Here is a 69901-nt window from a genome sequence, read left to right as displayed (position 1 = left end):
GGGCCCGCCCTGGCGCCCGTAGACCGCGCAGCGGCCCCGCCGAGCCCCCGGCGGAAGAGGGTGAGGGAGGACTCCGGGCCGGTGCCATCGGGCCCGGAGTTCAGGATCCCGGCGGCCAAGTGGCAGTACCGAGGGACCAGGACCACGTAAGTTTTGCCTTTTATTCCTTCTTGGGCGTGCTTCGCTCGAACTAAACTTTGATTTTGATTTTTCATTCTTCTCATGCAGGCCGCCTTCGGGCGCCACCGAGGTTCGAGAAGCGCCGGCGCCAGCGCCGGCGCCAGCACCCGAGCCAAGCCGGTCGGCGGAGCCGGGGCAGGCAGACGCGGCGATGGAGGCGGGGATGGCGGAAGCGGCGGCCGTGTCAGGGCCAGCAGATGCGGCGGCAGAGGCGGAAGCGGCGGCCGTGTCACGGCCGGCGGACGTGGCGGCCGTGACGGGGTCGGCGGACGCGGTGGTCGAGGCGTGGACGCAGCCGTCGCCCGAGCCCCCGACGCCGGTCGAACCTACCCCGAGCGTGCCGAGCCCGGGGCGGATGATGGCGTTGCAAGTTTCGGGGTCCCTGAATCCCCCAGAGGAGGCTCGCGGGGAACCCAGCGCCCAACCGGCGCCCGGCCAGCCTGCCGACCCCTTCCCGGTCGTGATCGAGAGCGTCCGGGTGGCGATCGAGCGGTTGGGCGCGGCGGTGGAGGTGGAGGTGGCGCAGCTCGAGGCGGAGAGCGCCAGGCTGGACACGGAGAGGGTGCGGCTTACGACGGCCTGGCGCTCCTTCGAAGCTCGGCTCGTCGCGGCGCGCGCCGCAAACGAGGAAGAGCAAAGCGCCATGGATGAGGCCCGCGCGGGAGCGAGAAGACGACGCCCGCCTGACTGAGGCGTCGCGGCAGCAGGAGCGGGAGGAGGCGGTCGCGAACCGCGAGTGGGCGGCGGAGGCCCTCGAAGCTGACCTGACCCTTCGGGAGAGCGAGGTCGACCGGGCTCACGCCGATTTCCAGCGTTGGGCAGCGGAGCTCCAGAATACCGAAGGGGATCTCCGACGCTGGGAGGAGGATGTCGCCATCGGGGAGTTCGACACCGAGATCACAGCGGCGGACCTGGGCGCCCGAGAGGACTTGTTGTCCCGCCGGGAGGGTGAGGCTGCCGAGGCGGCGGCGTCCGCCGCTGCCAGGGAGAAGCAGATCGCCAAGCACGAGGCGGAGTTGACCGCCCGACCGAACTGGTGGCGCAGGCGAAACAAGCCACCGGCCCTGCACCCGACGCCGGCGGTTCTGGCGCGGCCGGGGGCCAGGGTCTCGAGGAGCAGCTGCGGACCGCGAAGGAGAAACTCGAGGCCGCCTTTGCCGCGCGGGCTAACCTGCAGCAGATGTGGCGGTCCGTGGCGAGGGCCGGCCTTGGGCGACTCGTCGTGGACAAGAAGGGCGACGCCCCCGGACGATTCGTCCTGGGACTCCAGCAAGTCTGCGAGCGCCTCGAGGCGCTGCCCTGGGCCGTCCAGGAGCTTCCCCCCGGGAAGGACGCGGCTTGGCCCAAGCGGTGGCCGAGCACGTCCTGGCCTGCTATCGGAGCAGAGACTCAAACTTCCCGCTGGAGCCAGCTCGGGAAGGAGTAGTCGAAGCCGAGGGAGAGGCCGCCCAGGAAGCGGTTCGGAGCACTGCCGCCGAGGTGGCGGCCGGCTTCACGCGGGAAGCGCCGCCGCCGCCAGCCCCCGGGGGTGGCCGTGACGATCCGACGTCGACTCCGATTAGGCTTTTTGTAGCTTCTTCTTTCATTTGTCTTTGAGTTGATGTAAATACGGGAGTGATCCCTTAGAAAGGCTTGTATTCCCCTTGTAAATATAATGGAAGCTTTTCTTTGGGCTCGCAACTCCGATATTCTCGAGTACTTATTGCTTCTTCTGATGTTTTGCCTTGATGCCCCGGGGAGTACTTAGTCGGTCCGACCCCGACCTTTCTGTCCCCGAGAACAAAGTCATCCCGACCGTCCTTCTCGGCGCGTTCAGCCCCCGAGCCCTCGCGAGTCCGCATCGACTAAGTCAAGAGACAAAAACACGAACTTCCTTGCTCGGGAGATAGATCGATCCAGCACGGAACACGCCATGACTGGTGAACACTTTTTCATCTTGCGACCACTCAGTCAGCAGACCAGAGACACGTGCAGGCGGGAATGTGACCAAGAATCCTCATGGTTCGGTGGTGCCCGGGCCTAAGACGGACCGGACCGAGCACCGACAGCCCGCCCCTGAAAGACTTCGATCGGACATTACCGCACGTACGGTACACCTTTCTACGGACCGTTCTGTCGTTCTAGGAAAAAGTGGGCACACGGTAGGCACACGGTAGGGTTTTGTGCGCGAGGAGACAATCTCACCGGGCAGATTAGAATGCGAGGGCCCCCGAGGATGACTCGGGAACAAAATATTATTGAACGTAAATTCGTCTGAATTTAACCACTCACCGGACAGCCGTCGGCCTTTCGGCCAACCGATCCAGGAGGGGCGTGCGCTCCGAGCTCGGGGTGCCCGGGGAATTGGTTCCCTCAGCCGGGGCGCCCGAGCATCAAGGGGCGCGCGAGGAGCCCGGGGTCGGGTGATCTCGACCACTCATACTTAAGCGGTAGGACCACCCGAGGACCCTTGGGGCCGAGCAGCGACCTAGGTATCGAGGCCCTCGCGGTCGAGCTGCCTTTGTTTGGTGCACTCTGTTAGTGCGGTACTTGTTATAGACTGCTCTCGTTTTCGACCCGAGACCTATCGAATGCCCAGACCGGCGGACAAGAGCAGGCAGAGGCATAACCCAGAGGTCCTATGGTTCGGTGGCGCCCGAGTATGACAGACCAGACCGAGCACCGACAGCCCGCCCCTGGGGCCTGCGCTCCGGACTACTCGAGCGGCTCGAGAGATAGGATTACTCAGAGCACCCAGGGGCTCGTCGACTGGCCGAGGAGCCGGAGCCCCGAGGCCCCCGAGCTCCCTGGGTTGGATGAGGCGGCCAGCGAGGGAGCCGCGAGCAGTCCGGTGCAGGCCGGTGTCCCGGGCGCCGCGAGCGGCGAGCCGAAGGCCAGCGGTGGAGCCGCTGCGGGCAGCCGCCGTCGCACCGGAGGAGGCACCGCCGGCAGCGAAGCGGCGGCGGCACCGGAGGACCGGGGGAAGCGCCCCCGGCTCTTCATTCCTGTGCCGGAGTCCCCGCCGTCGCCATCGGCAGCGGCGGAGTTCCCGGTTCTGGAGCCGCGCCTCGTTCGGATGGGGCCCGACCCGGCGCCCGGAGATCGCGCGGCGGCCCCGCCGAGCCCCCGGCGGAAGAGGATGAGGGAGGACTCCGGGCCGGCGCTACCGGGCCCGGAGTTCAATATCCCGGCGGCCATATGGCAATACCGAGGGACCAAGACCGCGTAAGTTTTGTTCTTCATTCCTTCTTGGGCGTGCTTCGCCCGAACTAAGCTTCGGTTTTGATCTTCGTCTTTCTCCTGCAGGCCGCCTACGGGTGTCGCTGAGGGCCAGGGGCGGCCAGAGGCGCCGAGGCCAGCGCCAGCCCCCGAGCCGAGCGCGCCGGCGGAGCCAGGGCTGGCGAGCGCGGCGGCCGGGCCGAGGCTAGCGGACACGGCGGCGGAGACGAGGCAGACGGACGCGGCGGCGGTGCCGGAATCGGCGGACGCGGTGTCCTTGCTGGGACCAGCGGATGCGGCGGCCGAGGGGGTGCTGGCAGACGCGGCGGCTGAGACGGAGACGCAGCCGCTGTCGGAGCGTTCCGCGCCGTCCGAGCCTACCTTGAGCGTGCCGAGCCCAGGGTTGGATGATCGTGCGGCAGTCTTCGGGGACCCCGAGCCCCCCGAGGGAGGCTCGCAGGGGACCCAGCGCCCAGCTGCCGCCCAGCCAGCCCGCCGAACCCCTCCCGGCCGCGCTGGGGAGCGTCCGGGAGGCGATGGAGCAGCTGGAGGCGGCCGAGGCGGAGGAGGCGGAGCTCACCGCGCTGGCCACGGAGAGAGCGCAGCTCACGACTGCCTGGCCCTCCTTCGAAGCCCGGCTCGTTGCGGTGCGCGCCGCCAACGAGGAGGAACAAAGCGTCATGGAGGAGGCCCGCGTGGAGGGCGCGCGGGAGTGGAAGTTTTTGGAGGATACCCGCGTGATAGAGCGGGAAGTTTTGGAGACCGCCCGCGCAGAAGTTGCGCGGGAGAGAGAAGACGTCGCCCGCCTGGCTGAGGCGTTGCGGCAACAGGCTGCCGAGGCCCTTGCCAAGGAGAGGCAGGTGCTGGAGCGGGAGGAGGCGGCCGCGAGCCGCGAGAGGGCGGCGGAGGACCTCCAGGCTGAGCTAACCCATCGAGAAGGCGAGGCCGACCGGACGCGCGCCAACCTCCAACGTTGGGTAGGGGCCTCGGCAGCCTGCTGCCGCGACGCCTCAGCACGGGAATGAAGAGCCGGGGGCGCTTCCCCCGGTCCTCCGGCGCCGCCGCCGCTTCGCTGCCGGCGGTGCCTCCTCCTCCGGTGCGACGGCTACTGCCCGCAACGGCCCCACCGCTGGCCTGCGACTCGCCGCTCGCGGCGCCCGGGCCACCGGCCCGCACCGGACTGCTCGCGGCCCCCTCGCTGGCCGCCTCATCCAACCCAGGGAGCTCGGGGGCCTCGGGGCTCCGGCTCCTCGGCTGGTCGACGAGCCCCTGGGCGTCGAATTCCGGCAGCTGCGCCTGGATCGCCACACGCTCGGGGTTGGCGCAGAGCGCCATTTCCCTCCACGGGAGCTCCGCCCGGCTCATGTCCTCCACGCCGGTCACCACCCGAAGCATGCCCCTCAGCTCCACCGGGCCCAGGTCCCAGCTTGCGCCGATCTGGGTCCGGGTGATGTCTTCAGGCCCGGTGTAGAGCCAGCAGGGCCGGGCCCGCTCCTGCAGGGGCGCCAGGCGGCGGCGCAGGAATGCCGCCACCACCATCACCGAGGTCAGCCCGGCGTCACGCAGGAACCTGATGCGCTCGAAGACCAGCTCCAACCTCGCATCCGGCGGCGGCGGTGCCTCCCATGTCGATTTCTGGGGCTCCGCCGCCACCTCCGGCAGGGCGAGACGGTCGTGGGGTTCGACGTCGACGTAGAACCAGTCCCGCCGCCACTCCTCCCATTTGCTTCGCAGCATCTGGGGGATGTACCGCTCCCCCATGGCGTCCCGCAGCCGAAGGTTGCAGCAGCCCGCGACGTCCACCGTGGAGTACCCTCTCTTGTTCTCAGTCGATCGTAGGGCGAAGAAGTGCCGAAGAAGCGTCACCGACGGTGCCACTCCCACGAACATCTCGCAGAAGTGTTCGCGCGAACACCGCCAAGGCGACAACTGAGTTTGGGCTCAGGTGCACCAACTGGACGCCGTAGGTGTCGAGGACTTGGAGAAAGATTGTTGAAAACGGCGGCACCAGCCCCGCCGCCACGAAGGATGTAAACAGGACGATACGCCCGGGGTTGGTCGTCGTCGGCGAGAAGCTCGCCGGTGTCACCTACAGGGCCCCCTGCTGGCCCTCGGGGACCAGCAGCTTCCTGACCCTCTCCGCCGCCTCCTCGTTCCTCACTCGAGACTCCGGCAGTACGCTGTCCGGAGTCCTATCGCGGCGGCTTCCCCCGGCTCTCGGCATCTCATCAGAGGGGAGGTTGTCTGGGTGGTGGAGAGAGAGAGAAGTGCTCCGATCGCTTAAGGGATTCTAAAGGCTCAGGAGCGCGAAGGAAGCAAGAGCAGGATCGCAAGATGGCGTAAAGAGGGGGGCGGATCGCTCCCCCTCCCCTTTTATACCTCCGAGAATTCAAACGTCTCCTGCCACGGCGCGCTCGGCGGGACAGTTTTCTCGATCGACGCAACTGCCAGGTGAATCTCCCACTGGTCGTGCGGTGTCAGCGGCTGCCAGGAGTATTTTCCTCGATCTGCGCGGCAGCCGTGCATGCCGCATGTCCCGTTGTCATGCCCTTCGGGAGTTGTGTGGACGCACGTCCATTCGTCTTCCCGTTGGGCCGTACCAAAGGCCTGAGTCGAAGGGGCCACCTTTTGAAAGCTTGCCACGTGGCCTCCGCGCCGGCTTCGGCCTTGTTCGCGACGAAGGGCCCATCCGCAGTCTCCATGCCGTCGCCTGCCTATGAGCCCGGGGGCTACTGTCGGTGTATCTGTAACCGGGGGTTCCTGAGTCCCGAGGCCCGGCCAGCCATCTGCCATCTGGCGCCATTCCACGAGGTCCCTCCTAAAGGATGAGAAAAGCTCAAGTACCGGGAGAAGGTGCTCGGGGCCACAGTCGGTGGTCCCTGAGCACCCCAGTTCCCCGATGATCCACAGAGTCTAAGTACCAGGAAGAAAGTGCTCGGGGAGGTGCCCGGTCACCCCCGAGCACCCTAGTCCCCCGACGATCAGAAGAGCTAAGTTCCGGGATAGAGTGCTCGGGACTGCGTGTGGCAGCTCCCGAGCGCTCGGTTCCCTGAGGATCCGCGTAAGAGTGCTCGGGAGAGAGTGCTCGGGGCTGCACGTGGCAGCCCCCGAGCACTCGGTTCCCCGAAGGATCGTGCGAGAGTGCTCGGGGAGGTGAACAGTACCCCCGAGAACCCGGTCCCCCGAGGACAAGGGTAGGTATTCTCGGGATAGAGTGCTCGGGGAGGTGAACAGTATCCCAAGCACTCGGTGCCCCGAGGGGCCCGCCGATGAGGTGTCCACCAGTCAGAGGTCCGAGGCCGCATTTAATGAGCGTGTCAGTTCCTGCCATGTTTTGGTAGAGAGGCGTGGGGCTATTAATTGCACGGGTCCCGTCCCGTATCATCCGGCTTGTCTCGGGATAACATCGTGAGGATCAAGGCGTTCCGTCTGCCACCCTGCTGTGGCAGAGGAACAAGACAGGGCGGGCACGTCGGGTTGCTCTACAGCTGCCCGGTGGGCCCTCTCCATGGCGCCCGTTGCCAGGGTGTTTATGGTGACAGGTGACCAGGCGTGCGGCGTTTTTTTCACCCCCTGGTCACTTCACCCAGAAGAAATGATGACGCCTTTCCCAGTCATGGCGTCTTGGAAGTTGTGCCCTCCTCCTTCCCGTTCAGGACATGTCGCAGCCGGCGAGTACTTAAAAGAGCCGACAACACAGGAAAGACGTACGATCCAACAATAACCAATCCAACAAGAGACCGCAAGCACCCAAGCATCAAGCACCGAACCATAGACAAACACAAAGCACAAGGGACAGTCCCTGCCGAAGAACAAGGAGCCTCAAGCTCTTAGTTAGGCCAATATTCTTGTAACCAGCAACATCCTTGAGGGACTTCCGCAGAACATTTATTACATCCATACAGGAGTAGGGTATTACGCCCCTGTGCGGCCCGAACCTGTCTAAATTCCGGTGCATTTACTTCTTTCTGCACTAGGTCATCCTCCCCACCACCGGCCGTTGCATTTACTCTCATTCATTTCTCCGACGAACTTATTCAGGATCATCCCCCCGGCCGAATCTCTAAAAAGGGGTCTCTCGGGATCACTGCGACAGGAGTTAATCCTCCGACAGCTGGTGCACCTGTCCTGCATGCCTGCGGTCCCCTTGTGCGCTCCTTAAAACATGGATCACTTAAGATAATAATGGTACGTACAATAACACACTTACTCGTGCGTCCGTCTAGCGTCTTGTGGGGGACGTATTGGAACCAACTGTCGGTACCCAAACTACCTATGTACACATTCAGGAGAATAAACTTTCATGTTGTTCATATACCACCGGCTTCATCATCCATACATTCCCGCTACCACCAGCATTATCATCCATGCATCATGTATCTACCTCAGAATGGTCTACTCCATCTTCCTTTGTACCGGAACTGCCCTCCCCGATATACCCTCCCTCCTCTTCATGCATCACATGCCGGTCTGAACCTTTCATGCTAGTCACTGCATCACCTTGCATTAGTTGTGACACTATGTTTACATACACCCCTATTTTAAAGTTCTCAAATGCCTTGCGTGAGTACAAAGCGCATGTGTTGTTCATTCTCATCTTAAACAACGTATGGACAACGAACGAGCTGTTTGAAACAAGCTTTGGTCATACACCCTCTAGGTCAATATTATAGGATTGTTGGTTCACACGTAAAATGCTCATAACATGTGATTTTAGACCATCTGGATCAATAGGTATCTCAACCATACTTTCTATATGCCGGCAGTTCTGAATGGATACGAGCCTCCGTGCAAAACAGCGGAACGTTCATCATAATAAATATAGATAGTCATAGCGTATCTGCTAAATAAACGTACATGTAATAAAATAACTAATTAGATGTATGTACGATACACAATTAATTACGTCTCTCGATAAATAATAAATATATTAACCTAAATGATTAAGCTAATTAATCAAATTAGTTTTGTTAAACTAATTACTTCGATTAATCATATAACTCTAATAACTCTAATTAAATTACATAAATACTCTAATTAAATTGGTTAATGACATACATACAATGATACTAAAGGAATAATCTAATTACACTGGTTAAACTAAGTCAATAATACAATTACACTGACTAATTAAATTCATATAATCAAACTATTCAAATACTCTAATTTATCAACTTAATATAATTAAATAGATTAATTGATCTACTTACTCTAATTATTATTACTAATCTAAATATTAATTACATATATAATCTAAATACTCTAATTTATCAACTTAATATAATTTATTAAATCTAATTGATCAGCTTAAACAATTTATTTACTCTTATTATTATTACTAAGCTATATTAATTACCTATATAATCTAAGAATTTACTATAATTAATCTCGCGTTGCTGCTCCTCCTCTCCTTGCGATGCTGCTCTTCACCTCGCGTTGCGCTGCTCACCTCTACTGTTCCTCCTCACTCCTCATTTTGTAGCGGGCTGCAGGCAACGTGACGCATCGAAAACAGCAAAACGACGCACACACACAAAAAGTAAAGCAATATACATGCATGCCTAAACATCGAAGCGACGGCGACGCAACAACCGGGGCCCATATTCAGCGCCTCATGGTCGGACCTGTGTTTTTTCGACGTACAATGTACCGAAAGTCAATTTTCGGTAAATGAGGTGTCGAATATGGATGCTAAAACTATAAATACGACGATATGTCTTCTATTTTGGACAAATAAGATCATGTATGTTGTCTAATTTTGGATTTTTACCCCCAACTTGATGTGGTAGCTTCTTTCTGTCACTATTTTATTGTGTTTGTGTTTATTTGTGTATAGGTTCTCGCATTATTCCTGGCTCCTTTTGAAACTATGGTAGCAGTAGTCTTCAGAACAACCTGGATTGTTGTTAGATCATTATACGTGTGGATTGGATTGTTCTAAGTGGATTCCAAAATAATTCATGAGTCTCTTGATTATGCTGTGCTGGTCTGATCCCTCTCTGGTGGTTCCCCCCTCACCTTAATATTGAGCTGGCCTGCAGCTGCAAGAATCTCCTGCAGCTGCATCCAGTGAACAAACACCAGATTTGGAATATGAAAAGAGACCAGATTTGGAATAAGGCCACTGAAAGAACAGTACATTAAAGGAACTGATGCAATGATATCACAAAGATAACCGAGCAAACATCTATGCGGGCTGGCAGTTTACATCTACTCTTATCATCTGCGTTTGTCTTTCAGTTTCAAGCCCTTGTGTGCTTTCCTTTTCCAAGAGTAAGGAATTAAAGGAGGACTCATACATCATGCTGAAGCCGTCTTTTCTTTTATCTGTTTTGCAGCGCTGCTGTGACGAGCACAACACCGACTGGCGGCAACGGCGTGTACAGCCCTCCTACGTTAGGCCCTTCAGCCTTGAACGACAACAACGGCGCTGGCATCGGCCGGGCGATCGGAATCGTCAAGCGGGTGGTGATCTTGGCTTGCTGCGCGCTCATGGTTCTCTTCCTCAGGGCGTGATCACCATCTCCTACTATTTAGTCGTCTGGTTTCATGCACCTTTTCTTCCAGTGGCGGGCAGAAAGAACCTTTTGACGACATTCCATATCATTCAGGTGCAGAATTAGGGTGTTATGAAAACCCTTTAGGCTTTGCATGCATTGTCGTAGCTGTTGCGATTTCCTTTTACTTTATCAGCTGTAAATCTAGGAGGGATGTTGACATGTTGTGACTTGTGGACATGGTGTTTCAATTGTAATGGGGTGTAAGGGGTGATGTTGTTCCTACGCCTGCTTTGCCTGAATCCTTGATGGACAGTGGTAATTTCCCGGTGATTGTTGAGAGAACAGGTATAATTTGCGTTACCAAAAACCGATAGAAATATACCTTTCAACGGCACGTATGGACATTGTCAGGTGAGAAGAGATGAGCCTTCTTGATCCCAAATCATCCGAGGAAAAATCGGAGCCATTCATTCTCGCACCAATGTCTGCTTCTGAAAATGTTGTCGTAGAAAGCATCGACACAGTTTCTGAACTCCTAACCACGAGTTTTGCAAACTTGATGGTAGGAATATTTTTCCCTTTCTCGGCAAGGAAAAATTGCAGCCATAGCACAGAGAATAGAAGAGAGAATTTGGGGGGTATCTCCTTACCTTCTGACCTGCAAATTGCTGCTTCTCCGTGACCTTTTTCAACATTAGTATAAGCTGCAGTTACACAACAAACTGCAAGCGAAGCGGGTCCAGTGCTGGCTTTGTATTCCGTTAGCAGTAATCATGGCTCCTGAGGTTACGCATTCTGTGTGCTACTCTGATCAAGACTCACACTGACCTCACCGAATTTCCACTGGAAAGACGAGATAAATGTCATGGAAGAACAGCCGTCGGGAGACTCTGCATCTAGATCTCTATTTAACTGTTAAATATTTCGATGATTAATAACAATTATATTATTGTGACTAACAAATTTATTTTAAATAGTAATTAAAAGATTAATTCATAATATTATTGTGAGATCTTAGTCCCTTAATTGATTGGATAAGCAACCAAAGGATATGAATATTAAGATTAAAAATTTTCTAGTTCTAAGTGTCATAATAAGATGAATGACGCTTAGAGTAGTAGCTTGATCATACTATAAATAGATACTAAGAGTATTAGTTTTATCTAGTTGAATCTAGATTTGGTTGGATACACACTCATGAAATTCTAACACTAGGTAGTTCATAGAAGTCCGTGGATGAGTTGAAAAGAAGATAGAATTTAAAAATGTTTGAATTAGATAAGTTATAAAAAAACTTATATACGCAGGATGGTCTAGTGCTAATGAGCTTGTACACGTTGGAGTATTTGTTTAGAAGTGGACCTCAATGCTTGTACATGCCGAATGATTCGACAATCTTAAGTTAGCTGCACTGAAGTATCTTTTCAAAAGAGAGATTTCAAGTTGTACACGCCAAATAATCCGACAAGGTTAAGTTGGCTGCACCAGAGTATTGTTTTAGAAGAGAGATTTTAAGTTGTACACGTCGGATGGTCCGGCGTATACATTGGAGGCATCGCTGGAGTACACTCCAAAGGAATTTCCTTCGTTTCAATGGAAGTTAGACTCATACACGTCGGATGGTCTGATGTATGTATCAGAAGCTTTACTGAAGGATTTAATGCTTGCAACAGCTAGTTTTGGGTGGACGGTTCACACCGGATGGTTTAGTATTTGGAGACTGTGTACGCCAAATCATCCGGTGTTCACGAAAAATATGGATGGTTGGGCAACAGCAAGTTTTGGACCTCTAGCCTCATTTCGTCCCAGTGGCATCTCTTGCAAGCCAGAACAACTGAAACAGTTAGTGTCTGATCAAGAGGCAAGGGAGTGCACTAGAGCGATTTGTAAAGTTCTTAATTGAAGGAGCACATGAGAGTTGGTGACTCAAAAGGAAGTGATATCCTTAGTAGATGCTCCAACGAGAATTAGAGGGAGTGTTAACTTCTCGATACATCGGGAAAAAAATTCGATGTCTTCTGGTACATCTCTTTACTTTTTCGTATTCACTTTGAGCATTTACTTACTTACAAGTTTATGTTCCACAATTCATTTTTTGTTGTAGCTTATATGTTTCTTGCTTAGCATTCTATTAAAATTTGATTATTGTAGTTATTTTACTATTCATCTATAATAAGGTTGTTTATTTATTTTAGTGTTTAGTTGAAATAATTTTAATTAAGACTCAAATCACCTCTTTCTTGAACCATTTGATCCTTTCACTCTAGATGCTTCCTTTGCATCTTGAAATTAGGGCTGAAATCGGCTGATATCAGATCTACCACAGGATTTTATCTTAAACAGGAAATCATGTTAGATGATGGACTGGATGGGGATATATAATGCTGGAAACACACTTATGTGAGGACAAATTGATAGCAATCCTAAGAATATTGGGGATTTCTGTAAGATATGATAAAGATCGCTGAACAACTTTTGAGACATGATAGTTAAATTTTAGGAAATAATTCACATAATCCCATAAACTATCGACTGATGTATATTTAAAACCCCCAACTATAAAATCAAGTATCGTGAATCTTAAACTTTGCAAAATTATTTACTTAACCCCTAACCTGATTTCTGAGGTTGTTTTCGCCTTGTTGGCACTGCTGCAGTGGGGAGGGAGTTCACCTGTTAGCCATTGTTCTTCTTCCCATTTGACTTGGACAGAGCAATCTTGCCACGTGGCCATCGATGCTTAGGTGCTGCAGACGCCGACTAATCGTGCTCGGCGAGCCAAGCCACCTTATCCCCCGGTCTCCCCTCTCTGCCCCCTTGCTTCCTCTCCCCTCTCATACTAGAGCAGAGAGCAAGCCGAGCTCCCTCCCCACACAGCAGGAAAATTAAAAAAAACTAAAAAATTAGGAAAAATCAAGAAAAATAGAAAAAACTAGAAAAATAAAGGAAAATCAGGAAAATTACAGAAAAACTAAAAAAATAGGAAAAATAGAAAAAAAAAATATAGAAGAATCGGAAAAAAAATCAAGAAAAATTTAGATTTTTTAAAAAATAAATTAAAAAATAATAGAAAAATTGGAAAAAAATAGAAAAAAATCAGGATACATGAATATGTTACAAGACCACATGTAACACGTCTTATTCTATAACATATTTTACTTTTAGAAGGAATTAGAATAGGAAGGACCAACATGTAAGTCTATTGCTAACGTGTGCTATAATGTAATATGTCATAGACTGTATGCAACACGTCTTACATACTAACAGACAATCTATTGCTAGAATAGAGAGCAGGAGCGATGTGGTCGAGGGTGAGAGGGCGGTAGGAGCGAGAGCGAAAGCAAGAGAGCCGGCGCATGATTGTGTCGGGCTATTTTCGACAGACAGACAAATTACTGACGTAGCCCTGAATGGCATGGTAGGTAATTTTAACAAAAATATCATAATTATCAAAATATACAATTACGTGGATCGACGAATTAAATTTATACTACCTCTCGCCTCTACGTAGTATGAACCACCGTAAAAGAGCTCTATTTTTTTCATTTATCTTTCCTTTATGTGTAACCAGTGGCTACAGTTAACAGATTAGTTTCTCATTTTTGTTCTATTTAGAGTAAAATAGACTTATTCGTTGCATGTAGTCTAGTGAAATATTACACTATACTGCTTGTTAGCAATAGACTCACTCGTTGGTCTTTTCTATTCTAATTCCTTTCTAAAATTAAAATGTATTATAGAATAGGATGCGTTGCATGTGGTATAGTAACATATTGGTGCGTCCTAAATTTTTCTAATTATTTTTAGTTTTTTCTATTATTTTTTTATTTTTTAAAAAAATGATTTTTTTCTTGATTTTCCTAATTTTTTCTGATTTTTTTTTTCTGATTTTTTCTAAATTTTCTATTTAAGTTTTTCTTTTTTCTGATATTTTTTTTCTAATTTTTTGGTACTGCCTAGCATCACGTAGCATATCACGTCAGCGTCAAAACTCACTCGGAGCCAGTATAGACTTAATTGACACGGTTTAACAATATTAATGATCTAAAAATGTATTTTCAGAGTTTATGATCTAAATGACACACAAGTTTAAGAAGTATTTACCTCTTATTTTTCCCAAGTACCAATGCACTTGGCTGCGCTATAGCTTCACCCCTGAGTATATTAGGTATACAGTTCAGTAGGTTCAGCGATCAAGAAAAGCATAGTCATTGCAGATTACTCTGGTTCAACTATCCTGCAGAGCTTAGTGACCCATTGGCAATTTGGCCCGACGAGTTTCTTCTTTTCTGCAAATGAAATGATGTCCTGTTTCTTGTTCATGCTTCTGCGGAACACAGTACTTCATCATCATCAGCGTAGTATAAATCTTGAGCTCTCCAAGCGTGCGTTTTTCCAAGGGCCGACCAGTACCCTTGTGGCCATTATCTGCAAATTCCAGGGCATGTAATTCAAGCTGCTTTCTTACCCAGGGAGGGTCATCTGGACGAAGCCATAATTTCTCACGAGTGTCCTCGTCCTTGAAATCAGGGCAGCTGGCGTACGGTTTCGATCCCGGTTGTCCCACCATACGGTTGGCAAAGAAGACTTGCCACAAGTGAAGCCGGTCCAAGTACTTGTTTGTTTTAGCATTTGAGCTGACGAAAGTAATCGGAGAAAACAATCGTGGTACCACAGCAAACCCCGCCGTTTTGAGTGCTACGAGAGTAATTCCCCCAACTAAAAAAAGAAACTCAAAATAGATGTCATTGCAAGCCTCTAGAATTTCCTTTGGCTTTTCTGATTTAGATATCACTATATGAGGGAGCATGTGTTGCTTTCCGGTTTCCACGGATCCGTTTAAGCGATGTTTGGTTGCTCGTATTAAATACATCTTAATTCTTAATGTACCTATATTTTTACGAAAAAGATCATTAAGTTACTCGTATATACTATTTTTTATGTATCTATAGATGCAATTATGCGGTTGGAGTCTAATCCAATGAATCAAGGTAGATGCATTACATATGCGGTAATGGTGCAACAAATCCACTTGTTAGTCTCATGTGTAGAATTACTGTATCCGCCCGTACAGATAATCAAACACATTCACATGCTTATTGTATCTGCAAATGTAGGTCATTGTATTCGCCTTTGTAGACAACCAAATATTTCTTTTTAGAATCATTATATCCGCCCAATCTACTTCTACTCATCCAGAATATATACCGAAATTTTATAAAAACTCATACGAACAACCAAACACATCCTTATAATTAGTACCGAGTCTACGGACCATTGACATGAGAAATCCAACTCCACGTGTACTTATTAACATGTGACCTATCTTGATCTCGAATCTCGATCGAGTATTTATGTTAAGATTCATGCTAAAAATTGAATAAAAATATAGAATATATAAAAGAATCAATGAATTAATAAAAATAATAACCGATTAAGATAGAAGATACGTATGTACCAGACTATGCAGTTGCACTTCCATCTTCGGCCATTAGAAATTTCCCTTTCATTGTGGCGCTCGCGACCGCCTCCACAACGAACGCATGGCTCCATCCAGACCGCGCAACCGATTCTCTCTATCTCTCTCTTCTCTCCTCCTCGTCCTCCCCTCCTGCAGCGCCGCCCGCGGAGTGGAGTTCCGTTCGCGCATGGATTGATCCTCTCTTCCTTCCCTTGGTAAGGATCAAGCCCTAGCTCGATTGGAATGGTTGTTCGTTTCGTTTCTCTCCGCATGCAGATCGAATCCCCATCCAAATATTTCTTGGATCCACCCATGCATCCGGTTGATTTGTGGCCCACGTTGGCGATACAATGGTTAGGGTTCGATCATTCTCACCTTTTTACTCTGTGTCTGTCTATGTGACATATCTGGAAGGAGTCGGAGGAGGCAGCGGCCTCGGGATGTCGTTGTCGAGCTCGCCGTGTGCGGCGTGCAAGCTGCTGCGGCGCAAGTGCACGCAGGGGTGCGTGTTCGCGCCCTACTTCCGGCCGGACAGCCCCGCCAAGTTCGCCAGCGTGCACCGGGTGTTCGGCGCCAGCAACGTCTCCAAGATCCTGACCGAGCTCCCGCAGGCGCAGCGGGAAGACGCCGTCAACTCGCTCGCCTACGAGGCCGACGCGCGCCTCCGCGACCCCGTCTACGGGTGCGTCCCCTACATCACCGTCCTCCAGCTCAGGATCAGGCAGGCCCGCGACGACCTCGCCGCCGCGCGCAAGGAGCTCGCGGGGTACATCGGCCCGGCCGCCTTCGCGCCCTTCGTCGCCGCGCCGCAGTACCATCACCCCGGCGCGCAGTACGCCGCCGCCGGGATGGGGCTCGGCGTTGGCGTCGCGCAAGGGCACGCGCATCCGCATCAGCAGATGGCGCAGCACCAGCACATGCAGCAGATGTCGGAGGCGCAGCAGTTGGCCGCCGTGGTGGAGGTCGCCAGGGAGCAGGACATGATGATGAGGCAGGCCGCGGCCTACGCGCACGCCGTGCCCGGAAGCAGCTCCTGCGCGACGGTGGCGGTCGTGGCGCCCGATGCAGCGGCGTACGACGGTGGTTTCCTCTTCCAGCAGCAACCGGCGCCGTCACAGTCGCAGACGGCGATGGCCCTAACGTACCAGATGGAGCCATCTCCGCCGCCGCCGTCCTCGGGCCAGTCGCATACCGAAGTGTCGCACCAGCAGCATACGGATGGCAGCGACGAGGGCAGCGACGGTGTCGTGCCGCCGGCCTGACCTGACCGACGGTCGCACGCCCACCCTGCACCACCACCGTGTCTTCATCTGCGCCTACTAATTTAGCCCTTTTTTTGTTTCATTTGGTGCTCCCTTGTTCGTCGTGATTTTTTCGTCTTCTTGATCATATGGAATCGATGTCCGATCCATGCATACCTCCACAACGGAGACGACCGAGGTGGTGATCCTTCTTAAAGGTATTTTTCTCATCATCCACCTTTTATAATTCTTGATTTTGGCCTTCTGTTTTTATTGTCTTGCAATTAAGTTTCTTTTTCTCTGAAACGATAAATTAGTTAGTGCATACAAATACTTATTTGAACCAAGAATGCATAAATAAAGTAAAAATACTCAGAGTAATGTATTTCCACGGCATATTCTAGTTTAGCAATTTGCCCTCAAAAGAATTATTATTGCTAAACTAGCGGCCGATGTGTTCTTTGTATCAATAGCAATTCTTACATACTTAATCTGTGTGTAATGCACAATGGTCTTCATAGTTTAGCAATTTGTACATGCCCATGTCCATGTGTGTGCTGATGCCTCTCTTTCTGTCTCTCTTGATCCGTCTCCGGCTAGAAACATACGATCCCTTGATGCACATCTCACAGTTACAATTTTTCTTCTTTTTTTGGCATTGGCGTGTGTGCATAGTGTACAGTTGTACACTTAGCATCATGCATATGATATATGCAACCATCGAACGCAACCGATTTCACTCACTGACAAATCATTGTCCTGGAAATGTGCTCTGTCAGGATCTTGATGAAGTTGCCTAATGTGCTCTTTCAGGATCTTGATGAAATTGCTTCACATAATTAAGAGCGAACCGAAGAAACGCAAAAATAAACAAAAACAGAATGGTGAAAAGGAAAGGCAGGGCATGCATTTCTTTTTTTTTTCTTTTTTTAAGCATCCTTCTTAAGTACTTTATTAGCCACATATCTTCGTTTGCTTGTGCGTTTGTGATTGAACATGTGTCGTCTTTTTCGCCGTTATTATTCTTCCTTTAATTTTTTTCTATTTTATTTTCAATGGTTAAATTGTCCTGCCAGCAGCCTTTACTGGAAACAGATGAATGGAGTCATCCATTTTACTTTCATGCAAATACGCACTTAGCATTTTTTCTAATAATTATACTACTATTTGGTAGCCTTACGTGTACAGAGGAGAGGAGGCGGGTCCACTAGCCAGCAGGCTTAGACCGGGCGCAGACCGTGTTCAGCCACTGACGCGTGGGCCTCGTAATGGTCGGTTAGTGGGTACTTGGGAGCTCGTGTTGCACGCAGCTAGCACCCTTGCGCTACCTGCTCCTCCGTGCAACTGCCTCGCGGCACCGTCGTCCTTGGTCAATCAGCGGCGGATCCAGATTCACATAATGGGTATTCAATTTTTTTTTTAAAAAAATATGTTTAACAAAAAATATCACAAATTTACATAAACTATTTAGTAACAATATCTTAGCTAATTTAAAGAAATTATAAAATAATTAAGAAAAGTACAATTAAACTCGGTGTTTCTTTATGGCTTGAAAATGCTAGATGATATCTTTTTCTTTAACTTGCAAAAAAAGTCACACTCTAGAAATATGTTACATAGAAACTTCAGCACTGACAACTAGTGACCTTAGCGAAACTTGACTGATCTTTATAGTAAGCTATCTGATTTCAGCACGTTATATTAAAATTTTAGCACAAAATAAGCTATCTAATTGAATAACCTTATATATTCAAATGAACATAAGAAAATTACAAACATTAGAGTGAAAAATTTAAGAGTGTTCTGACGCTAAATCAACTCAACTTTCATTTCGGCTCTGGAGTTTGTCCTAGCGCCTAGTCGGCTGCTAACTGCCTGCGGTGTGCGCTCTCACCGCACTACCCGTCTGCCCCGCATGGTGTGATGGAGCCCTAACGGTAGGATGAGTCATGACTGGTCGGTTAGATGCCTGGTCATGCAACTGGCCGCTCGCTGGTGCAGCCTAAAAGTCGCTCGCCCGCCCGCCTGCCCATTACTCGGCTGGTCCAGCCGTTACCCGCCAGCACCGCTCATGCATATTTTTGCGTGCTACACCAATGCAGACCTGTAACCCCGCCTGGATGCCTAGCCGCTTGTCACCGGTCAGCCGCCTCTAAACCCTAGTCGTAGGCATGAGCTCATAGTGACACGGCCTGGTGTGTGGATGCGAGTCACGAAACGATGAGAATACAACTTGAGGAGTTGATGTCACGATCTGTCAGTCTGGTAGAGCCTCTCATGACCTATGGGTTGGACGGTTGGATGAGATTGAGCTGTTAAGGTGGGCTCGAAACTTAATCTTACACATCTCAATTTACACACACATATATACACTATACTCAATTCTTTGCAAAAAAATATAATAGGTATTCAGCTGAATACCCATGAATCATGACACGTCCGCCTATGTATCTCATCATTTGATTCACAAGAGAGATGAAACGAAAATTCAGCAATAGTTACTCCTAATAATTCTCAAGTATTAAGCGCATTGTAATACTTTGTTTTACAAGAAATTGGGTAGGACCTGTATTAATCGCTCTAAAAGGTGTTAAGGACGAATATGTAGTTGTTGTATACACATATACGATCCCAATCTCACTTATTTTTCATATATCCTATTTCTTTTATCACTATACTAAATTATCATGTACACCGCTCTTCTATATTAACCCTTTTCCAATTAAACCCTAATCCCTCTTCCACAGCCGCCATCCCCCCCCCCCCCCCACACATCCGAATATGCCCTCACTTCTCTAGCATCACCCTACCACTTGGCAAACAACACACTATATCGTCGTCGGTCCACTGCCAACCTTATCGTCTCTGCCACCTCTCACCATCGAACCCATTGTCCTTGTGACATACGCCATACTTTTTTCTAGCTACGCTAGAGTGTTGTACTACACCACTGTTTGGCAGTTCCGCGGCCAACAGCACTAGCCATCTTCCTCTTCTTCTCTTTAAACCAAGTAAACCCGAATCCTAGGCTCATCCACGCGACACAAATCTGTATGGCAAGAACAGGTGACTGAAAATTTCCTTGTTTTTAGGCAATCGGAGACTAGCAATTTCATTTTCGTTCAAGGTTATTTTGATGCATCGGTTTGTATTTAAACTATCAAGGACGAGAATGGCAAGAAGTGACCAGATAAACTCAACTACGACCTAACAACCTAAATCAATAGTTTTTTTCTGTAATATCTATTTTTAAATTTTGTTATAGACACAACTGTTACACTTTTACCTAAGTATTTTCCTGTGAACTTGCGCAGAAAAATACTTTTGCCATGCGTCCAAACATAGATCAAGAATATCAGCATGTTAAAAGGATCAACAACCCAAATACAAAACACAGATAACGGAGAAAAGTTCTCGAAATGAATAGCGTTTTTTCAGAAACAAAGGCCACGGCGTTGTCCCATTTTCATTAAACGAGACTCGAAAAAAAATAATGTAGAGAGAAGACTGGAAAGTGGAAGGAAAGAGGGAGGAGGCAGGCACCATCAGTCCATCGCTGTGACTCGACAGCTCGGGGCTAGTGTCCCTTGTCGTGGGCCCCACAAACGATGGGCCCTGAATCTGATTGGTGCTCTGCTTCTGGGCTGGGCCACCACACGACCAACCCAGTCGCCCTCCCATCCGGTCAGTCTTCCCTGTCCGGGCCCACACGTCGGTAGATGGATGTACGGATAGGTATAGACCGGGGCTGCAAACCAAACAGAGCCTTAAAGCCGATGGTGTGGCAGAAAAAAGAAAATAAATCAGTGTTTAATTTTTTAGATTATGGAATGAAATTATCTTAGTCTCTGCATCAGAGCAGGTACATAGAGCATTCATTATTGTAAACTTGCAGCCAATAGATTTGACACCGAATTGGAATGAAAATAAATAGGAGCTCAGTTGAAATAAATAAATACGGAGTAAATTGGGGTTGGCACTTGCAGCTTGCAAGCTCCACGAGGAAACGACGGGTCATGGTAGAGAATTACCTAAGCATCCTTATGAAACTGTTTGTTTTGGAGGAGCGAGATATATGCGTTGCAAATGGTTATATAGTTAAGTGCGTATAGGAGAGTAAAAACAAATAGCGCTACGATAGAAATCTATGCTAACCAAGAGATTATTAACTAATATCGAAGGAGATATGAACATGAGAAGCGAAGAAGGGTCAAAAGCGTGGGCAGGCAGCTACCACCACCAACAAACAAAACCAATCTTTCCAAGGGCAAAATCGTCACTCCAAAAAGTTTTAAATAAGCAAACAAAAAAGAAAAGAATAATCACTGGACGAGTAGAGGACGGTGGAGAAGAGGAAGAAGAAGAAAGAGCAGGAAAGGAAGCAACAGAACGAAGACCAACACCAACCAAGAGAGAGCCACAGAAGGAAGAGGAGAGAAGAAGCCGGGGAGATAGAGAGAGGGAGAGAATTCTGCAGGCAAATTGCCTGTCTTCCCTCCGAAAGTTCCCTAATTACTTTCCAGTCCTTCTCCCCCATGTAAGTTTCCCCTCCTCGTCGTCGCCTGCACCTACCGCCGCCTCCTGCAGTTCAGCTTCATTCCCCGGTCGTCGCCGTCGGCTAACTAGCCGGAGATGGTGGCCGCTCTCCGGAGCACGACCTTCACCGCCGCGCTCCTACTGCTCCTGCTTGCGGTTGCGGTCTCCGTCTCGTCCTCCTCCAAGTTGCAACGCGGCCAAGAACAGGACAGATCGGCGTTGCTCCAGCTTAAGAACGCCTTCCCTTCGGTGGAGCTGCTCCGGCAGTGGTCCGCGGACTGCGGCGGCTCCGACCACTGCTCCTGGCCGGGGGTCACCTGCGACGCAAGGTCCCGCGTCGTCGTTCTGAAGGTACCCTCCGCTCCACGGCAGTCCGGAACCGCCCGGGAGCTCACCAGCGAGCTGCCCGCTGCTGTTGGGCTCCTCACCGAGCTGAAAGAGGTCTCTTTTCCGTTCCACGGCATCCGCGGCGAGATCCCAGGCGAGATCTGGAGTTTGGAGAAGCTCGAGGTGGTCAACCTAGCCGGAAACTCTCTCCGGGGCGCCCTTCCGGCCGCCTTCCCGCCGCGGCTGAGGGCGCTTACCCTCGCTTCCAACCTGTTCCACGGTGAGATCCCCAACTTCCTTTCCAGCTGCAAAGACTTGGAAAACTTGGATCTTTCAGGCAACCGGCTCACCGGGTCGGTGCCAGGAGCTCTTGCTGGCCTGCCCAAGCTTAAGCGGCTTGATTTATCCGGGAACCTTCTCGCCGGGAGGATCCCCTCTGGTTTGGGGAATTGCGCGCAGCTCCGCTCGCTGCAGTTGTTCTCCAATTTGTTGGATGGTTCTATTCCACCGGAGATTGGAAGGCTGAGGAAGCTGCAGGTTTTGGACATATCGAGTAACAGATTGAGCGGTCCGGTACCTGTGGAGCTAGGGAATTGCTCGGATTTGTCGGTTCTTGTGTTGTCAAGCCAGTTCAGTTCAGTGAATTCACCTGAGTCCAATCTGTTTGAAGGAGGAATTCCAGAGAGTGTGACATCTTTGCCGAAGCTCAGGGTGCTATGGGCGCCGAGGGCGGGGCTGGAAGGAAATGTTCCGAACAATTGGGGAAGATGTCATAGTTTGGAAATGGTTAATCTTGGGGAGAATTTACTTTCTGGAGTGATTCCAAGGGAGCTAGGGCATTGCAATAACCTCAAGTTTCTCAACCTCAGCTCCAATAGATTATCTGGTTTGCTGGATAAGAATCTTTGTCCACATTGTATGACTGTATTCGATGTCAGTGGAAATGAACTTTCTGGCTCAATTCCAGCATGTGTGAACAAAGTCTGTGCATCTCAGATAATGGTGGATGAAATGACATCTGGTCATTCTTCGCTGCTCATGTCCAAAGCTCTAACAGAACTACAATTGGGTTACTGTGACTCTGGAGAGTGTTCTGTCGTGTATCATAATTTTGCGAAGAACAATCTCGAAGGCCATCTTACATCCTTGCCGTTCAGTGCAGACAGATTTGGAAACAGTACCTTGTATGCATTTCTTGTTGATCACAATAAATTCAGTGGATCGTTGGATGCAATTCTGTTGAAACAGTGTAGCAGCTTGAAGGGGCTGATTGTAAGCTTCCGAGACAACAATATATCTGGTGGGCTCACAGCAGAAGTTAGCACAAAATGTCGTGCTATCAGAGCTTTGGATTTAGCTGACAATCAAATATCAGGAAAGATACCTACTAATGTTGGTTTGTTGGGTGCTCTTGTCAAATTGGACATCAGCAGAAATTTGCTGGAGGGTCAAATACCTGTCAGTTTCAAAGACTTCAAGAGCTTGAAATATCTCTCATTAGCTGGGAACAACCTCAGTGGCAGAATACCATCCTGTTTGGGTCAGTTGATATCACTGGAGGTTTTAGATCTCTCATCTAATTCTCTAGCTGGGAAGATCCCTAGTAACCTTGTGACACTAAGAGATCTCACTGTGCTTCTGCTCAACAATAATATGCTCTCTGGAGTCATTCCTGATCTTACCCCTTCACCATCACTATCCATTTTTAACATCTCATTCAATAACTTGTCTGGGCCGCTGCCTTTAAATATTCACTCATTGACATGTGACAGTATTCAAGGAAATCCATCCCTTCAGCCTTGTGGATTGTCTACGCTCTCCAATCCGTTAATGAATGTTCGAGCACTCACTGAGTCAGATGGTACAACACCAGACAACACATCCCCTGATGGCGGTGGCGGTGGCGGTGGCGGATTCAGCAAAATAGAGATTGCTTCGATAACTTCGGCATCAGCTATTGTTGCGGTTCTCCTGGCTCTGATCATCCTTTACATTTACACAAGGAAATGTGCATCAAGATCATCAAGACGTTCTCTCAGGAGAAAGGAAGTCACTGTTTTCGTGGATATTGGTGCTCCTTTGACATATGAGACTGTTTTTCGTGCTAGTGGCAGTTTCAATGCAAGTAATTGCATTGGAAGTGGTGGCTTTGGAGCAACATACAAAGCTGAAGTTGCACCAGGAATACTGGTTGCAATAAAGAGGCTTGCTATTGGAAGATTCCAAGGTATTCAGCAGTTCCAAGCAGAGATCAAGACTCTTGGGAGGTGTCGCCATCCCAATCTTGTAACACTCATCGGATACCATCTGAGCGATTCAGAGATGTTTCTAATATATAATTTTCTGCCGGGTGGTAATTTGGAAAGGTTCATACAAGAAAGGACCAAGAGACCAATTGATTGGAGAATGCTTCACAAAATTGCTCTAGATGTTGCACGTGCACTTGCATACCTTCATGATAACTGTGTCCCTCGCATTCTACACCGAGATGTCAAACCAAGCAACATCCTGCTCGACAATGAATACAATGCATACCTTTCTGATTTTGGATTGGCAAGACTGCTTGGGAATTCAGAAACACATGCAACCACAGGTGTGGCAGGTACTTTTGGATATGTTGCTCCAGAGTATGCAATGACGTGCCGTGTTTCTGACAAGGCAGATGTGTATAGCTATGGAGTTGTACTTCTTGAACTTATTTCGGACAAAAAAGCACTGGATCCTTCTTTCTCTCCATATGGTAATGGATTCAACATTGTTGCATGGGCTTGCATGCTGCTACAGAAGGGCCGAGCTCGTGAGTTCTTCATAGAAGGGCTGTGGGATGTGGCCCCACATGATGACCTTGTTGAGATTCTACACCTAGGTATTAAGTGTACAGTTGATTCCCTTTCTTCTAGGCCCACAATGAAGCAAGTTGTTCGACGACTAAAGGAACTCAGACCACCATCTTACTAGGAATAGCAAGCAGAATATGGCTTGCTTCTGCAAACTGAGAGTAAGCTAAATGAGCCAATTTCCCTGCCCTTTTGCTTTGTTTAACTTTCTCAGCCAAATAATTAAGGAACCCAATTGTGTTTAGTGTATTGATAATTTGATAGTGCAGTTCTTTGTCTAAAAAAATGTAGATCTTTATGTTGCATCTGCATCTATCTTAGGTACCATGGACCCTACCAAATACAAGCTGTACACAAATCTTTTCATATAATAACTGTGCTCATTTTATATTATTGCCACATTAGTTTCATTGGCTTGTCAATACAGTTCTCTTGTGAATTATGTTATGCTTCCTACCAAATGAAATTGCCATTGGGCCTGCACCATTTGAGTTCTTGTCATTCTACCTTTCACGTGTCTTCTGATCAATATTCGAAGACAATAAGCTTAACAAACATGGGATCAATTGTATCTTGAAATTTGGTATCTGTAAGTAGTCCTTACCAGTTAGTGAACAGTGAAAACTTCAAAAACTGTATTCAATTCCCTCACGTTCACTTGATATGTTTACTACTGCTGTGTGTTCCGATCAATATTAGCAGACAGCAGTACTAGCTTAACAAACATGGGATCAATCGTGTATTGAAATTTGAGCTTTGGGTAGCCCTTGCCAGTTTGTGGAAACCCCAACAAATGTATTTTATTCCTTCATATTAACTTCATATGTTCACAACTGCTTGCTTTATTCGGTGGCTACTACGTACTAGCTATATGGTGCTTCTTTCTTTGGATGCTTGATTGACAACATGTAATACAGGGGATGATCTTGTCTTCTTTGATCAGATGATTTTCTGTTGAAGCTAGTTTATGTTCCTCTTGTTGATGTCCATCGGCCATAAATTATTCACTTGTAGATGACATGGAAGTTCCATAGTTACATGTGCATTTTCTGTTATTTGATCAATAGAAATTGCTTTACCCGTTCTCTATGAATGCGCATTTATGATAGGCTTTTAGCATGTCATAATCTTGTGTCATCTTCATCACTCAAAAACCCATATGTTCTGTTTTTGTGTGTAGGCATTTGGATGCTCTGGTGACCAGAACTGCCAATGATGTTCCAAACAAATTCGTTGACACAGCCCATATGCCATCCCTCCGGGGGCCATGTGATCTTTGTCCGGTGAAGAGATTGGGAAATCCGCCAAGCAGGACATGCATGGAAGTTAAACTCATGCTGACTATGTGGGCTCGGATTGCTGTATCAAAGCGAGTAACAAGAACGTCCGAGGAAGTTAAATCTTGTCTGGCATATCCTGTAAGCAATCTTCTTTCCTGAGACATTACTCCCTGCCATGATGGTCCTTAGAAAATTTCATCTTAGATTTTCATATATCACTGACTAACCCGAGGACACGCCTTGTTATTTTTCTTCCACCTGCAGGATGTGTCATAACCTAACAAGACGGATTTGAGTACCTCACCAAACTATGAAACTGGCACATTGCGCTTTGAGGCACAGCTTTCCTGATTGGAGATCAACAGTCATGAGCCAGCTGGACGACATTTTTCTCTTGCGAAGGGAAAGGCTTGTCCGCTGACCTGCATGGAAGAGGATCTGGATCCCAGGAATTATTGAAAGCAAGTCCATGTGACGCTGCACATTGCAAACTGTGGTGGTCCAGAGAGGCCATGATAGTGGTGCAAATCGGTGAACCTAAGGGTTCAATCAATAACATTATTTTTCTCAAATTGAGCAATTTTTTTAGAAAACTAGTGCTAAGGTTTGAAGATAGTAAAAGATTTGGATGGCCGTTCTGTTTGCGTAGCAGCATAAGTAATAATGGCTTCTTCAGTGAAATCGATTGTACTCTACTGTGTTAATAAGCTGGAGACGACAGTAATGGAAACACGAGTTGGAAATAAGCAGAAAATGGAGTGGCAAGGAAAAAAAGAAAAGAAAAATGAAACGACTCCGCTGGGGATCGAACCCAGAATCTCTGGTTCCGTAGACCAGCGCCTTATCCATTGGGCCACGGAGTCCTTGCTGATATAGGCCTACTGAATGCAAGTAATAGTAAAAAAGAGATAGTTAACACTGAACAGCCAATGCTTCTTCAGCAATCACGAAGCTCTTACGGTCGTGACGCAGGCTCGAGAGATTAGCTAAACATGGGCTACCTCAGATTTGTCTGGTGAGTCGAGGTTGCACGCTCTTGTTGCAAAGAAAACCAGAAGGTCGAGATTGTACGGTTGTACACCATGACCTGTGAGAACCGTGGCAGTGTTTTTTTAAGGCCAAGGAGCTTTATATTATATCAAAGCAGGATTACAAAATGAGATTGCAAAAGACGTTGGTGCATCAGCTAGCCACTCGCACCTTTGCAAACCTGACGAAACAAACTTGGCACACGAATGTGTTGATGTGCAGACGTAAGGTGTGTTTGGTTGTCTGGCTAAACCCCTGGCCAGGCCAGCTTAATGTAAGATGTACATGTTTGGTTACCTGGTTAAGGGACTTAGCCAGGCCAGCTCAATACAAAAGTGGCTGCTAAGCCATGCTAGATCTGGACTCCTGAATCGGCTGTTTATGTCTGGCCAGGCCCGGATTGTGCAGGGCCCACCGCGAGTCGCTCTCCGCGTTGGCCCGAGATGTGCAGGCAATGACCTCCGAGCGCTAGGGTCCGCTTGGCCTCATTCAAACCGCCTCCCCGTTCGGAGCTCTCCTCTCCCCCAAAAACGCATCTCGTCTTCTCCTCGCCCCCGCCCGTCACGAAGAAGAAACTCTGATGAGGTAGTTGGTTTGGTTCTCACGCCCGTCCAATCCACTGGTTGTCCTTCCTTTTTTTTCTTGATCTACTCATAGTATGGTGTTGTTCCCTTCCGATGAAGGTTTGGGCTTTGCAAGTTTTACGGTCCATCGAGATTCCAAAAATGTGATTTTTACCTCCACCGCTTGGGTTTCTATTTAGGCACATTCTTTTATTCTTTCTCTCAGGCGCCAGTCGCACAACCCTGGTGATTGGTCTTGAGCACCGAATCTGTGCAGTATTCCTTCCCCCTCTTATTTCTCATCTGTTGGATTTGCATTGCTTGCTTGTTTCATGTTGCAACAGAGCAGTGGATTTGTTTGGGTTCAGGTTTAATCGTTGTAGATCTGCTTTGTTCTCATCAGACTTGTTAGAGTTGATGTGTAATCAGTGTCGATCTGCTCTGTTTCCATTTCATTTGTTAGGGTTCATGTATAATACTTTGTGGATCTGAGAATTAGTGCATGGTCAATGATGCTTATCACTGGGAGGCTCATCTCATGGGTGCCTTTAGACATGGATGCTGCCTTTAAATATGGATTCTTGTGTATATCTTGTCACTAATTCTTGTGTATATCTTTTAACTTTAGACATGGATGTTGCTACCAGGCACCGTGGTCTCATCCTTAGGGGTGCTCCTCTCGTAGTTGTAATGTCATCCTAGTTGTTTGTTAGGTTCAGGCGTCGTTCTCTAAGTAGACCATCTGTGACCTATGGCCCTTTGGCTGCGAGAGATCGTGAGAGGCAGGCTAACCTTTGGTTCATCTACCACTCTACTGACACTCAATGTGTGGATCTCCTTAGTATGAAAAGGGCTCCGTTCTTCCAACTTTGTGACATGTTCCGTAGTAGGGGGTTGTTGCGGGATAGTATCCATACCTGTATTGAGGAGCAGGTGGCAATGTTCCTACAAGTTGTAGGTCACAACCAAAGGTTCAGGTGTATCAACTTAACCTTTAGAAGGTCCTTTGAAACTATTAGTAGGTACTTCGGGGAAGTCTTGTATGTTGTTGGTGAACTGAGAGATGAGATGATCACTCCTCCTGCCACTGCTGTTCCAAGAAAAATCCAGAGTAGCCGTAGGTGGAACCCTTACTTCAAGGTTTGAAGCAGTGCATAGAAAAATTGATTAATAACTGATTCATTCATTGAACTTGATTAATAAATTATCATATTACTTAATGTAGGACTGCATAGGTGCAATCGATGATACTCATATCCTAGCTAGAGGTCCTAGCAAATACAGGGCTGCCTTCCTTGGAAGAAATCATACAACCACTCAAAATGTCCTTGTTGCTGTAGACTTTGATCTCAGGTTTACATATGTCCTAACTGGATGGGAGAGGTCAGCTCATGATGCCATTATCCTGACTGATGCCCTACAAAGGGAGGATGGCCTGAGGGTACCTGAAGGTAATAGAAGTAGAACCTTAGGGGCAAGCATTTTAGTCTAATTACTGAATTGATTCATTGGTTTCCAAATGTTAGGTAAATTTTACCTGGTAGATGTTGGCTATGTAGTCAGGCCAGGGTTCCTGCCACCATACAGAGGTACAAGGTACCACTTGAGGGAGTATGGGGTCAGGAGCCCTCAAAATGAAAGGGAGTTATTCAACTTAAGGCATTCCTCTCTTAGGGTAACAGTAGAAAGGGCTTTTGGGGCACTGAAGAATAGGTTCAAGATTCTGTACAACAAGCTTTTTCATCCATATAAAACTCAAGTCAAATTACTCCTATCATGTTGTATCCTTAGGTCGGGTTCATCCCTCATGAGTCAAACTGGAATGACAATGTTGTTGATGAGGCTGCCCATAATAATGTCATAGTGGACAATGGAGCCTGGGTCATCAAGAGGGACACCTGGGCTCAATAGATGTGGGCCAACAGGGGCAACTCTAGAGTTTAGTGAACCTAATGTCTCTATTTTTGTTCTACTAATGTTATCATTTATTTCCTACGAACAATTGAATTTGTTGTAGTGATGTAAGGTGTTGTGACCAATCATTTGTGGAACAGATGTTACTTTTTGTGCTGCAATGTTGTGCTGCAATTTTTCTTTCTTTTTTGTGCTGCAATGTTGATCTTCTAGTATTATTCTAGATGCATTTTGGTGCTGTGATGATGATATTTCATTTTTGTGCTGCAATGATGCTACAGTTTAGGAATGGCTGACATGGGTGATGATGGGGTTGTTGGGGATGGACAAGGGGGTGATGCTGGACATGAGGTCCAAGGTGCCCAAGAGGGTGGCCATGGACAGGGTGGGCATGCCATCCTAGGCTTGTCTGGACTAATGTCATGTCTGCATTTGCCCTGCGTTGTTTTTCTGACCTGGTTGGGGAGGGGCTGAAAACAGACAAGGGCTTCAAGGAAGTCCACCTGAACGCAATGGCTAGGGACATTTGTGAATTCACTGGGCTTAAGGTCAGTGACACTCAAGTCTACAACCACCTTTGCAAGTGGCGTGCTAAGTGGGTGAATATCTGTAGGCTAAAGGAGTTGAGTGGGGCTTTGTGGGATGAGGAAAATTACATGATAACAATAGAAGCTCAGCATTACAAAGGCCATAGCAAGGTTAGCTCTAACTTGTAGTTTAGGATTCATGTTAACTGCTTTGTCTACTTTACCAACTCTCCTAACTTCCTCATAACTATCTATTTCTGACTAATGCCTCCTACTATCTATTTCTGGCTATAGGACCACCCAAGGATGCTGAGTTCCTCAATGTCTCCATTCCTAACTATGTCCAAATGCAAATGATCTTTGGTAGTGGGGTTGCTACTGACAGGTTTGCCATGGGTTCTAATGAGCCCCTTGGGCAGCCATATGTGGAGCCTGAAACAATTGATTTGGATGCTAAAACTTCACAACATCCTGTAGAAGCTGAAACCTCTGGAACTAAGGGCAAGAGTGAAGCTCCAGCCCTGGGAAAAGGAAAAGGGGTTGCAGTGAAGAGGAGGGAGCTCTCATGCTTGGCTTGACTGATACAATCTGGGGGTTTGCTGTTGCTGTATCTGAGAGTGCTCATTCAAAGGCTGCCCCAGGTGTGTATGAGGCTGTCATGGGGACTCCTAGATTCACAAGGGAGGCTCTCATGCATGCTCTGGGTCACCTAACTGAGAACAAGGCAATTGGGCTGGTCTATGTGGGTATGTCTGCTGTGGACAAGGATCTGTGGATGAGGACTTACTTGGGCAAGCACCACTATGTCTAAAAATGATGACAGTAGGACCATTTTTTGGTAGCTTCATGGCTAACACACCACCCACCTGACCTATTTTTGGGTGCTTTTGCTGACCTGACATGGACACCATTCATATGTTGTTGTAATACAGATGATAGATGCATACAAACTCTATATATGCTGTGATGTGGTGTTGTGATGCCTTTGGCGCATACAAACATTTGGTATGCTGTGATGTGATCTATGATATCTGCCTGTTTTCATGTTAATTCCTTGGTATGTTGTATTTCTAATGTGATGAAATGATAATCTATGTTCCGCATTATCAAATTTCAGTAACTATGAAGTGGTATGGTGTATTTCGTGATCATCAACTAGGTGTCTATGCAGATTGGCATTCATGCGATTGCCAAGTGACTGGATTCAGCAACTCATGCTACAAGGGCTTCGATTCAAAAGAGGAAACACTGCAAGCTTACAATGTGTTTGTTCAGTCCTTCACACTTGCCGTACATGGACAGATGAAGGTAGAAGACCCGAAGGGGGAGAAGCGCACAAGGGCTAAGACTTTATCATGTAAAGATGTCATACTAGTAGGACAAAGCTTGTTAATTGTAATCCAAGTATGCTTGATCTATCTAATGTAGCAATTGGTTCAATATTGTGTGTCCGGTGAACTGGGAAGTCAGACTTCATAATGATATTGCTACTTTGCTATATCTAGATAAACCTAGCGGTTTGCCATCCTGCAAGTTGATGAAGTGTGAATCATTGAGCATTGTCAGTAGGAGGTTCCTCCATTTCCCAATGAGGTTCCTCCATTTCCTGATTAATTAATCTATCGCTGCAATTTATTATCCATAGATGATTTTTAGTTCTTCTACTGAAACTTTACCGCTTGGTGATTTTATTGCTTTATGCGTATGTTGTTTGACATACTAGAGGATCTCAAAAGACACATGCGAACAGCCTACCAGACCAGGTAACTTTCAAATGCCTACTGTACTAAGAACAAAATTAGGAAAAAGTGACTATTGACATGTGGAAAATAAAAAATTGTACAAATCATCATGTAATCAGCAGAAAATGAGAAGGATAAGCAATGCTATTTTGTGGCTTTAGATTATAACAGTGTAAATTAATTAGTAGATACGTCACAAATGTTGATACAATAATTTTGATAATAAGCATTAGAGTTCTGTATTCGACCAATATTGATCCCGGAGCACCACTTAAACAGGAATTCAAAACTTATTAACCTGGGAAGTGGGAAGCAAACAACATTAAGATCACACCTTTGGGTTCAGGCCGGAGTCAAACAACCAAACACAGACTTCATTCCAGCGCAATGCAAGCTAAGGTCTTAGGCCACCAAACTAAACAGAACCTTCATTGCACGGGCCGGCCTGGCCATCCAAACTAAACACAAGAGAAACAGCTCCATCCACCCAGGTTTGAGCTGCTCTGGCCTAGATACACCCAGACTAAGACTAAGCCAATGAACCAAACACACCCGTATTGGCCTGCCGCAGTGTCAAACATATAAAAAGTCTATCAAACTCCTGCTTAGCTCCTGTATGTCGCGCAGATTTGGGACTCTCAGCGCGAATACATCTTTGGCAGTATTAAAAATTCCGATTTGGTCCCCACCCCCCGCCCCTCCAAAAAAAAAAAACAGGCGGTGCTTGACTCCTTGTATTCATATCTTGCAAGGCCGTTCTAATGTGTCCAATTCAATTTATATACTAAGCCGGGTGCCCCGTCTGGTTGCAGCTTTGGCATAAAGTCCCAAGACAGTTCAGACTCCAGAATGCTGTTCCCGCAAGCATCAAGCACACTACCTACTTCCTAACACACATCCGAGTTATTAGCCCTTCGACCCTTAGAACATGGCATTAGTCCTCAGGTTTTCTAGTTGCCAGGTTCACATATCTTATGGTTGTGCCATCATTTCTATGATCACAAAGTTTAATCTGAGTGATATAATCATAGCGCAAAATGAAAACGTCAGTTCACAGCAAACATCAGACACGAACGTGCCTCGGGCATGACATACATCGAGACATGACTCACAATTGACGGACGAAACAGTTCATTCACCGGCTAAAAATTTCAAATAAGAGTAGCAGAACCTGATGGATAAACGGTTTACCACTTGAGATTATATTGTCACAAAAGATATCAAACTACTTAAAATAGGGGGCAGATGCTCCACAAAACTGATAATGCACGAAAGCACAGCTTCTCAGTATTTGATAGGGGCAAGAATCTCCAGCTGAGATCCCAACTTCTCCTCAGCAGCATTCTCAGCCTTGACACGCAGCTTAGTGAGTTGCTTCCTCCTCTCATAGGCAACCTTGGCCTTCTCCTTCCTCTTCTCCTCAAGCTCCTGAAAGAGTTAACATAATGCATATTACTAGTGAGCTACATTAAGCAAACTTGGAACACTAACTAAAACATTGTTCAATAGAAAAATAAAGGCATATACAGAACAGGGTTTACAAAATCAATTGACCAGCGGAAATAGATACCCAGCAAATTTCAGAAATTCACAAATATCAGAAAATTCACTCAAAAATCAATCAGTCAAATTTGTAAGCCGGATGAAAATTCAATCAAATCGACATTTGGTAGCCACTCGATTTGAATCAAAAACCGACCTAATTGTACCAAAAACCAAACGAATTTACTGCATTATCCGCATTGACCATATTTCAAACGATTTTGCTAAAAATCAGTCAAATTTGCGGATTTACATAGCACATTTCTCAAATAAGTTCAAGGAAAATAAAAAAATCAATAAACATCACAAAAAAATCAGAAAAAATAGAAACAAATATGCATGAGAATTGCTAGGTTTTGTTTAATCTTACATCTACTCCATGCATATATCATGCATAGGGGAAAAGTTTGCACTGTGCATCCAGCCTGTTTCAGCTTTTTCTATTTTTCAGCCTTTTTTCGAACTATCAATGTTTGAGCACATATTTTCAGATGCAAATGCATTTTTTTTTAAAAAAACTAACGTTTTTTATGGAGTTTTTATTTTATTTTTATTTTTTTCATATCCGATTTGAATTTTTTGAATTCAAATACGAAAACCTATCGCATTTCATATTCGTACCCCGCAGAATAGACCGATATTCAAGATATTCAAGCAGTTTTTGACGCATTTTTGAACCCTGATACAGAATCAAATTTAATGAACAGCTTCAAATAAGCTAACATAACCTTCTTAATAAAGAGTGTTTTCTAATTGTAATGCTACATATATCGATGGTAATGGGGGCCTCAGAGATCTTGGTGGTTTAGGATCATCAGATGGGAATACCCATCAAGAGTAGCAAATATCTTGATCACATCACAGGCTCATAGCAAAATCACACAACACAGATGTTGAAATAGATATCAAAATTGAAAATGTCATGCTAAATACAAGGGTAACATTATTGTAAGATCACATGACCAAGCAAGAGCTACATAATCTAAAATATCATCATAACTGATTAATGTATAAAACTACCAAACATTCAACAATACAGGCATTAACAAACAAACCATCGTTCAGGAAAAAAAAGGAACAAGTCTATCAGAAATGGCATGCTTTTGTCAGAAGTAGCTGGTTGTTAAAATCATATTGAAGAATCAACGGGAATCCGATTGATTTTCTTCGTCATCCAGAACCATGCCCATTTCAGCACAGCAAATATCTAATTATTCCGACTGTCTATTCTGCCCCCAAGCAATCAGTGACAAAGCTGAAGAATTCCTGACAACAAAAGATGTATCACAGTCGAAAGTACCTTTTAACAACATGTACCACTCTAGAGTCTAGAGTCAATTTCATTTACATCATGGCACATAAACCCACTCGAAATAGCAAGATAAGCAGCTATGAATTCGTGCCTAAACAATATAGTACGAGAAACAAGCAGAGAAAAGAGGGGGGAAACTTACCCTGATGGTGTCGTGGTAGTTCCATCCGACCTCCTTCGAGAGCTCACCGAGGAGGCAGTACTTGTGCCCAGGTTGCAGCCTCAGAACCCTACAAAAACCACACCGAGCACTACCATCAGATACGCGCGCTCACCCTAATCACGCACAGATGTAGATAACGAATGAACCACACGTACTTGAGAGCGTCAGGGATGACCATGCGCTTGGTCCTGTCGTACGGCGGCGGAACGCCTTCGTAGGTCTTGAGCCTCGCCAGCGCCGCCTCCCCCCTCTTGGTCTTGTGCGGAATCATCCTGCAAGGCAACCGCAGCACAGGAACGCATCAACACAGCACGTCGTAAATGGGCGAAACGCAACGGATCCGGGCGCTGCTCACGTACCCGCGGATGGTGCGCCACAGGATCTTGGCGGGGGAGCGGAAGTGGATGGGCCCGTGGGAGGGCTTGGTGTTCATCCGCTTGCGGAGGAAGCGGAGGTACTTCATCTTTTGGCGGACGAGGCCACCGGACATGCAGATCTCCTCGCAGCGGACCACGACCACCGTCTGCCCGTTGAGCAGCTCCTTGGCGAGGATCGAGGACAGGCGGCCGAGCATGTGGTGGCGCGCGTCCACCACGATGCGCCGCGCGCACACGCCGGAGCCGGACACCATCGAGCCTGGCCTTCTTCGGCTTACCAGGGAGGCGGCGGCGCTAGGGCTTGGAGCGGGGGTGGAGGCGGAATGGAGTAGGGGCGCGGCGCTAGGGTTTCTTATTTATAGGGCTCGGAGATTAGGGTCTCCGCTTGCACTCCAGTACTGGGCCGGGCCGTGGACTATGTTTTGTTTTCAAGGCCCAATACAAGCTTACTGAAGGTCTACTTTTCTTTTCCTTTTTTTTTTGCTAGGAATGTGCTCAGGTTTGCTGAATAACCCGTCGAAAAAGCCAAAAAGGTTTGATGAATAAAATCGTTTTGATTAACGAGCAATGTTTTACGTTTTAAAGTATTTTCCCCATGATGTTTGTGTACTCTGTAAATCGGGACTAGGTAGTCTAGGTGGTCATTGGTCGGTGCAACTAAATTCGAAAACCTGAGTCAGGAGATGAAAAAAAAAACATTCAGAGCCAGTTTTTAAGCATAGATTTAATTTTTCCCACTTGCAAAATATAATGATCCGGCATTACAGTTGCAGCTCACTGAAAATTCTGGCATAGAGTACCCTTGAATGAGCAAGCAGCTAATTATGCATAATTGGCAATTGAGCTATTGGGAATGGTAACGAACTTAAATAAAATGGAAACAAGTGAATAAGCATGAAGAGATTGTAAAGAGTTCGAAGTTTTGAGCCATTGTCACACCATTCATTCATTTGATACCTTCCATACAGCCTACAGTTTAACTGATTGTACAAAACTCTGTAATCCTTAATACATGGATGCAAGTAAACCGGCACTACATAAAGATCAGTTTGCACAAGATTTTGTGCCCTAATGCCTGACCAATGGAGAAATACTGCACTCCCAGGAATAGGGAAGTTCAAGCACAAGTAGTTAAGGGAGAGCTCCCTTTATCAGCAATCTGAGCATAGAAGCTCCAACGTGCATCACTCTCGGTAATGAAGGGTTGGCCGAATGGATTATTACGAACGTAACACTCAACATCATCTGCAGCGGCTAGGTTCTGCAGATACACCCGAAGATCTCCACCAGGGCCTGGTCAATAGGAATTGAAATTTACAGCATGAATAAGTTGCAGTAAGGTAGAGCATCGATAAATGCTGAGCACATACCCAATGAATTATCATTGCAGTTCAGGTAACTGTAGGGGTGAGGAAAAATTGCAGTATGTGGCTGCACAAGATAGAAATGAAAAGAGAGTGTGATATTCGGTATAAGTGAACGTATTGAAAAAAAATGGGTATATAGAAGAGGTTGAATAAATACAGGATTGCGCAGAGCTTTGTATGGGGAATCATCCACAAGTACTGTATTTGATGGTGAATAGTCCCCCTCTTCCCATGGGAGATCAGGCTCTTCCTTATCCCACAGTTTCCTCAATTCCTTCAGCACTAATGGTTTGTGATTGTTCTCCAGTGTTTTGTATCCGGTAAATGTGCATTTAGACATGTCCTGTCCATATTAAGGCCATAAACAAATTAGGACCAAAGAAAAACTCAATGAGAATAAGCACATTTTTAGTTGACCTACCCAACAAAATAGTAGGTGCGATTTGAACTCTCTCATAATGATATTAACAACCGAAGCAACATTTTCTCTGGAGAAATTAGAATGCCACAATAAGCACCAATTACACCAAAAAGAGGAAAGCCAAAAAGGAAAAAGATGAGAAGAGATCATACTTTTTTCTTGAGGACCATATACCTAACTTGAAATTCCGGGCACAAAAGTTGAGAAAATCATCACAGTAAGGCCTTCGGAAGACTGATAAAAAGGTATATGATTGTATATTAACAGCTTCTGTCACGGTCTAGATCAGCATTATTGCAAATAATAGTTATAGGCGATAATACAAGAGATTTCACCTAATTTCCCGCGAACCTTGGCATCAGCCATGTGAGCATTGTGGTAGTCCTGGTTGATATCCGCAAGTAAACCGTTAAGATCTAAGATAAGAAGCTTTTTCTTTGGAAGCCATCTAAAGGATTGTCTTAGTGAAAAGGCAATTTTGGGTTTTTCCATATATGCCTCAGCCAAACTGGAAGGACTCAGGCAGTTAACATTGTGATATTTTGATAAGCATGCTGTGTCTTGCTCTTGCAATTCAATTCTCTCAGTACTGGTGCAGTCCAAATTATCCCTTCCCACTTCACGCCTCTTTTCAACGGCGCTATCCAAAGTCACATTTTCTCCTTCTGTTGTCTTTGCATTATCCACTGAGACTGAGTTCGTCATGGATACCTTGGGTTTAAGACGCGACGTATTGTTCTCAGAAACCATTGTCATCAAACCAGAGTTATCAGTGCCAGTTGGCAAAGGCGAGTCATGTGAGGTAGTTTTCTTGTGACGATTACGCCTTTTCCCGCCTCTTCTTTTCTTTCTTTCCTTCTCTTCTTCCTTTAAATTGCTGGAGATGAGAGAAGCTCCAGTTACATTTCCTTTATATTCTTCTGACTCATGCAAAGAGCTACAGTCAGGAGATATTATTTTCTGGTATACTTCTTCCGAGTTCTCTGACATATCAGTGTTCTTCATCTCTGGACATTTTGGATTTTTATTCTGATAATCCATATTAGTATCAGCATTTCCTGATGCAGTGCAATTATTACGCAGACATCTTACATCAGATTTCTTAAAGAATTTGCTTCTGAAGGCTTCAATTTCTCTGACAGAATTCTCACGGGCAAGAGAAGAGCTGGCAGCACCATCTTCCACAGAATCTTTTATCACCTTATTTCCAACCTGGACATTTCTCCTTGTTTTATTTGAGCTCATTGCCTTCTTGGTTGTAGTCTGTGGCAGATTAACGTTCAAATGTGCTTCCACTGCTTCCGAACAACAACCTGCTTGCAGGGCAGAATCTCCTTTAGTTGAAACGACACCTGACACAATTAGCATGTAGGTCACCTTGAGCATCAATGTATTTCTTCTCAGTGTTATTTAAATTTAGAGCATTCCGTGCCAAAGTTAAATTTCACGAGAGTATCAGAAAACAAAACGTGCGCTTATACCCTAACAAAAATGGGAGACTAAGCGTGTAGAACAACAACAATAAAGTCTTTTAGTTCCAAGTAAGATGGGGTAGACTAAGCGTGTAGAACGATGCTAAATGTTCAAGTATAAGTGAATTGTTTATCTTTCTCCACAAGCTTAGGCTTTTAGATGAACTGGTTGATACATGCAGCTCAATATAATATCAGAGTCAGATATCTCAAGTGAGTTCTAACGGTGCAATTAAAAAAAAACGCAGCCGGAGGCGTGAAGGGAAGTATTGAAGTATAAATAAATTGTCCATATTTCCCTATAAACTTAAGTTTTTGGATGAACTAGTTGGTGTATACAGCTCCGTATAAAAAAAATTTGGAAGCGTGCAAAACAATATTCAAACATTTGAGAGCACAAACCCTCCGAGCAGCAATATCGCAGTTGACACAATAACACACTGCGGCAACCTATACGTACTGGACAAGTGAACAGGACAAAGGAGAGGTGAGATTTTCGTCAAACAATATGCGAGTACGCTGGCGGAACGGCACGCAGAGCAAGGGAAAGGTCAAGGTAGTGACGGCATACCTGAACCAGGCGCTTCCGGACTCCTCGATGCCTCCTCCGCCTCGGCGGCGCGATCCCGCCGCCGCCTCCGCCTCCGCCTCCGGTTCCTACGCCTCGACGACGACGCGGCGGCGGGGGCGTTCTCCGGCGCGGTGCTTCCCCGCTCCCAGGCCAGCACGTCCGCACCGGCCCCCGTCGCCGAGGCAGCGGCAGCACTCCGCTGCCGCCAGACCTGGCGCTTCGACGCCGGACGCCACAACGGCGGCGGGTCCATCCGGATCTGGCGCCCCGAGGGGACCCAAAAGTGGAAAGGATTAGGAGCAGGGGGAGGCGTCTGGGCAGAAGTCGGCGAGCATGGCGCGTCAAAAGCCTCGTGCACACGGAGGGTGCAGATGCGGTGCAGGTGGCGCGGAGGAAGCCGTGGCGACGGGTATGATGCATTCGAACGTGGGGTTCGTCAGCTACAGAGGCTGCGTGGCAGGGCCCAACGGTGGTACGCCAGCGACGCACCGGAGGAACTGCGTACTTTCAACTCTGACAAGATTGGAATATGTCCTTTGCTTAGATACGACGGTATGCGGTTCTTACAAACAGGAAAACACAACTATGACAATAAATTCCAAAAGAATGGAGGACAAGAAAACAAGCAGGAAGATCTTCTCCTTTGATTAGGTTTTCTTTCCCAAGCATTTACTATATTTTTTTAAAGCATCAATAAAACTTGTATACTACACTATTACACGTATGTATTCATATAACGTCTATCAAAAACTGAAAATGTAGACTTTAAAAATTGACGAAGTCAATACAAACATCTTATTATTGACGAATATATCAACTATGAATAAAAAAAAACTCAACTTGATAAGATACACAAGAAGTAAACATATAATTTAATCTCCGATGATAAGAGCATATATAATCATCTTTACTAACCATCCACTCAAATATTTATTGTGCTTACTTGGTTTGCAAACAAACCCTAAAGATAAAACAAGAGAACGGAATAGATCGCATCATGCAAATATTGACCATTGCTACTGGATTCTGCTACTTCTATTTCGGTTGTCGCGCCGATGCTGCTGGTCAGCTGGTGGCTTCGAACTTCGGCCCTTGCAGCTGCCTCTTCACCAAGGCCGTACATAGATGCCGTCGCGGCTGAGGAGCTCATCGTGTGTGCCGCTCTCCACGATCTGGCCGTCGGAAACCACGGCGACAGTGTCAGTGCTCTTGACGGTCGAGAGCCAGTGAGCTATCGCAAGAACAGTCCTCCCTTTCATCAAGGAGTCCATCGCATCCTGTGGCATGTAGAGGAAGAACCATTTACATTCCAGCTCTCCAAGCAAGAAGCACATATTACATTTTACTAGATACCAGAGGCATTGCAGTAAGAGAACTGTTTGTTTCTGGCTGGCATCAATTCAGGAGATGAGAGTTAGTGGTACCTGGACAAGATATTCGCTTTCGGCATCCAGGGCACTGGTAGCTTCATCCAGGAGAAGCACTCGCGGATTCATAAGCAAAGCTCTTGCGATGGCAATCCTCTGCTTCTGCCCACCTGATAACCTGATCCCTCGCTCTCCAACAACAGTCTTGTACTGGTCTGGAAAGCTACATATGAAGTTGTGCGCATTCGCCATTTTCTGCATCCGGAAGTTAGTTTATAAGGATGTGCAATCCTGCAGTCTTGCATTAGAGTTTCCAAATGCAGATACTTACAGCTGTGCTCTCAACGTCAGCAGAGCTAGCTTTGCCCTCTATTCCATAAGCAATATTCTCTTCGATGGAGCAGTTAAAGAGCGTAGGCTCCTGACTAACTATGCTTAGCTGAAATCAGTTGGGCAACGTTGGGAAAAATAAGGACTTTCTGAACTCAGTGAATATTCGTATTAATCACGTGCTCTAGTTTTTTTTTTTTAAGGGCAACAATCAAGCTGTTTGGTGAGAAGGACATCAGCGAAGCTCTAGCCTGATCAAAGGCAAAGCTAGATTATTTGCTACAGTAAATTGTACCATAAATAAAAGCAGTATACTGTTCATTCGGTATGCGCGTCACCAAAGGCTTAGGCTGTGGCTCGACGCCATCGACGAGAGCTTCGGACAACCATTCGCCTTCCAACACGTGGTGACGGGAATTGGCAACAAACTGTTTTCTTACAGGAACAAAAAGGTAGCTATCAAAGAGTGTTTGGTAACTGAAACGATGAGATATTTCATGTCCAACGACGAAAGAATTATCTGGCAGGCTTTCAAAGTGCTCAATCAAGCGATCCATTCGACGATTGGTGGTGGATGAGGAAGGCATGCGTACGTGATGAGTGTAGAGGGAGACCGAAGGAGAGAAAGCTGAACGGCTTAAGCGAGCTTAAATCGAGCGGCAACACGAGGACATCACGTGCTAATGTACTCACCCTGGATAGGCGCGTATACATCCTTGTAGGTTGTAGCCTTGAGATTGGCTTCCTCAACGCCTCAATAAGTACCTGTTTATTTCAGCTAGAAATGGTAGATTGTGTTTTTACGATCTCTAACTAAAACACATTTCATTTATATACTGTAGCAATCTGAATTGTTGGATGGTAACAATACAGTAATCTATCTTCCCTCCGATTATAACCGATTGTATCAAAAGACCAAAATGCCCATCCAACTTCCAAGTTAATTACCTGCTCTGCCACTCCCCCCTACCCGGAGTCTGGCAACAGAACAGAAATTGGCCCGGAGTGGTGGCCATTCCCAGCGCAGCGACCTGTCCTGACGCCGCAGCGTCTCATCCTGTCGCGGTACCCCGCCTCAGCTCGGCAGCAGTTCCCGGCCTGGCGCGACGGGCAGGGTGTACCGTACACCACGGCCAGCCACCGTGGGTGGGGTCGACGGAGCACGATGCCTTAGTGGAGGAAGAAAACGGTGCAGATCAAGCTCACCCCCGGAGTCGAGGAAGACAACCTGTTGAGAGAATTTTTTATTTCAAAATAAATTATTACAAAAGAATAAACATGTCATTCAAAACAGTTGAGAACATTACAAACTATTGACATCTAAAAGTAACAATCCACCCATCACGAAATCCAAATTACCAAACAGTTACTAATTTTTACAATCTAATTTTGTATAATTCATAATCTAAAAATTATTTTTTATAATCTCTAGCTAAAATAAACATGATATACCATAGGCAGAGAGCCCATCAACAATAACTACATCAACGGCAAAACGGTCATCGGAGGCACATAACTGAGGTGATCTAGCGGAGGTGTGAGGACACTGGCCGTAGGAGCACTCACCCCAGATGAGCGTGAACGTGCCTTTCAACGTTGGCTTCCTCGACACCGTGATGGCACGACTGAAAGCTCATCTACAACACCTACATCTATGACAAGGACGCCATGGCGTGCGAAGCGAGCATAGCTCTGCTGGCTTGGCCTCTCGTCGTGGAGCCAACCCGCTCGAGATCGATTTTGTGGTATCGCACCTCATTATAAGATTTAAAGATACAGGAGCGGATCCACAGGATAGTCCTAGTAAGGCCATCTCCAGTAGCTACCTCAAATTTTTCATCCTCAAAAACACCATTACAGCATACCCTATCACTATTACAGCATCCCTCAACCTCTCTATCTCCAGCAGTTACTCTATATCTCATCCACTATCTTCTTTCCCCTATATTAAATTGATTTTTTCCCAACCTCCATAACCGACGCAGGAGCAAAGGTTTTTCGTATGATCCCGTTGCAACGACTATCGAAAAATACGTTGCAAATAAGTGTGTCGCAATTAATTTTCTTAGAAATTTTATTTGCGGACGATATTGTTGCATTAAATATTTGAGTGATTATTTTGGTCTGTGCACCTGCAAGTACGCACTCGAAAATTGAGGTTTGCAACGTACCCAAGGATCAAATGGGTGCCATGCAATGTAGCGTGTACATTAGAAGGCCCGAATCCCCTCTGCGGGTGATTGACGAGGTCTTGTTTGGAGTGGAAGGAACTGTGCACCATGATGTGGAACAAGGCCGAGAGGCTTGCTGGCGAAGCCTCACGAGGACTGGCTTCCAGGGGAAGGAACGGCGTTAGCTTCCGTCACAAGGCTCATGATATCCCTATATATATGAGGCTGCGTTACTCATAATTTCCAAGCCATCAAAAATTGGATCGTCGCGAAGCCTGGAAGGAGACTGTGAAGGAGTTGTGTTTTGGCAATGACTCTTCCGATGAGGAAGATAATTTGTTCCTAGCCACTGTGAGCGCCTTGCATCAGTCGGAGGCATCACAGCGGGGACCGTTGGGTGGTTCATTGCCGGGCCGTCGGCGTATCAAGCGGAACCGGCTGGAGGGCCATCATAGGTTGTTTAATGACTACTTCGCCGATCACCCGGTGTACCCAGATTACATCTTCCGTCGCAGGTAATTTTACGAAAATGAACTATCTTATCGCAGTTTTATGATGAAACGGCTTATGCTCGTCGGTCCTGCAGGTTTAGGATGAAACGTGACCTGTACCTCAAGATTGTATAGGCAGTTGCGGACCATGACCCGTGGTTCCAACAGAGGAGGAATGCTGCTGGAGAGCTCGGCCTGTCGGTGTTGCAAAAAGTCACTGCGGCGTTTCGTATGCTCGCGTACTATGCTCCTGCCGATTCTCTCGATGAGTGCCTCCGCCTAGGGGAGTCCACTATCATTGAGAGTATGAGGCAGTTTGTACGAGCCGTGGTCGGGGTATTCGGGGACGAGTACCTCTGTGCTCCAAACGAGGAGGACATTGCGGGCTTGATTACTATGAACGAGCGAAGAGGGTTCCCCGGGATGCTCGAAAGCATCGACTGTATGCATTGGAGGTGGAAGAACTGTCCGACAGCGTGGTCTGGTTCGCTAAACGACATCAACGTTCTTCACCGCTCCCATCTCCTCGACAATCTTGCCGCTGGCGTGGCCCCCCAGGTCCAATATTCCATTAACGGACATGCGTACACCATGGGGTACTACCTTGCAGATAGTATCTATCCGGAATGGGCCACCTTCGTGAAGCCTATTCCTTGTCCAGTTGGGAGGAAGCGGCAGCACTTCGTCGTTCAGCAGGCGGCGTTACGGAAGGATGTCGAACGTGCCTTCGGGGTCCTCCAAGCCAGGTTTCCCATAGTGAGGGGGACTACGAGGATATGGGACGAGGAAACACTGCACAATATCATGACCGCCTGTATTATCATACACAACATGATAATCGAAGATGAGAGACCCGATGGGGACGTCGAACACGTGTACGACGGTTCAGGTGTTCCTGTTGAGGCATCACGCAACCTAACACCCACACTAGAAGCATTTGCACACCGGTATGGGATGATAACTAGCAGGCATGGGCATCACCAACTCCGTGACGATCTTGTCGAGCATCTGTGGCAGTTCCACGGAGTAGAGTAGTGCGTATTATGTTCAATAATTTGTAAGCTGTACTTTGGCAGTACGTATTATGTTTAATAAATTGTCCCGTTTCCTTAGTAAACATACACACGTGTTCGACGTTTGTGTACAATTTCGTTGGAGAAGCGTTGCACATTCAGACATGTTCTGATAACCGATAATAATTCTAGCACATAATGGACAGTGTCCTGCAATTGTCGCACGTCAAACAACATCATGACAGGAGCAAGCGGGCAGCAGCAAGCGGGCAGCAGCACAGCACACCCAGGAGGCACATGAAACCTCATCAATACTCCGCAAACATCATCTTCAGGAGACCAGCCATTAAGGAGTCCAAGAAAAATGCAAGACGTAGATCACATCGCAATACCAGTACCATGTCCGAACATAAACAGGACAAGCTGACAGGCAAACATCCAGACTCAACGAAAACTGTTATGCTAGTCAACGAAAACTATTATGGTACACAACGAAAAACTGGACCACGATGTCGGCATGACATAAAAACCCGCAATCAGGTTCACAATTACGAAGATGGGCCTCCGGTGACGCGCCTAGCGGCAATGATGCTCTGCCTGAGGCTCTTGTAGTAGGCCTGCTGGTCCTCGTCCATTTGAGAAAGGTCCATGCTCATTATGTTCCTCTCCTCCTTCTCCTTTTCCATTTGCATACGCTCTGCCTCGAGCCTTAACCTCTGCTGCTCCTTTTCCAGTTCCATTTTCATTCTTTCTTCCTCGAGCCGTAGCCTTTGCCGCTCCACATCCATCAACTCAGCAAACCTCTCAGCTCTTTCCTTTTCAATCTTGTCTTTCATTGCCAACTGCCGGTCGAACAAGTCTGTCATGGGTGCAGAAGCCGAACTAGACGACGATGTACCTCGGGCTTCCTTGGACCGAGTGCGACCAGGAGGACGTTTGCCACGTTCACCGGCGTTGGATGTGGTTGCATCAACATCCTCTGCTCCGTTCAAGCCGCCAGACGAGGCTACATTGGGGGTTGAGGAGGGGCTTGCCGCGGTGGATGTCTTCTGCCTTTTGCGGGAGGTTTCTACTTGCCACTTGGGATGATCCCTCAACTCCCTCCAACATGGCAGCATGGTGAACTCGTGCTCAGCGGCTTGAAACATCTTGCATGCCTCCACCACCTCCAATGTGCAAAAAACATGGTTCATCAGCAGATTATAGTGGCATAGATATTGCATATGAGCAATGTCAGAAACGATGCAAGTGTAGTCAACTGTGAAATAATATCAAAATGATGCTGTACAAAGTGGATGAATCAGTACTGTGCTAGGTAGACATTGCTGAAGTGCAAATTTTTTTTGTGAACTATTGACGTACCATCTCGGCCTCGGTTGTTCCACTCCTCCTATTGCGCTGCGCCCTAGCATAGTGGCCGCAGAACTTCTGCACCATACCGTTGATGAAAGTCCATCTCCCCTGCAGCGACTTCCTATTGCGAGTGGAGGTGAATATTTTGTTATCATGGTAGAAAGTCTCCACCCGCTGCCAGAAAGCACCCAAACTTTGGTTGCTCCCGACCATGGGATCCATGCTCACTTGCAACCATGCTCCCACCAGTAGTAGGTCCTCTTCAACCTTGTAACTAGATCCACGGCCACCCCCAGGTGCGACATCTCCCAGAGCCTCCACACACTGGACATCTGCCGAAGGGATCTGGCTCCCGAATATGCTGTCTTGGGTTAGCGGCGTAACATCGGCCCAATTCATTTCCTCGCTGTCGCCACGAAGGAACCCGGCATACTCCATAGATTCCCTGAACACAACAACAAAAGCAAATGGACAAACTTTCCATGGACATGAGTATGCTTATACTGATTCTGAAATATACTTTGAAAAATAACATAGGTACGCGACCATCACATAAAAACCTGCCATAAGCAGTTCATGCACAAATTGTTACGTCTTAGGCAATATGACATACATAACAGCTTACTAGTGCAACACAGATATTACGGCACAATCCACACAGCTAAGTTTACACCCTGCCCAACTACATGCTCCCAGAACGATCGGATTCGTAGGGCAGGCTATCCTCCGAACAAAGTAACTCATCAGGGCTCCAGTCAACGGGAACCAAGTCATCATCGGCGACGGGCAACGATCCCGAACCTTCCTCTGCCTCGTCTACGCTCCCATTGTCGTCCTGACCAACACGGTTCATAGCATCTTCCACTTCGAAACCAAGTTGTTCAAGGTCTGCCGCAATGGTCTCGACCTGAAGAAGTGCCATGTTCAGGTCCACGGCAGCTGGGGTGTTCTCCGGACTCAGGTTATCACTGAGCGGAGTCCATCTACAAGCAAGGGAGCGGGAACACAAAAGCGACAAACTAAATTGGACCTCAAAGTGATCACTTCAATGAAATTTCATGCACGATACATACGTACACAGTACTTCCCTCTAGTATATGGCCCATTATCACTACTGTGCCCCCTTATTTGACATGAAGATTCTACAACAAACCTTACAGGCCTCCACTCTAATATGACCCCTAATGTCACATTATCCGTATAATAACTCAACCTTCATTTGAATCACTACTCCATACAGATTTCAAAACCTTCACCTCAAAACAAACACATACCAATCATATCAGTGCCTAGCACTTGCACTAAAACTACATTTATCATTTGCAGTTTTGTTCATCATTGGCACATAAAACATTTCTGAACTCACTATGATCAATTACATATATATCACATGACTAAATTTCCAGCAGCCTTAACCAAGTTGTTCCCTGCCCCCATTGTGTTATCAACATCCCAGCATTCCATTAAAAGTAAGGACATTTCGTTGAAAGGTACCATGTGTACAGCCATCAGAACAAAAAAAATGTAAGCAAGGTAATGAGTCATGTCCTGTTAAACCAGGTTTGTACTGAAGGAAATTATGCATAGTATGAGTACTACAACTACCAGACCAGGTTTTCATGTATTTCAATTTTAAAGGTACAGGACCTGATAGGAAGAAATACGAGGAGCGGATAAACCAGAGAACTACCCTCTATTCCTTGGTAATCCAGCTGATTGCCAAACCATTTCACACTTTAGTATAAATGCTAATCCTTCGAATATTGTAGGGTAAGCTGATCTAGGTGCGTTGTTGCATACATCTTCATCCTGACTGGACTTACCTATGAAGGTTACTCTTAACATTGTACTACCTAATTTGATCTTAACCTGCATACAACTTCATCCTGACTGGACTTACCTATGAAGGTTACTCTTAACATTGTACTATTATAGGGCATCACAGGTCTAGGCTCCTACATTGTACTACCATATTTGATCTTAACCTGCATTTTGTATTGATCAAGGTTCAGAGCAACAAACATCCTATCACAGGCCATTACGAAGCCACAGAACATCACACTATTTGAACCTAAATCCTTCTAATCTGAAAGGGAACTCCATTTTACCTCACGCAGTAATCAAATTGACCTCATTCGCATGTCACATAAATGGTACAAACAGATGTTCGTTCATTAACCTACAATCCGACCATTTTGCTGCACAAATGACTGCAAGTACGCATCATTGCCTGCCAGATCCGAATGCTATGTGTGCCACACCCGCAGATCCGTGATGAAAACCAAAATCGATGTCACAATCACACCCAAAACACTGCAAATCGCATCATACTCTGGCCGAACCTTCCCTACACCACCTACATCGATCAATCCCCATCAGTGGCGATGCCAACCCCCTGCACCACCACCCATCCTCGCCGCGTATCCATGAATCGAGGAGCGGAGGACTTACCACAGCCTTCGGGTCGACCTCCGTGTTCCTTGGGCGCCGGCGGCCGAGCTAACTGAGGGTGGGGAACCCGCCGGATCCGTGTCGTCTTCCGCCTCGCCGGAGGCACGTCGCTTGCGCTGGCCCCCCGACGTCCCCACCTCGCCGCCGCACCCTCTCGCCACCTCCACTTCCGAGTCTCCGCGGGACCAACGGCCTCGACTGGATTCCCCTCGCGCATAGGGTTGCGGCGCCCGCATTGCCCCGCAAATTTGCTGACGGGACTGCCCTCCCCGCTTCCCTGTGCCACCCGATACGGTAGCCGCTGGAGAGCGTTGCGGCCGGCTTCGGGGCAAATATCAAGCGCTACAGTGTTTTACGGTTCGGATAAAGACTCCGCTGGAGTTGGTCTAAGCCTAGGACTACTCTAGTTCAATCCAAAGTTTGATTAGTAATTAGTCCGGTTGTAAAAAAAAAACCTCACTCACGTGCTCGCACTAATCGCCGCCCCAGTAAGCATCGCCGCCCCAGGAAGCGCAGGTGGTGGCGCTACCGCGCTGGAGCTCGAGGCGCCATTCAAGGGCGGCGCGTCGGGCTGCACATGGCGTTCAAGGCGCCGAGCAAGAGCGGCGCAAGGGCATCCCGTGGACCGAGGAAGAGCACAGGTTCGCAAATCTCCTCGAGCTCTTGGCTCCAAAGCCTGCATTTTTCACATCATGTTCGTAAATCTCCGGCGAGGCAGGACCACCCCAAGGCGATCGCTGCGCTGCAGAAGCTTGACATGACGTACATCATCGTGCTCCCGCTCGTGTTCCAGACGACGGAGGAGTAGCTAAACAGCACCTTGGGGCTTCACCCAATCCAGGTGCGCGCTGTAGGTCGCGCTCCCGGACCTCGACGGCGGGATGGAGCCGATCGTGTTTGCTGGCCGGGACCCGAGGACAGGCAAACCGCTACTCTATTCCTCTTGGTCTGATTTGTTTGCAGGATAGCAGTTGATAGCTTTTTCAATTCTGGCACATACATGTACGTGAAGGCTTGAAGTTGAGTTGAAAATATTTTTGCTTGTGTCTGATGCAGGGAAATCACATGCATTGCACAAGAGGGTGGAGCAGCTCTGCACTAGAGCAATCAGATTGGTAGAACTGAAGAGGAAAACCAAGGTACGTTGTTCCACACAGTTACTGTATATTATTAGTATGTAGTACTGCACAAATTGTAAATTTTACTAGAGATCATAGGCAAATAAATGTTACAACCGATAATTCTTCTCTTCTTGGAGTACATTTGGGGTAAAAAAACATCTCGATTGCATGTTGATTAATAATATTTAGTACTGCACGCATTGCAAATTCTGATATAGAGATAAAGGCCATATGTAAATATTACAACAGATAATTCTGACCTTCTTTGAGTACATTTGGGATAAAAAAAACATCTCGATTACATGTTAATTAACATACTGGCTCAACTACTGAACTCCTCATTCAATTGATTAATTAGCTCTTGCATTTTGCGCCCTGTATTGCCTGAAAAAATCTTATACATAAAAATGTCACAAGCCTGCTTAAATAACTGACGAAAATCCTGATGAATACCCGTGTAATACATGTCATCTCATGACTGAAGATTGTCAAATGATAACAGATGGTAAACTTTAGCCGCCAACTGACTGAAGTTCTAATCCTTCAGACAAAGGAATAGATAATGTAAGGACAGATTTCAAATCTTTGGGTGCATAATCCTTAATTTCGAATGATGTGACCAGTATTGCACTTTCACGAAAAATAATACTCATGGGGTGAAAATCCTGATACTTATTTATTAATTGAGATAATTCATATAACCTTATGTTATGTTTGGACTATTTATATTGCGGTTTTACAAATTTGGGATTTATTGTTGAATTTACGATATTATACCGAATTATCGAATTTGTATTGTCTTTTGTTAAATTTTATACTCTTTTACCGAATTTATGATCTTAAAAATTTGAATACCTACCCTACCAAAAATTTCTGAATCCGCCACTGCAAAGAAAGCCCCGAGGAGGGTACCAGTGTTAAAAAAAAAAAGGACGCCATGGCGAGTTGTAGTGATGAACCCACCAGCCGCAGTCATCTACAACGGCGCATGGCAAGCCGACGGCTTATAACATAAGCTTCCTAATGGCAAGAAAGGATCATTTGACTCCTCCATCGCTAATATAATCTCCAACAATAAGATGATGCATTTTCTTCTATCTTGCAGGCTTACAGATCTGGAGACTTTGGCGGCAAAGTCTCAAAATGTATGGTATAAGGTGCGGTTATCCTAAACATTCACATAGAGCCTCGAATCCATTCAAACTCAAGATTATATTACATTTTTGGATGGAGTACCAATGTACCATGCAAATGCATATTGAACTCTTTAATTTTGGTGAGTTAGAAACTCAAATATATGGTACCAACATATTGTGTACGTAGAGGATATTTGCGCAGTCTTTTATATAAGTGTGTACCAGTTCAACTATTCATAGTTCCGACTTCTGTGTGGATCCTAACTGCACATGATTCGTATGCATAATCAAAATGCTGAGAACTCACTATGATTGGAAATAGATGATAAACACCAGATGACAAGCGACCACCATCATGTGTATATTCATAATAAATCCTCTTATCAGTATATTAAGCCAGTCCTTAACTGTTTAATCCCAGTGGAAAAGTCTGCTTACTGTTTATTCTTCATCTCCTTGACAGGTTCTTATGACGAGGGAAGTGATGAGCATAGTTATTGATGTTATTTTGGGCAAAATTATCTTGAATAGTACAACTATAGTCTAGCCAATTTGCACGGGCTACCTTGCTAGTATGTATGAAATATTGGTTGTTAAAAGAACCCATGTGATAATTAAACGAAATTAACTGAAAATAGAAAAGTTCTCTTAACCTCACAGTTCAAGCTACACAGAGTTAAGATGGGTAGGACGCTTGTTTTTAACGCTCAACATTGTATCGTACGGACTACGGAAAATTAAGTGCCCATTACATGTTAAATTTCCAACAGTTACTAGCAATTCTAGTTCGAATTACTAACCAAAATCTAGTTTCATATTCCCAGATTCACTAGATTATTCTTAGGGTTACTCAAACTTGTACGTTCAAACTTCATACCAGTGTTTTTCCAAATTATCTCTGAAAGTTAGCATAACATAATCCTTTCCACAATAAACTTGAAATCAGTCCCACAATATGATATATAGATGCATAACATACCTTCTTGTGAAGATATTGATATGAAATTTCTACCAATGGTACTCCATTAAGCAAGATCCTTCCTTTTAGAGGGTCATAAAAGCGTTCAATCAAATTTGCTATCGTGGTCTGCAAAAATTGATGTTATAACTGAGGTTGCAGTTGGAAAACACTTTCTACTGTAAGACAAAGCGTGTCTTGTACTTAGCATATGGGCAAAAAAATTCTTACCTTGCCACCACCGCTTGGCCCAACGAGCGCGTCCTTTGAACCTGGTGCTAAATTCAATGTTATTCCCTGAAATATTAGTTAGACATAAGATTAACTACGATGCACACCATGCAAGTATTAGATGAAACGTGTACTGCATTCCATCCACTTGAGTCTTGATAAAGCTCGTAAATGACTGTTTATTCTACCCTGTTATATGTAGTCCTTATTTTACAGGTTATAGCCTCTAATTATGACACAAACTGGTCACTAGCACAGCAAAGTTCATTCAAGCTACACAAGTGTATTATCCATAATCACTGTCAGCTTCACATTGGATGTTATTATCCATAATTATACATCATTATGAGCTTATTTTCTCTATAATTAATAACTTGAGCTACAATTAATGATGAACTTCCTGTATATCATTCTAAATCGCATGTATACCAATCAAAGGTGTTGACTTAAAAAAAAGTCAGACTTTTTGGTAATGTTGTAATGTGTAATCATGTATGTCATTGTATCGGTGTATCCTTTTTGTTTTTTAGCGAAAACGGCTGGAGCTCTGCCTAATGCATTAAAGTAGAGAGACTTATATAAGAGTAAGAAACAGGTTGGCAATCGTCGGCACCACCTGGGCTCATTAAAAGAGCAATCACCGACGCATCTGGGATCACATAGAAACGAAGAACAAAACAAAAGGAGAGAAACTACAGACTCACCTGGTTAATGAGTCTCTAATGATCCTGCTGCGGAAGAAGAAGGAGGCGCAGGAGATCAAGGACTTCCGCCCTATCAGCTTAACTCACAGTGTTTGCAAGCTGCTCTCCAAATGCTTGCCATCGTCTTGCTCCATTTATGCACCAACTTGTACAACCGAACCAATCTGCCTTCATCAAAGGTTGACATATTCACGACAACTTCTGAATGTTCCAGTTGGGGGCGAGACTCCTGCACCAAAGAAAGAGACCGAGCGTCCTGTTAAATGTGGACATTGCACGGGCTTTTGACTCTGTCTCCTAGGTTTTCCTCATTGATATGCTTCGTCACCTCGGCTTCTCGTGTCGGTGGATCAGCTGGATCGCTATTCTGTTGTCCACCGTAAGCACAAAGATCCTTCTTAATGGATGTGCTGGTCGCCGAATTTTCCATGGTCGCGGTCTTCGCCAAGGGGATCCACTGTGGCCATTGTTGTTTGTACTTGGGATGGAAGCTTTGAACGCCTTGTTCTTGTGTGCGGATAGGCTTCGGTTGTTCTGGGACCTCAGTGTGGCTAGGTTCAAACAGAGAGCTTCACTCTTTACCGATGACCTGGTCATTTTTATCTCACCATGTCAACAGGATGATGTGCTGGCTAAGGCGATCCTCGATGCATTTGCCGCTGCATCCGGCCTACATACTAATGTAAACAAGTGTCAGTTCTCTTCGATTCGTTGCGAGGGGGATGACTTGATAGCCATGCAACAATTCTTTCCCTGTCTGGAGGTCGCCTTTCCTGTCAAATACCTTGGGGTTCCATTATCTCTGAAGAAACTCCGGAAGTCTGATGTTTGTCCGCTCGTGGATGCGGTTGTTGAGAGGCTTCCGATGTGGAAGGCAGGCCTGCTCACCACCGCCGGTCGCACTGTCCTTACCAAGGTGACCCTATCGGTGATCCCAATCTACATGTCCATTGTAACCTGCCTGCCACCTTGGGCACTAGAGGCCATCGATAAGCTTCGCCGTGCGTTTCTTTGGGGTGGCACGGACATGGTGTCTGGTGGTCATTGCTTGGTGGCTTGGCCGCTCGTCTGTCGACCTCTCACCATGGGCGGTTTAGGCATTCTCAATCTCTCATACTTTGGTTTTGCCCTACGCCTGCGTTGGGAGTAGCTCAGTCGGGTCGATGACTCAAGAACCTGGACTTCCTTGCCATCATCTTCTGAGTCCATCATCCACTCCATTTTCCAAGCTTCCTTCAGGGTGGTCGGTAATGGCGCCAAGACCTTGTTCTGAACTGGCAATTGGTTGGCCGACCATTCGATTCAACAGATGGCACCAAATCTCTTCCAGGCGGTCGGCAAACGCATCTCACGTTCAAGAACGGTCTAGCACGCCCTGTGTAACTGTCGGTGGGTGCGCGACATCACGGGTTCCCTCACCGTTGCGGTCATGATTAATTACCTTCGCGTCTGGGATGCCATGGAGCAGGTTGCTCTATCATAGGACCCGGACAAGTTCATTTGGAGATGGTCAGGAAACCAACAATACTCCGCTTCATCGGCATACATGGCATTCTTCCATGGACAAACGGAGCTCCCTGGAGTGAGATAGCTCTGGAAGACTAAGGCACCGGCAAAGTGCAAGTTCTTCTTTTGGTTGGCGTTCTATGATCGTTGCTGGACGAATGACCGGCTTCAAAGGCACAATTTGAGAAATGATGGTCTGTGCTCCCTCTATGCCCAAGCTCCGGAAAGTATCCACCACTTGCTCCTTGGTTGTGCCTATAGCCGAGAGGTTTGGTTCCATCTTCTAAGACCGGCAGGTCTCGATCGCCTAATTCCACGGGCGGACATGGAACTTGTAGACTGGTGGCTTCCATCACGTAAGCAGCTCCCAAAGGATCTTAGGTGCGGCTTCGATTCCCTTGTTGTGTTGGGTTGCTAGTTCATTTGGAGGGAGAGGAATGAACGAGTCTTTAATCGTACTTCTACCTTGGCAGGTGCTCTCAGCACGAGAATTATGGATGAATGACGCTGCTGTATTCAGTCCGGCAACAGTCGGATTCTATTGCTTCTCCAGCCTCCTTAGGCCGGTTGTTGATCTCAACTCTTCTAGCTAGCTTCGGGTTGCGTCTTGTAGTGACCGTGTAATCCTTTCATTTTGTACTCAACGTTCCTCCTCGCCTAGGTGCGGTGGAACGCGCGGTGGAACGGTCGCTTGTGCTTCTTCCTCTTAATGAAAAAACGTGCTCAGGCGCGTTCTCGAAAAAAGAAATTATGGATAAAAAGTGCAGCCTAAGCTAGGAAAGCTCTGTCCCTCCACTGGATATCTTCTTTTATTTGGTCACTGTATCTTGAAGATGTTATTGTTATGAGAGTTTCCAACATTGCAGATACAACTGACAATGCACTGAAAGGGATTGTTATTTCTTTTCGGACAAGAGGGCACTAATCCTGGAAGAGCCAACAAGAATATGAATGATAACTGATGCAAGTTTGGCTACTAGTTTCTCTTTGCATACGCACACTGCGTATGACAAATCTGGTAAATGATCATGTCAGTTGCAAAGTATTCCTGGAAGTACCTTCAGAATCATATGAGAAGGGCGAGAAGGATATGCAAACCAGACATCATCAAGCTCAACTTCCCCATCTTTTTCACTAAATTGAAAAGGAAATGTCAATAATAAAAGGCACTGCATACTGCTATTGAATAAGAAGAACCACTCGAGAGATCTGATAGACAAAGAAACTAACTTTATGGGACATTTGTCCCCAGAGTTTGTCATTGAGGTAACACAGTCCAGAAGTTGAAAAACTCTACAGCTCGCACCAGACACTTTCATTACAGTTGTGTATAGTCCTGACAAGGCGGAGACCGACGAACCAACTGTATATACACAAGAGATGAATTGTTCATAAATATCAATAAACCACAACTGGTACAGTTAAAACCAAATGTACCCCCTGTGTACATAACGATTATTTTTTAAATTTACAGCGATAAAATCTGGCAGGATACTGGGTTCAGTAATACTGTTTTTTAGGGGAAGATTCAGTAATACTGTTAATGCTGAACAGTACCTGTAAGGCTGTCCAAGATGAATGACGTGAGAGAACCAGTTGTCATGTAACCATTGATGGTTAAGTTGGCTCCGTAAATAACAACAATAACCACGGACAGGGTTGATGCTGCATTAAGCCCTCCAGAAAACATGCCAACAACTTTCTACAAAAAAAAAAAAGTTGCATTGAATCAGATAGTTATTTATGCAATGTGGTGTACTTCTACATAAATAGTATGGCACTCACAGCTTGCCTGAGACTAAGTTTTAGCGTCTCCTCTACTTTTTCACCTTAGCGTAAAATCTCATGAGGTTCCTGACCAAAGGATCTTACTGTGCGAATGGCACCAAATGATTCCTGAATGGTAGTAGATAGACTTATCAAGGCACAAATACAAAGAATCAACGATTCTGCTATATGCTTGCGATCAGAAGTAAAGACACTGATTTGGTTGTTTTTGGCAACAGTACCCAAAGAAAGGATTCGAGAAAACCTCCTCACATGGTGACTAAGAAATCACATGCCATAAGATGCTTTGGTATACAAACCTCAGCTATGGATGAAGCTACAGCAGCAGCAGCTTGTGTTTGATCTGAAAGCTCACGAAGAAAACGTCCAAAACTCTGCACAGCAACTGATATAACCGAGACAATTACAAGCGCCAGCACGGTGCAGAGAGTAATCAATGAGATTTACTTGAACATATACAGTGGGTGTACACTAAGATGCCGCCGCAGAAATGTTGATGATTTGACGGTAGCACATGCCTAGTTATGTTCCTTTCTGAAGTTCAGCTAAACATATGAAGCCTTTGTGCATAATAAGCCTCCCAAACCAAAATAAAATGCCAAAGGAGTTCTATATAATAGAGTACAAACATACGGCATTAGTACTTACATGTTAACTCCCATGAAGTTGAAAACATAAAACCAAGACCAATAGCTGTAGTAGTGATATTGCACAGTGCCTCTGATAAGTTGGTTGTAGCAGCATTCTTTATTATTTGTGTATCTTCAAAAAGCCTGCCTGCTTAAGAGCTCTCCTGTCCCAGTCACATCAAAAAAATGTCATTTCCTGTGGTGGCACAAGATGATAGTAAGAACGCCGCTGTGTACAGAACTATAAGCGCCAAATTTTGGACAGAACAGACTTGCTTGCCTGGTTTATGAGATGACCGAACAAGTCATTCCTAAGTCGAGCGACTACTCTCTCACTAGCAGAATTGAATAACCATGCCCGAAGAGCCATGCAAACTGAACTGAAACAGGGTAAGAGTTGGTTTTTGATGATTCCAGACATCCACCAAAATGACTAACTCGGTCTATTACATAAGCATGATTATTTTCTAAGATGAAAAATTATTGACGAAGATGGTTTAATTAGTGCCAAGTAAGATTGCAGCATAAATCGATCCACTGAACATAAAGTGAACAAGCAGAAGTTTGCAAAGTTGCAGAACAGAGCATCTCTGACGAGTGATGATATTCAAAGGCAAGTTTTTCAAGAAAGAAAGATACCCGATTACAACGATTATCACAATGTACAAAATTGTGCCCTTCACATCTTCCAGTGCTTGAGCCTTATCTTCTGGGCGTCGAACATCTCTCGGGACAATATCGATTATTTTGCCACCATGTTTCGGCTGTAGGACACCACAAGAAAAGCCATCCATTACAACAAGAAAAGTGTTTGACACTGGTGATATTTATGAATGAAAATGACTTGCTCTGAAAAGGGACTGTATTCGACTCATCATTGATCATTAATGCATAAATAACTACAGTTTTCAAAAAGAAAAAAAAAACTCTAGATAGGTACAGAGTTAGTTTTCGAAAAAAGATAGCAACATAGTTAACCTTATTTCATTTCAATCACTGTTTGTGTTGTTAGCTATTGGTGCCTGAAAAATCTTTAAATCAAACACATGCTAATATAAAAAACCTGTGATTAGTGCTCAAGCTTCATCAGAACAATATAGCCCTAATAACGAAATTTATCCTTGCGCCAAGGAAAAAAAGGAAAGATAAATTTAGCAGCAAACTTTTTTTGTTGTAACGAGTGGCGAATACCTGCAACGAGAATGTTACTGAGGGAGGCGACGAGCAGCGCCATGGTGGCAAGGACCAGCTTCCCGGCGTCATGCTTGGTCTGCAACCCGTGGTCACGCGTTCAGCTACTAACATCGCCAGAGGAGCAATAGACTTGGTTAAAAATCGAAGAGAGCAGTGCTCACCAACTTGATGACCCGGCAGAACCCGACGTTCGCTGGCTGAGACGACCCCAATTAGACGGTGCAAAACAGATAGAATTAATCAACAAATCGCTACAGGTCGACTACCGGTGCGTGGGTGGAGAAAGGGAGGGGGGGGGGGGGGATGAATGCAGAGTGGGGTTGGGTGCTGAACCTGGACGTTGCTCCCTCCTCGAGGTCGGAGAGCGCCCTCGACGTCTCCTGCACACGCTGCAAGCACCACCGGAATCAGAAATGAAATTCGAAGGGAGCTGCGACCGCGAGACAGAGAAAGAGATTGCGGTGCCCACCCCGTTGTTGAGGAGGGGGGCGCGGTTGCGCCTGGGAGTCGTCTTGATGCGCAGGTTCTTCCCCATCGCCGCCGAAGCCTCGTCCTTGGGCGGGAGGGAAGCCACTGGCCAGCGCGGGAGGGGAAGGGGACGACGAGACGGAGACGAGAGGACCTGCGTTTGTTGTTGCGTAGCGCCGCGGCGCGAGGCGGTTGCTGATCACATGGCACGGCACGGGAAGCAGGCCGCCGCAGGTACGGCCAAGCCAGGCAGCGGCAGCCAGCCAGCCCGCTTCTCCCTGATTTCGAACTATTAAAGAATTAGTTTTTGTCTCGGTTTTTTGTTAGCTTTTAGTTGACCAAGAAAACGGTAAAAATAATTTGAGTCTCAGAAATAGTCTGAGAGAAACTTTTTTTTTATTTTTATGTGTTAAAAAGCTAAAAATTTATTGTAAAAACTAACAGCTAAAATTTAACTGTCATAGTCACTTTCTCTAACATATTTTTTTTTCAGAGCCTAAGTGTCGACCACTGCATGCACGATACGACGTGTTGACCAAGCAGTCTAAGTACTTGCGCAAAAAGTGTTGCCTGAGAGTAGCCAAAAGTTGTTGATTTTTTGTCTAAGTAAGTCTGAAGGTCTATTTAGTTGAAAAACTGTGTCTGAGAATGTTAATAAGAGCTTGTGCCATCTAATATGGTGCTAATCACCTTCACTAATGCTAGGCTAATCAGCTTGCTTGCACTAGGCATCCAAAAACAAGTGCCCAAGTCAGGCAACCGATGCGTGTTTAGTTGTTTAAAAGCTATGTATTATACCTATATACTCTCTCTGATTGTAAATGTAGGTCGTTTCAGATTTATATACAAAGATTAAGAAAGTAGATTAAATAACCTTATTGCCTTTTATTTATTCTGCATTGAAAAAGATAACTTATTTATGTATGAGAGTGATACATTTATTAAACAAGGATAAAAAGGGAAAAAAGATAAAAAAAAAATGTATAGAAATTTGAGAATGACTTATATTTAGAGAATAGTTGAGAGGCTAAAACGACCTACAGTTGCATTCAGAGGGAGTATAATTTAATTAGTTTACATAAATAATAATTTTTATATTTATTATTATCAACAAACTATGCTAATGAGTACTAATCATTATCAATTTCAATTAATTATAACTTAAGTTATCAATAATCATCACTAAATACCCACAATAATAATTAATTATGATTGATAACATCTAATTATAACTAATATTTTACTAAAAATCCTTAATAACCGCCCATAGTTACTAATCATCACTAACCGTAAGTGATTAACAGAGTTGATAGAATCTGTATAGAGTTATTCGGCCAATTTCACCACACGGCTCGATACATCTTCTTAATATATTCTAAAAATATAAACATCTCATCTTAAACGGAATGTTAAGATTCAACGAAACAATCAGTTGAATCTACTCAAAATAACGTTATCTGTCTCAAACCATCCAACAGTGTTTCAAACACAAAGCTCGATTTTAAGTTTATTTCTACATAATTATTTCTCTTTATTTTTGGGGGAAGACAATTGCACTGTCGAAGATAGAAAACATAAGTACAGATCGGCATTAGTGCCGCAAAATTTGATTAGCAAAACGTAGATGCAGTCTCTACATACACCAACTACCGAAACACCTAAGAGGCTATTAACACGAGACAGAAATTTCCATTTTCCAGAAGAGAATCCCCCGTGTCCATCCAACTTCCAGTCACCGAGCGTCCATACAAATTAATCAAAGGCGTCATCAGCGTTGCTCCGCGGTCCGCACCATGCCATGCCTGCTTTTGATCCCGGGTCTCCACGCCGACGTCGCCGAGCAGGATGAATGTCCACCATCGAGAGCCAAAATCACCCTTGGCTTCGCGCAACACTTCGGTGTTCTCCAAGGTAGCAGCCTTGACTACTGCATGTCTACAACCTCAGTATGGTTCGAAGTGTATCACAAAGATTTTGTATTGTCTGCTGCTCTTGTGTCGCTTGTGAATCTTGTAGAGGCATGTCCTCGTAACACCTAAAATATTTACAGAAAAAAGATATAAGCCTATTCACTTCAATTATATTTAGAAAAAAATAGCAGGACAAAACAATTCAAACAACTCACGTCTTATGGTAAGCGAGAGCTTGGGCCAGGTTCATCAATGTGGGGCTTGTAGTCAATCTATGGTGCACACCAGGAGGAAGAGGGACCTAATGCAAAATCCGGCATCAGAGTCGATATCACTCTGCAAGCATTAAACAGTATCACTCTGCAATCGCTAAAGAAAAGAGTATGCAGCATACTTCATTTTGCCCTTTGCGTCCTTTCTTTGCCTGCCCATCACCACTGAAAAGCTCCCTAACTGCTTCCAAGGCATCATCTGTACTTGACCCAGCCAAGCCATTTCCTGCTACATTTTCTGATACTAGAGCTAGTGGTGAAATGTCGATCGCCTTGAGAAATGGTATAGGTACAGTGTTGCCGGCAGCATAAATTGACCAGAGCTACAAAAGAAAAATCGTAGGGACATTGGCAAATTAGACATGGAGTAGGAAGGGACAAAGGCGTACAATTGCATATTATGCAAAACTTTAGCCTGTTTCGGAGATAAGAAAAATGTTGATGTCTGACCACGAAGCATATACCTTATCCTGAACCGAAAATGCTTTACGGCTCGGGCTGCTGTTTAGTTTAGTCATTGTGTTGGTAAAACCCGGTGACGAAGAGCTAATTTGATTATCATGGCGTGGCATAGTCCCTTCAGCACCCATATGTTTTTTAACTGTTCCAGTTGAAATTGGGATTGCTTTTGGTTCCTGCATGTCAGGATGGTCATCTAAATCCCGTTCTTTATTGGCATCACTATCAGCTGTGTTCTCCGCCCTATCCAAAAATCATGCATAAGATTTCTGATGGGCTAAGGAGAGTTTTCGTTCTGCTGCTCTCTATGAATGAACATATATAAGAAGATAAATTTCTGTTTCTCGTACCAAAAATTTGAAATAAGTTCGGCCCTCTTTGGATCATGTGTGAAAGAATTGATGCTTCCAAGGCCTGGTATGAACTCTGTTCTTGGAAAAATGGGTGATTCTGCAACTTCGTCTCCATCTTCAGTATGAACTATCATAGTACCAAAATCACCTATAACGAAAATAATTAAATGGTGATCTCAAGGCTAATAGCACAAGACAATACGAGACACAACTATATTTAGAAGGATCCCATTCAAGAAACAACAGAATACCCTGCTCACCAAAATATCAAAAAACGCTCCTAAGCAGCTATTTGAATAGAAGCTACATGAAGCATTATGAGCAGGTCATCAGAAATGTTGTGTTCAATTCACATCACAGTTGCTCGACAGAAGACTCACACGAACAAGCAATTTTGGTCAGATTGTATCAGTTTAACAATCAATCATTAGCATCTCTAGGGTGAAATTGAAACAATTGAAGAAAGACTACAGGTGGAGGAAATACTCACAAGAAACAACAAACCTCAATTATTTTAAGAAACCAATGTATAGGAGATAACGGGAATGTACTAGACATGCACAGTTATCGTTACCTGCCAGACCATCATTATATGTTTCGTGTTTCATATGTTCCTGAGAGTTTGCAGGAACAGTTTCCCCATAGTCTTCATTTATCCGAACAGTCGCATCTTGCATTGCCTGCAGATATGAAAGTAAATGCTGTAATGCCCAGGGAATATCATGATAATCAATGCAATACACGTAACGTTAAAAATGAAAGAGAGTGTGGCATACGTTGTCAGGGCCAGACAGCTGATTTTCCGCATCAAGTGTGTCTCTGATCTTCTTCGCTTCCTTGATCTTTGCCAACATTTTTGAAGCTCCAGTATTGCATTTTTCAATAAATTTGTGCTGCAAAGGATTTTTTTTTAAAAAAAATCATAACATTAAGTAAATAAAGGAATAAGAAACCATGAAAATGCACCACAAAAGTTGCCCTTGAGCACGGATGAAGTACCTTCAGCATCTCACTTGCAGCAGGCCGAAGTCTTGGATCTTTTGTTAGAGACTTGGCAATAAAATCATGGAAGAGGAGAGACCTGAAGGGTATGAATATGATAACAAGAACTTAGGCCAACTGATGTATAAAACTTCCATTGTCTTATGTTTAATCTTTTGATGCCTCTTAACTAAAGAAAAAACTTAATAGATCAGTATGAACAAGTACTGGTGGCTGCGCAAGGAAAATTAAATTAATAGCCTATCGTTGTGCAACTCCCTCTTATAGAACATATCGCTCCATGTTCTAAATAAGTTCATGTGTTTTTTCACTTCTATAGTGTCTTCAAGCTACAATATGGCCCAAATAGACAGGTACGAAAAGGTGTAACATATGCTGGGCAAACAGTACTAGCAGACAAGACAACTGATTTAAGCCTCGGTTTTAATCCCGGTAAGGATTTATTTGAATTAGTGGGGATTAGGTACTATAGTAAGACCATCCCTAACCATATTCCCTTCATTTCGTTCCCTTCCCCGTTCCCATTCTTTTTGTTTTCTCTCATCTCCAACAGCTTCCTTTCGAGGGGAATCGAGGAGGGAAAGGAGAGAGAATCCCGTCCTGAAGAGAATGACCCTGAGAATCCCGTCCTGAAGGGAACCGTGAAGGGAAACCGTTGGAGCGCTGAAGGGAACGAGAATCCCTTCACGACGGGAATCTCGCCCGCGAAGGGAAGCCCTTGGGCGTGGCCTAACAAGAGGAACAATGGATACAAGGGTAAGATAGGGCAAATCGCCCTCTAATCCCAGGCTTCTCCCGCCGACTAGAGGCTCTGATCGATGCCAAGCGCAAATCGCCCTCTAATCGTCGGGCTTTTCCCGTCAAGAAGAGGCTCTGATCTAACCATCTAGGCAAAAGCCCTTTTCTGAATTCTTCTTGCTTGCTTCCAATGATGTGTGGCTGCCCCTTTATATAGAGAGGGGAAATTACAATCCAAATCTTAACTTACCTAATTTATCTCTAGCTGAATTGGAAACTAATCAAACTCTATCTTCTAATCAAATCCAACTTATCTCCTGTCCATAACAACTAGATAACTTGCCTAAACTAACTTGACTCTTTCCATAACATTAGGTCTGCTCCATTCCGATTGAGATGAAAAATGAACTGATTTCTTTGACAGTCTGAAGGGATTTCATGTAATTCCTATCTATCCAACATTCCAACCAAGCTTAGTGCACTAGTAGCCAATAAGAAGTGTATTATAGCCGGTTATCAAAGTAATCAGTCTGGTGCAGCTATACAGAGCAAATGTGCCCTAAGATGAGCACAGCCACATCTCATCCAGGGACTAAGTGTATTATAGCCGGTTATCACAGTAATCAGTCTGGTGCAGCTATACAGAGCAAATGTGCCCTAAGATGAGCACAGCCACATCTCATCCAGGGACTTGCTGAAAACTGGCAGGAACCAGAAAAACTCAATAAATTGGCAATTTGGCAGTATTGTTTCAATTTCTTTCTCAATAACAATATGAAACACATTTCTAAGCAAAGCAAATGCAATCTCAGCTGACATTGGCGGAACAAGGTAAACTGTGCACATGATTGCGAAGCTAGATTTGAGAATACAGTTGCATTTGTTATAATAAAGCCCCACCTAAATTAGCAGGGTAAATCTTTATCTTTTTTTCTTGATTAATGAGAAAATTTCTAGAGTTTTATTTTTTATGGATTCTTTTGGAAATTAGTGGGCCTTAAAAGCTAAGGAAGTGGCACTAATTTCACCCGTTGTTCATATTCAAATAGTTTTCTTTGCAAATAAAAAACTCGCCAGGCGCGGATTTCCGGAATACTTCTACGGGGAATGCTCATTCAATGAGCATTCTCCATATTATGCCTTGAAGAGGACTCGAACCTCCACGCTCTTTAGCACGAGATTTTGAGTCTCGCGTGTCTACCATTTCACCACCAAGGCATCTTGAAAGTGAATCGTATTCCATGAATATGATATCTATCGAATGTGATGCTATGTCAGTATCTATAGGTGTGTATTAGATGTATAAAGCCCTTCTTTCTCTAATTTAGAGGGAGTTTCACTACCAACACAACGGGGCGAAAAGTCCTATGTCTGAGGCACTTAACAATCTGGTATTGCAAAAAAAAATCATTTTTGATCGGCCTATCCCATTACTCAAATAAGCCAAACAGTTGTATGATGATTAGTAGCCACTAACCACTTCTCCTTATCCTCCAGCATTGGTGCAGGTTCCCTGGATATCATGAAGATAACCTGAGATAAGGGAGGGAAAGAGAGACAGTTACTAAGTGAATCGATCTAAATAAATATGACATAATAAACTGATAGGCATACCAGATATTTAACAAAACAAAGTAAAGAAGAAAATGCATCAGGAATGAAAGTAAAGAGATAAGAAGTACAGGACACCAAATATAAAGTAGCTTTTATTCTGTTATAACCGCATTAACTGCAGATACTAACACGCATTGAGAAGCATTGTACTTACTCTCATTGGATGCACAGTGGATCTTGGTGGCATGCCCTACAGTCAAAGACACAAAACAAATATGACAACGTTCACATGTCACCAAATAAAAGGTGAAACAAAAACATGAGGCTACAGTTACAAAAGAAAGAAGCAAAGAACATTGTCTACCTCAGCCATCTCAATTGCAGATACACCTAGTGCCCAAACATCTACCTGGGGCACAAAAGAAATGTATGGTTACCATTGCTATGTTAGACTGGTAAGACAAAATGAAGAAAGAATTTTTCCAACTGCCAATCATTGTTCTCGATAACGCAACACAGTAGCTTTGAGGTTTTGGAAGCTTAGTATGAGGTAACAAGTTTTTGTCACTCGAGGAGCCATCAAGAAAAGAAGAAAAGAAAATATTTCCATGTATTGGCACTTGACAAGGGCTCCATAGTAAGTACCTTCTATGCCCATGCAGCTACATGTTTAACTTTATTCTGTGATATGTAAAGACACTTTTACACCCAAAGGAATAAAAAAAATCCTACTCACTGAGAAACCCACACCATAAATTTTGCAGCCATAAAGTCCTAGAGTAAAATGTCAAAATACATAAATACTGCCAGAACGTACTAGCTATACACTGTAGAGAGGACAAGATGATACCTTTCCATCATAGCGATTTTCTTGAATGACCTCTGGTGCCATCCAATGTGGAGTACCAATAAACTGAGAGCATAAACATGAAGCACCAAGTTATGGAAATTAGTGCGCTATTAAAAACTTTATACTTTGCAAAAAGTAAATGTTACCTGGACACAGACATGAGTGTCAGAATCTGACTCGGATTCGGGTGTCCGATTCGGCAAAGAAAATTTGGACACGCGAAATATAACTCAGAATCCAACACGGGTGTCAAAATCCAACTCGGACTCAAGGTGTCCGATTCAACAAAAAAAATTGGACATGGGAGTCCAGGTAACACTGAATTAAAGCAAAAACGCCACTACAATATTTTTGTTTGGAAAATGCCATTCCAGACTAAGTGTAGTGGATTGTGCTATCAGTTGTATGCACCGACAGGTGATAGAGTTATTTTGCTGTAAACTTGGGACAGTTTTGCCCATACATTTCGATTGAAGAAAATTAGCGCCCCAACAATGAAGACATGCAAGCATACTTTGCTATGAAGATTGTTGGGATGTTAAACGGTTGGTTATAGGTTCCTCCAACATGTAGGTGCCGTGGTCGGCAACTAAAGAAGGGTAGCAGGGTTAGAAGACAGAGAATGGACAGGTCAGGATCAGTTGGAACGAGTAGATTGATTCTTTCTTGTTAGATTTTAATCTATTGCATAGCCTCTTATTTAGTACTAGATGATTGAACCCTCCTAGGACTAGAACTTGAACCTTCAATTGTACTCTATCTTGATTAATTGATTTTCCTAACTCTGACTCAATTTAACTCCTCTTCCCAAATCTAGCAGATCAATTCTCCAAACTGATTTGGACTCCCTCTGCGCCAACTCTTCCTCTAATAGTCTAATGCCAAACGGAGTCCACAGCCCTAACATAGTGATAAAGTAAGAAGAAGAGAGGAAAACTAGCTCGGTACCACCGCACATAGGTATATATTGGCATGTTGGGCTAGCGGTCACATGTCAGTGACACACTGGACAGTATTTCCCAACTTGGTGATGTCTGTGATGCTTACTGAGCAACATTGAGCAGACTTGTTGGCTGGATATGCTCCTGCCACAGTACCCCCCCCCCCTCCCAAACACACACACACTTGCCCTGTAGCTCCCCCATCTTGCTAGCCTGCACATTCATGCCTGCAGGCAGAGAAACGGAGGCTTGCAGTCATCAAGCACGGAAGAATCATTGAGTGGTGGCCGTGGGGAGGATTTAAAAGGGGAGAGTGAGGAGACTCATATAGGTCTGTTTGGGGACTGGAGGCTGTCATGACAATAAAGGAATAAGGAGCAGTGCAGAGAGTATTGGTGCAGGATCTGTTTGGGTTGGGTTCAACCGATATGGGCTTTGAAGAAGTGCCAAGGAATTAGGCAGTACATAACAGATAACTAATAGATACTTTCCCTCCATTTTTAACCTAACAGAACCTAAAGCAGTTGCATAACCTAACAGAAACAGTTTGGAGTGATCTTTTTCCAACACGAACGTGTTCCCAAGTTTTCATCAAAGTATCATCATACTAAATAACTATGCACAAGCACAAATGGGGGCTCTTATGGTAAACTAAGATTAGTAGTCATTTGTCGCTCCAAGTTTTTGTTAAATCAATGTACAAGGTTCTAGAACTTTGGATACAAAGTAGCAAAACAAACATTGCCAAGATTACCGTGTTGCGCTTTGACATGGTTCTAGTCAGCTGGGCAGCTACACCGAAATCACCTGTTTGAAACATCATTGTGGTGACACACATACCGAATTCACAAATCAGGACAAACAGGAAATATCAAGGGCTAAGAACTGAAATTAATTCATAACAGTAAACAACCATACTTACCCAACTTCACCTCGCCTTGCTCAGTTAGAAGAATGTTACCACCCTTAATGTCTCTATGTACTTTAAAAATGGAGTGCAAGTAAGCAAGACCCTACAGAAGAAAATATGCAAGCAAAAGTAAAATATCTGAAGACATTTGAAGTATATCTTGTGCCCCACATATAATACTTTTAAAAACTGGTGATGAGGTGCAGTGCAATATAAGTAGCAAAGCTTGTAATATAATATATTAACTCTACATGCAACTGTGTTAGAAGAACAATACCTTTAGTGCTTCTCTACATATGTAAGCTATTTGGGATTCATCAAGAGGCTCCTCTGTGATGCCTATCAAGTCGGCAACACTTCCACCACCACAGTACTCCATAATTATCTACAAGTACAGAATCACATCAAGCGTATGTTTAATGAGATGACACATAAGCAAGTATCACAAAGATAGAATAGCGTAGCTATTTCATAACATTAATAACATAGATATTATCAGGTTATTTGATTATACCCATAGGTATTCCTCTCCTTGATAACTTCCAAAGTAGCGGACGACATTTGGATGGCTGCATTGCTGCAGCATCTCAATTTCTCCCCGTATGTCTTCATACCCTTCTTCCTGATAACCAGTGATCAAGACTTAGACTTGGAACAAATGGAAAGGATCGCACAACAGGCAACTTCCATATTTGTGAGATTCTCTCACAAGTCACAAACTCACAATTTAAATCCATGCAAATTAAATGCTCACAGCACAAACCAAACATGTCCATGGTGGCATGTACAATCTTAATAGAAATCTATAACATACATTAAATGGCAAAGATTCCGTGCGTTCCCAGGGGTCCGAGTACTGTAGCTACTGTAGCAGTGGCCCCACGTATGCATACATATGGATATACGGATACATGTATGTATATGTATACATATACATATATTTACACATATAATATTATTTTATTTCAGGGAAATTCCAAAAAATATCGAAAGGAATATTAGTTATGTTGATAAATCGACTGAAATAATTTAAAATGCAAAGAAAAATATATAAAACTCAAAAAATATGAAACAAATTTTGTTAGATTCATATTACTGTGTCTACATGCTAAAATTATGTGCATGCATAAAAGTACTACTGTCTTCCTATAATTAAGTGAATGTGTTATGATAAATTCATAAATAAATATTGAGATATCCTAAATTGGTGAACCCAATTTTTTAGTCTTTTTTTTGTCATGCTCTATGCAACAACAAAAAAGGTGTGGCGTAAGACTAGTTTATAATTAAAAACCAACCCCTTCTGTTAAGGAGATAATCTTGACAGCCACAAGCTCCTGCGTTCTAAGATCCCTTGCTTTGTACACTGCACCATATGAACCTTTCCCTGCATTCCCAGTTGGATTTTGCATTATGCAAATACTCAAAATTTCAAGCGTTTACAAATATAGATATATTTTTTAAATGAAGTAGTATTTCCAAAACAAGAAGCGCACCAAGCTCATGGAGCAGCTCGTACTTGGTGGAAGGATCCTCCTTGGTCACGCTCTCGGGCACCGAGCTCACCGATGGCTTCCGCCTTGAATGCTGCTGCTGCTGTTGCTGCATCAGAGGGGACGGTTGCCTGTGCTCCTCCGACTGCTCCACCGCCGGACTCCAGAACGATGACCCGAAACCCCCGCCGCCACCAGAGGCAGACTCACGGGGACTGGAGGCGCCACTGGTGTGGCGAATGAAGGTGCCGGAGAACGACTCGTGGGGGCTCGACGGACTGCCTGTACGGTGGATGAATGTGCCGGAGACGGACTCGCGGGGGCTCGACGGGCTGCCCGTATGGCGGATGAATGTGCCGGAGACGGACTCGCGGGGGCTGGATGAGCCACCCGAGCGGTGGATGAAGGTGCCGGAGGCGGACTCGCGCGGGCTGGATGAGGCTCCCCCCGAGCGCGCGGTGGAGTGGACGACGAAGGTGGAGTACGGGTCATCCTCGGCGGCGCGAGGGCTGGAACGCCTCAGATCCAGGAACGGGGATCGGCCGTAGGCCGAGGTGGACGCGGGCGCGCCGCGCTTGACGACGACGGTGGCGGAGAGGGAGGCATCGTCGAGGTCGGAGGAGTAGGGGTCCTCGTCGTCGTCGAAGGAGGCGCCGCCGAAGTCCTTCGGGAGGCGCTGGAGGAGCGGGGGCAGCGAGGAGGGGTCCTCCTCGTCATCATCCTCCGCGCCCGGGGCGGACCCTCCGCGGCAGGTGCCGTCGTTGTCATCGCCATGGATGACGACGGTGGAGTATACGTCGGGCTTCCTGGCGCGCGACCACGGCGAGCGCGGGGAGAAGGCCATGGCGTGCCACGCGAGGTGCGCGGAGGACGGGGAAGGTGCTCGTCGGAAATGGCAAATAGGGAAATTAGTTTAGTTGGAACCAGCTCACTCGAAGCTGGCAGTATGGGTCGGGCTCGAATGGACATCTCATTTTAGGCCCACTTCACATAGAAAAATTGGCTAAATTCCTCCTTCCTACTAGGCCCACGGAGAGCTTTCTCCTAAGAAAAATGCTGGGCCACAGAGAGCTTGTCTCTTTTCACCTCTTTGTCTCATGTCACCTCCCAAACTTGTCTCTTTTCACCTTTTTTTTGTCTCATGTCACCTCTCAAAAAAAGTCGTATCATGCCATCCTCTAAAAAAAAAAAAGTTTATATAAAGATTTCTCTTAATTATGTTCAGCGTATGCTATGGCAGCGCAAAGGCGTTTGTGTTTGTACCCTATAGAAGTTGAGTTGCAATTGCATATTACTCCATTTTGTACCTGGGACTGTAACTAGCGATATTGTTTTTTTAAGAGGAAATAGGAGAATCCTCTATTGTGGTAAATATATTAATATATAACAGAAAAAGAAAAAAACTGTACAGAGGAGGACAGCAAAAAGAGAGAGAAAAGGAGAAAGAGGAAAGAGTTGACTCTAAACGAGATAAGAGAGCCATGAGGAAATAAGAAGCTGAAGGTCTAAAGGCATCGTGTTGGATTATAAGAGCAAAGTCCTAAACCAAATTATCCTTCCAACCACTAAAGGAAGGAAAGATCCTCCAAAATATTAACTCATTTCTTTGCTTCCAAATATTCTAGATCACAATAATAAAAATTTCTATGAAGAAGAGCAAGTGGCGCTCCCTTTGCCTTAAGAAGCATTGCGAAAAATTAAAGATTCTGGTCCCAACTAATATTGATGGACCTCAAGCATTTGGAGGCAAAAGAGCAATCGATAACAGATGGAAGACAGTCTCTTCTACCCTTTTATTACAGAGCACACCACTATAATCATTATCTTTAATTTTGAATCTTTTCCTTGTATTCAGTCTGTCCATAAGCAGAAGCCATTACATTTAGACCTCCAAATCGAAATAAAAGGGGAGGAGGCTAGATCTCCTAGAAAGGGAGATTGTATAACT

The 69901-nt window shown here is 45.6% G+C and overlaps 6 protein-coding genes, 4 non-coding genes and 1 pseudogene across 12 annotated transcripts in view; 3 read left to right on the top strand and 8 right to left on the bottom strand.

The window, feature by feature from the left end:
* The window catches only part of LOC133911247 (PLASMODESMATA CALLOSE-BINDING PROTEIN 3-like), a 20831-nt gene extending 10610 nt beyond the window's left edge, over positions 1-10221 (top strand). The window contains exon 4 of the mRNA XM_062353446.1: positions 9717-10221. Within this exon, the coding sequence (XP_062209430.1) occupies positions 9717-9894 (178 nt within the window). The 3' untranslated portion in view covers positions 9895-10221. The remainder of the gene's footprint in view (positions 1-9716) is intronic.
* Positions 10222-15359: 5138 nt separating this feature from the next.
* Positions 15360-18131, top strand: LOC133913343 (protein ASYMMETRIC LEAVES 2-like). 3 transcript variants are annotated; one of them, XR_009909018.1, is made up of 3 exons: positions 15360-15554; positions 15754-16798; positions 17755-18131. XR_009909018.1 is itself a non-coding variant. In XM_062356469.1 (2 exons), the coding sequence occupies exon 2, from the start codon at positions 15780-15782 to the stop codon at positions 16599-16601; it is 822 nt and encodes a 273-aa protein (XP_062212453.1). In that variant the 5' UTR covers positions 15360-15554; positions 15754-15779; the 3' UTR covers positions 16602-17371. The 3 variants fall into 3 exon arrangements, 1 of the variants encoding a protein (XP_062212453.1); XR_009909017.1 differs by lacking the exon at positions 17755-18131 and adding an exon at positions 17394-17706; XM_062356469.1 differs by lacking the exon at positions 17755-18131 and having other exon boundaries at positions 15754-17371.
* A 2758-nt stretch (positions 18132-20889) lies between these two features.
* Positions 20890-26306, top strand: LOC133913342 (LRR receptor-like serine/threonine-protein kinase RPK2). Its single transcript, XM_062356468.1, has 3 exons — positions 20890-24441; positions 25461-25698; positions 25825-26306. Exon 1 carries the CDS (start codon positions 21213-21215, stop codon positions 24399-24401), a length of 3189 nt encoding a protein of 1062 aa, XP_062212452.1. The 5' UTR covers positions 20890-21212; the 3' UTR covers positions 24402-24441; positions 25461-25698; positions 25825-26306.
* Positions 26307-26350: 44 nt separating this feature from the next.
* TRNAR-ACG (transfer RNA arginine (anticodon ACG)) lies at positions 26351-26423 on the bottom strand. The gene has a single exon. It is a non-coding gene; the product is annotated as a tRNA-Arg (tRNA).
* A 6026-nt stretch (positions 26424-32449) lies between these two features.
* Positions 32450-35065, bottom strand: LOC133913341 (large ribosomal subunit protein uL13w-like). The gene is made up of 4 exons (XM_062356467.1): positions 34712-35065; positions 34508-34624; positions 34332-34419; positions 32450-32763 (listed from the first exon to the last, which is right to left on the bottom strand). The coding sequence occupies exons 1-4, from the start codon at positions 34981-34983 to the stop codon at positions 32620-32622; spliced, it is 621 nt and encodes a 206-aa protein (XP_062212451.1). The 5' UTR covers positions 34984-35065; the 3' UTR covers positions 32450-32619.
* Positions 33662-33744, bottom strand: LOC133913873 (small nucleolar RNA SNORD24). The gene has a single exon (XR_009909113.1). It is a non-coding gene; the product is annotated as a small nucleolar RNA SNORD24 (small nucleolar RNA).
* On the bottom strand, positions 33979-34057 carry LOC133913886 (small nucleolar RNA R12). The gene has a single exon (XR_009909124.1). It is a non-coding gene; the product is annotated as a small nucleolar RNA R12 (small nucleolar RNA).
* Positions 35066-35640: 575 nt separating the features above from the next.
* LOC133913340 (uncharacterized) lies at positions 35641-38983 on the bottom strand. The gene is made up of 7 exons (XM_062356466.1): positions 38561-38983; positions 36853-37869; positions 36670-36751; positions 36518-36584; positions 36254-36439; positions 36100-36160; positions 35641-36022 (listed from the first exon to the last, which is right to left on the bottom strand). Exons 1-7 carry the CDS (start codon positions 38811-38813, stop codon positions 35847-35849), a joined length of 1842 nt encoding a protein of 613 aa, XP_062212450.1. The 5' UTR covers positions 38814-38983; the 3' UTR covers positions 35641-35846.
* A 642-nt stretch (positions 38984-39625) lies between these two features.
* Positions 39626-57694, bottom strand: LOC133913339 (ABC transporter B family member 25-like; annotated as a pseudogene).
* Positions 57695-58966: 1272 nt separating this feature from the next.
* Positions 58967-68863, bottom strand: LOC133913338 (serine/threonine-protein kinase 1-like). Its single transcript, XM_062356464.1, has 18 exons — positions 67957-68863; positions 67759-67847; positions 66975-67082; positions 66738-66845; positions 66473-66563; positions 66305-66357; positions 64610-64672; positions 64124-64168; positions 63974-64009; positions 63683-63738; positions 61465-61546; positions 61242-61358; positions 61040-61145; positions 60463-60613; positions 60118-60355; positions 59776-59976; positions 59597-59682; positions 58967-59506 (listed from the first exon to the last, which is right to left on the bottom strand). The coding sequence occupies exons 1-18, from the start codon at positions 68795-68797 to the stop codon at positions 59407-59409; spliced, it is 2571 nt and encodes an 856-aa protein (XP_062212448.1). The 5' UTR covers positions 68798-68863; the 3' UTR covers positions 58967-59406.
* Positions 63343-63423, bottom strand: TRNAL-CAA (transfer RNA leucine (anticodon CAA)). The gene has a single exon. It is a non-coding gene; the product is annotated as a tRNA-Leu (tRNA).
* Positions 68864-69901: the final 1038 nt, after the last annotated feature.

Source organism: Phragmites australis, chromosome 3 (genome assembly GCF_958298935.1).
Source record: "Phragmites australis chromosome 3, lpPhrAust1.1, whole genome shotgun sequence".
Taxonomy (NCBI): domain Eukaryota; kingdom Viridiplantae; phylum Streptophyta; class Magnoliopsida; order Poales; family Poaceae; genus Phragmites; species Phragmites australis.
Note: the sequence above shows the minus strand (reverse complement) of the source record. Positions and strands in the feature narration are given on the sequence as shown.

Excerpts from the sequence above, each read along its gene's own strand:
- LOC133913343 (XM_062356469.1), top strand. The coding sequence starts at position 15,780 with ATGTCGTTGTCGAGCTCGCCGTGTGCGGCGTGCAAGCTGCTGCGGCGC.
- LOC133913338 (XM_062356464.1), bottom strand. The coding sequence starts at position 68,797 with ATGGCCTTCTCCCCGCGCTCGCCGTGGTCGCGCGCCAGGAAGCCCGAC. Across the intron at positions 64,010-64,123 it reads CTGCAATTGAGATGGCTGAG|GGCATGCCACCAAGATCCAC; the intron begins GTAGACAATGTT and ends CTTTGACTGTAG. Across the intron at positions 61,146-61,241 it reads AGCTGTCTGGCCCTGACAAC|GCAATGCAAGATGCGACTGT; the intron begins GTATGCCACACT and ends TCATATCTGCAG.
- LOC133913342 (XM_062356468.1), top strand. The coding sequence starts at position 21,213 with ATGGTGGCCGCTCTCCGGAGCACGACCTTCACCGCCGCGCTCCTACTG.
- LOC133913341 (XM_062356467.1), bottom strand. The coding sequence starts at position 34,983 with ATGGTGTCCGGCTCCGGCGTGTGCGCGCGGCGCATCGTGGTGGACGCG. Across the intron at positions 34,625-34,711 it reads CTGTGGCGCACCATCCGCGG|GATGATTCCGCACAAGACCA; the intron begins GTACGTGAGCAG and ends GTTGCCTTGCAG. Across the intron at positions 32,764-34,331 it reads ACTACCACGACACCATCAGG|GAGCTTGAGGAGAAGAGGAA; the intron begins GTAAGTTTCCCC and ends TAACTCTTTCAG.
- LOC133913340 (XM_062356466.1), bottom strand. The coding sequence starts at position 38,813 with ATGGACCCGCCGCCGTTGTGGCGTCCGGCGTCGAAGCGCCAGGTCTGG. Across the intron at positions 36,585-36,669 it reads ATATGGTCCTCAAGAAAAAA|AGAAAATGTTGCTTCGGTTG; the intron begins GTATGATCTCTT and ends TAATTTCTCCAG. Across the intron at positions 36,023-36,099 it reads CTGCAATGATAATTCATTGG|GCCCTGGTGGAGATCTTCGG; the intron begins GTATGTGCTCAG and ends CCTATTGACCAG.